Source organism: Taudactylus pleione, unplaced genomic scaffold (assembly GCF_031769625.1).
Source record: "Taudactylus pleione unplaced genomic scaffold, aTauple2 ptg000331l, whole genome shotgun sequence".
Classification (NCBI taxonomy): Eukaryota; Metazoa; Chordata; class Amphibia; order Anura; family Myobatrachidae; genus Taudactylus; species Taudactylus pleione.
The window spans coordinates 5,082,886-5,154,974 of NW_028284732.1; the positions used below are offsets into that span (position 1 = coordinate 5,082,886).

Here is a 72,089-nt window from a genome sequence, read left to right on the forward strand (position 1 = left end):
CTGTCCATTATAGGAGGGCCCAGCCATACCCTACTAGGGCAGAGCTACACTTGATCTTAGCCAAAAGGCTGGGAAGTGAGGGACCTGATGTGTGCGTTGAACCTGAGAGCAGAGTTTAGAATGACACCAAGGCAGCGAACATGGGGACAGTAAATTAATGTCACTTTTGACAATATCACAAAGAGCTGCTTTTATAGTGGTGTTGTAACTCTGGAAGAAGAGTAGATGATGAACTCTGCCTTGGACATAATGGGCTATAAAGAGAGAAAAGAGGTGTAAAGCGAGACAATCAGATAGACAAGAGCCTTACGGGACCCCAACAGGAAGAGGGAGATTATGATGTGCCAGAAGAAGAGACAATAAGTTAGTACCACTGTACATGGCTGTTTATCATTTTACATATGTAGTATGTACGGGAAGAAATGTGTATTGTTCAAGCTTCATGTTTTTAAACTTAAGGGGACTTTTACTATTGGTGGGTCAGTTGGTGTTTTTGCATCTCTGCATATTGCAGTAATACAGAACACAGCTGGTTTCCTATTTATCTATCCAGGGTAAGCGATGGTTTTCTCAGTCTCACCGGCAGCCTGATGCTACCAGTGATGAGTTTCAGCAATATGCATATGTGTACCACAGTATAGTCTTTTAGGCTAAAAATGATGTTAGTTATCGCCGGGAACATTGGTAATTTTCCCAGTCTCCATATACAGCTATGGGGACTGCTTTTTGCGAAAAACAGCAAACAGACCACAGCAGATATCAGGGATGTAGTTAATAAACCTACCATCGGGATGCTGGCTGACGAAATCCCGGCGTCGGAGTTCCGAACCACGGCCAGAAGACGGCGCCGGAATCCCGACATCAGTGGACATGCTGATGCCGGAATCCCGTTGGTAAGTATAGCGGGCCGGGTTAGCTGTTAGCCGTGGGGACAGGGAGGGTTAGGTTTAGGCACCACGGGGGGTTAGAGTTAGGCTGCGGGAGAAGGAAGGTTAGGCACCCCTGGGGTGGGTTAGGGTTAGGCACCACCGTGGGGGGGTGGAGTTAGGTTTAGGCACTAAGGGGGGAGGGTTAGATTTAGGCACTAAGGGGGAGTGTTAAGAGTTATGGTGCGGGGTAGGAAGGGTTAGGATGCAGGAAAGGAGGGTTAAGTGGTGAAGGGGGGAGGGTTAACTCCTGTCTGGATTCTGAGCATCGGGATGCTGATGTCGGTCTTTTGACAGCCAGCATCCTGACTGCCGGTCTCCCATACCCAACCCAGATATCATGTATCCTCTTGTTTAATAGCTCAAATACTAGAAAAGGTAGAAATCCTTCGAACCTGTTACTCACACATGGTGCAGACAACTATTTTGTGGGCTGTACTAATATTCATGAGAATGCAGTCTATCAAATACATTTTTTTTAAATTCAACCTTGGCTGTCGCCACCATTAGATGAACCTAGGTGGTCACCTAGAGCACTGGTGGTTAAGGGGTTTCCTGAACACTGAATGACTGGCATAGGGTGCCAACCATTCAGTGTGCCCACCTTTATATGAGCCTGATAATTTGTAAATGTAAAATTTACCATAATAATAACGTGATCAAAGCATCTCCAGGCAAATTAAAACTGTCTATAAAACAAGCTTTTAAATTAATGTCTTTTTTTTTAAGAAGGAAGAATTGCTATACTCCTACACACCAGAGCACACAACATGCTCTCAGAAACAGCAATACCACGCGTGTGCAGTTCACTAACATAGCCATAGCCTTCATTATCCTACTGTCAGCTCTGCTTACAAACCTGTTACCATGCAACAGAGTGCTGTCTCTTCCACCCCCACTCTCCTATCCCATCCTTCTGCCACAGTCCCTCCACCCACCTCCTATCCAATCCAGCTGTTCTCTGCCCATGTTGCATTGTGGGAGGTGTAGTTTTTTGCTTTAGTCATCCAATTCCTGATACAGAGGCACATACACCACCACCAAACATCATGACATACCAATAACTACACAGATCATCGGCAGCAGCCATTTCACCATCATATTAGCATAGGAAGCCAGATGAGAGTGGATGCACTATGGGTAAATTAACAGAGGCATAAGCGTTGCTGCTGGCAGTTATCTGTGAATCAATTTCCCTCACACTGCAGAATGGGATCAATAAATAAAATTCTATCAGCGTGTTGGGAAACAAATTATACTCTCTTCACACAAACTAATATGATAAGCTTAAAACTGTAGCTTGAATTAAAATACATTATTTATGTGATGTAATCCTTATATATAGGTAATTTTTTATTATCGAAGTCCTTTATGGTGAGTTGTGTCTGTCCATTGAGCACAACTGACAGATGGATCAAGCAATGCAATAGGTGTACCTCTTTTCATAGTACTCAGGTATGCATGTACCTCTTTTCATAGTACTCAGGTATGCATGTACCTCTTTTCATAGTATTCAGGTATGCATGTACCTCTTTTCATAGTACTCAGGTATGCATGTACCTCTTTTCATAGTACTCAGGTATGCATGTACCTCTTTTCATAGTACTCAGGTATGCATGTACCTCTTTTCATAGTATTCAGGTATGCATGTTCCTCTTTTCATAGTACTCAGGTATGCATGTACCTCTTTTCATAGTACTCAGGTATGCATGTACCCAGTGCTCGAAGTGAGCCGGTATACAACGGTATGGTATACCGGCACTTCCAGCACTGACCCGCCCGCCGCCGAGAGGCATATGGCGCCGATGTTGCCTTCTCCATATGCCGGGCACCTGCTGAGTTTGTGTTACCAGCAGGCGCCCGGCGACTCCTTCCCTGCAGCCGGAGGACGGAGCTCACTCCTGAGCTCTGCGTCCCGGCTCCTGCAGTGCGTGTTGGGGAGAGACATCATGACGTCTCTCCCTCTCCCACAGTGCAGAGCGCGGAGCTGACGGGAGAGAACTATGCACTGTGTACTGTGGGAGTCCTCTCCCACAGTGCAGAGCAAGGAGCTGGCGGACGTCGGTAGGCATCGGAGCGGGGCTTCACGTAACTATGTTTTTATGTATGTTTGTCTGTGTGTTTATGTGTAAGGGGGCTCTACTTCAAGGGGAGCTACTACTATGGGCACTACTTCAAGGGGCACTACTGCTACTACTGTGGGCACTACTTCAAGGGGCACTACTACTACTACTATGGGCACTACTTCAAGGGGCACTACTACTATGGGCACTACTGCTACTACTATGGGCATTACTTCTAGGGGCACTACTACTACTATGGGCACTACTTCAAGGGGCACTACTGCTACTACTATGGGCACTACTTCAAGGGGCACTACTACTACTACTATGGACACTACTTCAAGGGGCACTACTGCTACTACTATGGGCACTACTTCAAGGGGCACTACTGCTACTACTATGGGCACTACTTCAAGGGGCACTACTGCTACTGTGGGCGCTCCTACAAGGGGCACTACTACTACTGTGGGCTATACCAGTACTATGGGCACTACTACAAAGGGTCACTACTACAAGGGGCACTAATATGGGCACCATTACTCTGGGCAATACTGCAAGGGGCACTACTACTATATACTGTGGGCACTACTACAAGGGGCACTATTATTGTGGCCAATGTATTGGTGGCACTCTTACTCTTGTGGGCAATGAATAAGGGGCACTACTGCAAGGGGCACTACTACTGTTGGCAATGTATAGTGGGCACTATTACTATTGTGGGCAATGTATAGTGGCACTACTACTGTGGGCATTGTATAGAGAGCACTATTACTGTAGGCATTGTATAGGGGGCACTACTACCAGGGGCACTGCATAGGAGCACTACTACTGTGTACATTGTATAAGGGCACTACTGTGGAGCAATGTATAGGGGTCACTACTATAAGGAGCACTACTACTGCGGGCATTGTATAAAGAGCACTACTACTGTGGGCACTGCATAGGGGGCATTGTATAAGGGCACAACTACTGTGGGCATTGCATAAAGGGCACTACTACTGTAGGCATTGCATAGGGGGCACTACCATTGTGTCACATAATGTGTATAAGGGGTACTAGGGTGTGGTACACTATACTACTGAAAAAGAGCGCGACTTAAGGACACGCACCCTTTTTCGGTGCATGCGCGCCTTCGGTGCGCACATAAGTGCAACCCTAGATTTTTCATAACCCCACTATAAAATACCCACTTCGACCACTACATGTACCTCTTTTCATAGTATTCAGGTATGCATGTACCTCTTTTCATAGTACTCAGGTATGCATGTACCTCTTTTCATAGTATTCAGGTATGCATGTACCTCTTTTCATAGTACTCAGGTATGCATGTACCTCTATTCATAGTATTCAGGAATGCATGTACCTCTTTTCATAGTACTCAGGTATGCTTGCACCTCTTTTCATAGTACTCAGGTATGCATGTACCTCTTTTCATAGTTCTCAGGTATGCATGTACCTCTTTTCATAGTACTCAGGTATGCATGTACCTCTTTTCATAGTATTCAGGTATGCATGTACCTCTTTTCATAGTACTCAGGTATGCATGTACCTCTTTTCATAGTACTCAGGTATGCATGTACCTCTTTTCATAGTACTCAGGTATGCATGTACCTCTTTTCATAGTACTCAGGTATGCATGTACCTCTTTTCATAGTACTCAGGTATGCATGTACCTCTTTTCATAGTACTCAGGTATGCATGTACCTCTTTTCATAGTACTCAGGCATGCATGTACCTCTTTTCATAGTACTCAGGTATGCATGTACCTCTTTTCATAGTACTCAGGCATGCATGTACCTCTTTTCATAGTATTCAGGTATGCATGTACCTCTTTTCATAGTACAGGTATGCATGTTCCTCTTTTCATAGTACTCAGGTATGCATGTACCTCTTTTCATAGTATTCAGGTATGCATGTACCCCTTTTCATAGTACTCAGGTATGCATGTACCTCTTTTCATAGTACTCAGAAAAAAGATATTGGTTCTCACCTAAAATTACAAGTTGTCGCAGGATTTATAGTAGCTCCCATACATCTTCAGATGTTTATACGATTCAGTTCTGGAATTATTTCACTAATTTCCTGTTTCTTGAACCAGTTATAAGAATTAAACATATACATAGTCATCATGTAACATTTATATCTGTAAGGTTCAGACTCTACATGCCTATTGATTAACAGGATTGAGGAAATATATTAATAGGACTATTCTGCATTCAGCCAGGGCTGTAACTAGGAGTGTGCGACATATTGCATCTCACAGGACGAAGTGACTTGGGGACAGCACTGTTGCTGCCCCATGGCCCTTGCTACTGGCTAGAAGGGTGTCTGGAATGGCACCATGCAGCCAGTATCGCTGCTGCAGTGCTACCCGGAGCATCCTTTGTGCCTGAGGAAGCTCTGGGCAGTGCTGCACTTCCTGGTGCCCCATCCCCCTCTGCGTGACATCATGCGCTCGGGGGACAGAGCCGCCACAGGGCGTCCATCACCCTCTTTACAGTGCTGCATTTCGCTCCCCATATGCTGAAAAAAAGCGCAAAAAAACTTAGAAGCCTATTTATCAAGTCAAAAGCCAAGCAAAAACCGCATGGTTTAGGTGTATTTTAGGTGCAATTTATCAAAAGCTTAGCTCAGGAGAGATCAGAGATGAAATGATCAAGTACTGAAATGTTTAGCTTTTCAAAGCTTGTACCAGATAGCTAGCACCAGCAGAAAATGGTATTCGCATTTGTTTCCTTTAGGGAGAGAATCACTGTTATCTTTTTATCTATTATTACTGTGAATAGTAGCGATAACAGATGATAGTTAGCGGCCAGAAATGCAGGTCATAAATAGACCCCTTAACTTCATTTGTTAGTTTCAATAAAAAAACAAAACATAACACAGGAGCCCTGTGGTACTTTTACACTGGAATTTGTGAGGTAAGTCTGAATCCCTAAAATATTACCATTTATATCATACTTGCCTAATCTCCCTGAATTTGGAGGAGTTCACCCAACTCTCGGGAGAGTAGACAACCCACCCAGATTCCTCCCATTTTTCCAGAGAGGAGGGCAGGACTGTGATGACTTGATTCACTGTGATTTACATGACGACGGCTTCTCTTCTGTGGCATAATGGCTACAATGATGCAATCCATGGCAATATGCCCCCACCTCTCACATGGTCCTTTCCCACTTAGATCACTAGAGGTCATCTTAAAAAAAACAAAGTATGATTTATACACCCCCAGCATACTCTGCAGCTCTTTACAATTGAAAATACACACAGTAATAAAATGATACTGGGTATTTACAGACAAAGGGGGCGATTCAATTCAACGCAATGTTGAATAGCCGCGGGAGGGAGCTCCCGAAGCTATTAAATAAACCGCTCTTTGGGCGCGCTAAGGATTTTTTTTCGCACCCCCCTGGGGATGTGAGGAGAATTCCGACCAAAGTGCCGGGCACGCAGCTGTTTCTCTGCTTAGCGCGGCGCTAACAGTCGCGCGCCTGGCACTTTGGTCAGAGAATGCCGGTTAACGCGCCTTAACACCCTTGTTAAGGCGCGATAACCGGCATTCTCCGACCACACAGCACACTGAATTGAATAGCTCTGGGAGCTTGCTCCCAGCACTATTCAATTTGCGTTGCATTGAATCACCCCCAAAGAAAGGTGTAGGAGACACGGCTCACAGGTTTACAATATATAGGAAAACAGGAATTTAATACATGAGGTTAAGTGCCATATATCATGGTTGCCAACTTTTCTATTGCGCTTAAGGGAAATTTCTGAGGGTGACATGAAGAAGGTGGGTTGGGGAGAGTTACAAAGATGCGATTCACCAAATTCCACGCTCCTGGGATCTTCTGACACTAAGCTGGTCACAGGCAGTTGTGATTTCGGTGATGAACAGTGACTTTCTCTGTGCTGATCACTACATGATGTATCAAACGGTGGCAGCTAGGCAGTGCTCGGTGCTGAGAGGCATGTCTGCACTGTACACCTCAGATCTGAGACAACAACCACACAAGTGGGCATACTTGCCCACTCTCACGGATGTTCCAGGGGACTCCCAAATTTGGGGGACAGTCTCCTGGCTCCCAGTAAATTGGGCAACTGTCCTGTAACCCACCCTTGAAGCCAACACTTCTAAGGCGAAGGGGGCATTGCATCTTCACGCTGGAAATTACAGCAAAATATTCACCTGGACCTCCCTCTCCATTGAGCTCTCAGAGAGGAACTTGCCGAAGTCAGCATGTATCTCCCACTGCCCATGCTGGGCTCCCAGTCCTGTCTCGGTTGCTGTCAAAGTGTACTTCTGGGAGAGCTCCCCGAAATGCTCTCCCTGAAATCTCAGGAGAGTAGGCAAGCGAGCCTCGTACTGCATATCGGTCCAGCTAGTGGGAGTATAGGGCCCAGCCACACAATGTTAGCTTGAGGGAAAGAGTGTAGGCGAATAGATATAAGTTTTTAGTGAACTATATCATCTTGTGGATTATACTACTTGGGGGTTTATTCATCATCACTTCATTTATACAAAAGCAGGGGAAAATTATAATTTTCACCTACTTTTGTATAAATGAAGTATTGGGCCATTCATTATAGAGGTAATGCAGTAGATATCACTGATATCTCCTTCTTACCTTTCAGCCCCGATCTGGCCGTTGTCACCATACACTATTATGGGGACCTAAATTCATCAAGCTCTGAAAATAAAGTATTTTCGAAGTTTGGCTGTGGGAACAATCTCCATCTTCAGATGACATTTGCTCCTGCACCCTGCGGGAGTCCTGGGTTGCGAAGAGGGATCCATTAGAATGCCCGGCACCTTATGCCAGACGCTGGAGCTTTGTGCGCCTGCGTGATCCCCAGTTCCCCAGAACGCAAACGCAGTAGCACCTCTTCTAAAGTAACAGTTAAGGCATCTTCGGATCAGCTGTCTCCGCGCCGGAGCAATGTTGAATTGCTCCGGCGCTCGTAGCGAGACAGAATGTTAATTATCGGGGGCCAAAATTAAATGTTAATATCTCTAAATGAATGTTATATATCTGTCTTTTCTCACCCGATAATAACAATACATTAAGACATATTTATTAAACTGATTTTGCAGGAAATACCCATAAAATTTTAATTTTATGGGGATACCCACAAAATGTAACTATCCCCAGGATGCATTACAGGGGTTCTGCAGCTGATTGCAATAGCAGCCCCTATAGGTTTGTGTGGAGGCTATTTTATTGTGCTTGGCCCAGGTAGCTAATGACCGCACATGCGCAGTAGATGGCCGGGGTTCCGCAGCGCAAAGTAAAGTGAGTATCTCAGCAATCACTTTACTTTACACATCACAGTGTAATCACTTTTCACATCCTATTGGAGCCCCTGTTCCTGCATGTGTTACTTAATACTGAACATAATTTATTGCTGCGAACAGCGGTGATAAGAAATTATAATTATCATGTTTAAAACCCAATAATTAATAAATGGACCCCATCGTCTTAGTAATATGACAGTTACAGTAGTGCATACACAAAGCTTAAAAACTATGTTACAGCCCCTCCCTTCCCCCCTTCCAATGATGCAGAGCTTACGATCAAAACATAAACCTGTACATGGATATACCATCTATGCTATATTTGTAAATATATAGAAAATGCCTAAATTCTGCATTTAAAAACCAGTAATACAGGCCGGTATGTTTTGAAATCAGTTTTGTTGTAAAGCTCACTTCAACTTGATAAATCAAAGTTTATAAAATAGTTGAAATGTGTGCAGTTTAACATGTTATGTATCATAACAGCAAGGCAACGTGAGATTTGTAGATGCCAGGCTTCATTACATTAGAAAATGCTACAATTAAGTTGTTGTTGGTGTCTACGCATGGTACTCTATTTCTTAATTTCCGTTATTTAGGAATCTAAATATATATATATATTTTTATATATATATATATAGATATATATATATATATATATACATATATATATATATATGTGCACAGTCAGTTTGGTCACACAGCTATTCATTATTTCAGCCCTGTAACTCATTTTGACAGATGGATCGCTCTTCTTTCTATAATCCTTTCCTCCCTCTGTTTCTCTGTTTTTGTTCAGCTTCAGCAATCATTCTCTCTGTAGGACCCTGCAGGAACCCTTTTCAGGTTGCAGAAGGCAGGAAAAAAGGGAGAGCACAAGAGAGGGGGAGTGATACAGAGAGAGGGGGGTGTCAAAGAGAGAAAGGAGGAAGGAGGATGTTGCCTTTCGTGATGCTAGTTTAGGCCAGGATGCATCAGCTACAGTGACATGGTGGGTGACTGTATTTTTCATATCTCTGCTTCATAGCTGTGCTAGATAATCTCACTGCTCCGTTATACAGAAGAGAGGATGCTTCACTCAGCTTGATGTGACAGACACAAAAAAAGGACGAGGTTGGAGGAGGAGAGAAAAGGACTATGAGATCTGGGTACCCACATCGTACATCCCAAAAATGATGAAAACGGAGGGTAAGACCTCAGGTGGGGGACCCAGGAGTTCTTCTCCACATAGGAATGCATATGAGGTTGGGGTGCAGACACTGCGCACTGGTAAAGATGGGGCAAATGAGATGGAATCTGAGGAAGCTCGTAAATCAAGGTGCAAATATGGTTCCAATGTTCACCGTATTAAAAATATGTTCCTACAGATGGGGACAGGTCCAGCAGGTAGTGATAATGAAACTGGGAAAGCAAAGGAGAAGCCATCTCGGTTGACTTTGCCGCGGGCCGGCAGCCTGAATGAAAATGTCAACCATAGCGCCCTACTGAAGCTAGGAACCAGTGTATCGGAGAGGGTGAGCCGTTTCGATACACCTACAGATAGACAGCCCTCCAAACTGCAGGAGGCACGCCGGGTATTTGAGAAGAATCTCCAAGAAAAGGAGACCACCAACAGGATTTTTTTGCGTAAAGAGAGGGGTGGGTTCCAGGACAGAAAACTAGATGTTGTAGTGAGGTTTGGTGGGAGCACAGAGTCACTTGATAAGCTGGACACAGAGGCCGTCTCACCTACCGTAAGCCAGTTGAGTGCAGTGTTTGAGAATGCAGATCTCCGCAATAACATTCACAAAGTTCCCATTAAAGGTTCAACCAGTCGGCGGACAAGACTTTTTCAACCAGAAGCAGCCAAAGGCACAGAAGAAAAAAAAACATTGGGAAAGGCAGGAGATGTTCCTCAAAGGCCAGCTGTAGTCCAGGAAATTTGTAAAATCAAACCAGTGGAGGTAGAAGAGAGTGGGGAGTCAGAAACCGATGTAATTAAGGAACATGAGGAATCAAAAGATGAGTCTACCGACACTGGAATTGAGAATGGTGGCTCAGAAGCAAAAGGGGTAACAGCGCGAGAAACAGAGTTGGAAGAAGAGGCTGAAGGAGAGGCAGCAGAGGATGACTTCAAGAGGGAAGACTGGTCTGAGGTTGAAGTAATAGAGCTCAGTGCTTACAGTGGACTAGGAGAGGATTCGGGGGGTAGTGGTTTGGATGAAGATGAGGATGGATTTTATGAAGCGGTGACCAGTTGCCAGGAAATTGAGGGTCTGTCAGAAGAAGAGGAGCAGGCTTCAACGCGAAAAATTCGCTTCAGCACGGCCCCCATTAAGGTAAGGCATCTTGGCAGTCAAGCCATGTAATGTCCCATTTCCTACACTGTTGAGTCACTTATCAGCTAGGCAAGTGGCAGAATATGATTCAATCAACCTATAGTCACATTTTCCAATATACCCAAGATTTCTCTTTTTTTATGCAGCCAATACATATGAACATCTCTATATTCTTAATATATAGTCAACCAATGTGACTAAAATAACAATGTATTCCCAACAGTGACAACAGGCCAGAAAATCCCAGAGTCTGCTGCTGTACAGAGTCCAGGAATGGTACAGCAAATGTTAAGGCATGTAGTGTCTCCATGACACCAGGAGGAATATTGCATCTCTCTTTCTTTACATAACACAAACATGCTCCCCGTCAGTGTTGTATTATACCACTGATGCATAATATACAGTCGTAAATGGGTTAAGACCCATAAAGAGTTTATCTGTATGTCTTTCTGTCTATATATCTGTCTGCGTATAAAGACACAGCACAGTTATCTCAACGGGGTTATTTTTTTCTGCTTTGCCACACACTCAGCTGTTTGAATGGAGGAAGTGTGTGTGCGCCTGCATGACACTTCCTGCTGTGGGGACAGTGGCAGGGTGTGCTGGGGGGGAGAGCGTAGTTCCCCCACGTTTCCTGTTATTGGGGTTATTTAGAGATTTAAAGGTTCCTGTACACTGGCCTATCTTCATTGGCACAGCTGTGTGGAGTCCTGCAGTGCTTATTGCACCCTTGTCTCTTGCAGTTTTACTGCCCATATGGCAAACAGAACACTGGGTGTCAGATATCTGGGCTCTTGGGTGCTGCTTATTTAGAGCAGACATAGGCAAACTGTATTTCTCCAGCTGTGATGGAACTACAAGTCCCAGTATGCTTGTGTTTCCATAACAGCTTGGGAGACTCAAGTTGCTTAGTTATAAGTGATCTATAGACTGCACTGGATAATGACATTACCTGTAGGTGAACTGTAAAGTACGGTGTTATTATTGGAATTAAAGTTTTATGTGGTTTTTATAACTATTAGCTGGCATTGTGGTGTTCAGTACAATATAATTTGTGACTGGTATACACTGACAGAGCAGTGTATGTTGAACATGCAAATATGTATGCATTTCAGAGTGGCATATATTAACACAGAGCAGTGGGTGTATATTATGCAAAAAGGTATAAGCTTAGGCAAAAAAATGTGTACTGCAGGCTGCAGAGGTCACCTGACTGACATACACCAATGTGTATTCATAGCAAACGTACTAACTATTTCTAATGTTCACAGACAATCTCAGGTTTATAAAAAAGGAAATGTTTTTTGCTTACAATATTCCTTATTATAATATTGATATATTGCATTGTGCCACTTTTCTTGTGCAGTTTTCTAGTCCTAATGCAGTTTATCATATATTAAAGGAGACCATTAAGATATCTAAATGTATTATGATTATATTCAGTGCCTTTGTAATATATATGTAAGTGGTTGTACCACTTACATATGCAACATGCACATCCCTAATACAATTTTGGCATATGCCTGACTCTTACCACCTTACATTTAAGGGTGCGGAATGGGGGAGGGAAGAACTAAAAGGACCAGCATGACCTTGCATCCAAATACTGTTACAAAAATACATTATATATTACAAAATCTATAAATGAAACCACACGTTATCATTTTAGCTCACGCAGCTAGATCCCACTTGGGATCTAAAGAACACTAACCAATCAGAGTGGCTTTCATGCTCCGAACAAGGCAGTTCTGTATTGGTTAATTAGTGACAGGCCTCTTGGCTTTTCCTGTGCAGTCTATGTGAGCTTTTTCAATACTGAATAAAAACTAGAAGACAGAGGAGCTGGGCCAGCCCCAGGTTTACTAATACCCGGTATGAAAAGCGATATCACATGTAAATTGGGCAGCATGGATGGGGTAATGGTTAACATTACTGCCTCACAGCACTGAGGTCAAGGTTTTGATTCCCACCATGACCCTAACTGTGTGGAGTTTGTATATTCTCCCTGTACTTGCATGAGTTCCTTCCCACAATTCAAAAACATACTGAGGTTAATTGGCTCCCAACAAAAAATTAACCCTAGTAGTGTACTGTACTTGTGTAGGGAATATAGATTGTAAGTTCCATTAGACAAGGACTGATGTGAATGACCAAAATATTCTCTGTAAAGCTCCACGGAATAAATAACTGGTAATAAATAAATAAATAAATAAATAAATAAATAAATAGTATGCTCAGAAGCGTGGAACGTTTTAGGAAGAAGGTTTCTTCCACTTCATGAAAGTGCATCAGGAAGGAGGCATATAGTAACCTGTTCCCTATTTATACATCCCCCTGAGTAGCTCAACGTCTCCCACTTATTTCCAACAATCTTCTCACATGTGAAGCATCTGACTGGGACAATCATTTTGTTTGAGATCAGTGCCTGGAGCACCAACCGTCCCTGCTGCATGCTGCTACCTGGTGCCCACAAGCAACTTAACTATTTGTCACCCCCAGAAGGTCCAGTTCAGTATGGAACTACTGAAAACTGGTGCTAAGAAGTGAGCAATGTTTCTGTGACTGCAGCTATGGCCGGCCGGGAATAGCAGATTGTAGTCACCCGTAAGAGAGTCAGTCAGTGGCAGGGCATGGGAGAGAGCACAGGGCTCAAGGGAATGGTTGTGACCATGGTCGCGGTGAAAGATTACCAGACACTGCCCATCTGGAAATGATGACAGTCTGGACAGATGTCCTCAGTCCTGGATAAGTGGCAGTCATTGGTCCCAGTGGCTGCATTGAGGCCCAGATTTATCAACAAGTAATATTCTTGTCATCATCGCTCATTACTAATCTTAAAGGGTGCTTCAACCAATCAGCTCCTAACTGTCATGTGTTTGATAAATGACAGGAGCTGATTGGATGTAGCACCATTTAAGATTAGTAACGAGTGATAACAAGAATATCACTCATTGATAAAACTGGGCTTGAGCCCTCTATGGGGTGACATCCCCGTGCGACCGCTTCACTTAGACGGCCCTTGAGATGGACCTGCAGAGGAGGACTTCACCATCGGGGTATATTTATCATTGGTGGCAATGGGGCTCTAAGAAGTATCACTCCATATCAGCAAAGATTAGAAATGACTGCCTTAATACTTGTGCATTTTAAATGATGGAGCCTACACTGTCAAAAGCATTACTGTCATCATGGTTATCACTAGGGGTAAGATTTGTAAGCTCTATAGCAGTGTTTCTTAACTCCAGACCTCAGGGATGCCTAACAGTGCATGTTTTACACAACTTTTATATCACTGGCTGACACATTTCTAAAGATTCACAGTCGGGGCTAATTTAAATTGTGACATTGAGGAGATCTGTAAAACATGCACTGTCGGCATCCTTGAGAACTGGAGTCCGGAAACAGTGCTCTGTAATTATTAAAATCAGAAGTTTGCACTTACCCTGCCTGAATAGTGATGGCCATCCCTGTCACTATACTGTCTTTTCACTGTGACAGCATCTTATCAGATAGAAACATAGAATTTGACAGCAGATAAGAACCACTTGGACCATCTAGTCTGCCCTTTTTAATTTATTCTTTTGGCAACTTCAACCCTATTTCCACCTTACGTCTCTCTTAAGGATATTCTTATGCCTATCCCAAGTGTGTTTAAATTGTTCCAATTTAAATTAGCTTCAACCACATCTGATGGGAGGCTATTCCACTTATCCACTACCCTTTCTGTGAAGGAATTTTCAACAAATTTCCTCTGAGCCTACCTCCCTCCAGTTTCACTGCATGTCCTCGTGTTCTTGTACATCTCTTCCTTGGAAGAATCCTTCCCTCCTGTACCTTGTTAAAACCCTTCATGTAGTTGAAAGTTTCTATCATGTACCCCCTTTCCCTTCTCTGTTCCAAACTATACATTTTAAGATCTTTTAGTCTTTCCGGGTAAGTTCTGTGCTGTAGGCCATGCACCATTTTAGTTGCCCTTCTTTGTACCGTCTCTAATGTGTCTATATCTTTCCGGAGATATGGCCTCCAGAACTGAACACATTATTCTAGATGAGGCCGTACCAAGGACCTATACAGTGGCATTATCACTTATTTTTTCCTGCTACTGATTCCTCTCCCTATGCAACCAAGCATCTGACTTGCCTTCCTCAATGCTTTGGTGCATTGCTTGCCTGCCTTCAAGTCATCTGAAATAGCTACTCCTAAATCCCTTTTCTTCTCTGTGTTTTCCAATATAGAGTCCTTGATACTATATTTAGGCTTTAGGTTATTGAGACCCAAGTGCATGATTTAGCATTTTTTTACATTAAACTGTAGTTGCCATGTTCTTGACCATTCCTCTAGTCTACCCAGATCCTCAGTCATTTGTTTTACCCCCTCCTGGTGTGTCTACCCTGTTGCATACTTTTGTGTCATCTGCAAAAAGGCATAGTTTCCCCTCAATACCATTTGCAATATCACCAACATAGTAATTAAAAAGCACTGACCCAATACACTCCATTTACTACAACTCTCTGTTTCCTATCCTGCAACCAAGATCTTATCCATTCAACAGTCAAATAATCCAGTCCCAAGCTTTACAGTTTGTTTATCATTCTGCGATGCGGGACAGTGTCAAAAGCCTTATTAAAGTCTACATCTGCCACCTCCCCTTGATCTAATTACTTTTGTCACCCAGTCAAAAAAGTCAATAAGATTTGTTTGGCATGATCTCCCGTGAGTAAATCCATGCTGTTTGGGAGCCTGTAAATTGTTGGATTTCCACCACTCTTTCTTTTAATAGTGTTTCCATTATTTTTCCCACTACTGATGTAAGGCTTACTGGTCTGTAGTTACTTGCTTCTTCTTTGCTTCCACTTTTGTACAGTGGTATTACATTTGCTCTTTTCCAGTCCTCTGGAATCACTCCTGATACTAGCGACTGGTTGAATAATTCTGTTAATGGTGTTACCAGGACTCTTTTAGAATGTTTGGATGTATGCCATCCGGCCCCATTGACTTATCCACTTTCAGTTTAGAGAGTTCTGTTAGGACCCTCTCCTATGTAAATTAAATTTCATGTACCTAATTTTTATGAATGCCTCTGCAACCTAACTGTGGCCCCTTCCCCTCTTTTTCTGTAGTGAATACTAAACCAAAATAATTATTTAGATGATCTGCTATTTCTTTGTCTCCCTCCCAGATGTGCATGCTATTGCAGCTGCAATTGCGACTTTTTGCGGCGTTGCAGCGGCAATAATTTGCAAAAGCTAGTTTCAGCCCTCCCCTTGTGTGCTAGCATGCGCCGGACCACACAAGCCCTGAGACTACCACTTTCAATGCCCATGGACGATGCAACTCCGCTGATGGTTCTGAACACTCTAACATCTTTGGCACATCACCGTGTGCGCCATCGACACTCGCACCAGTCTATAGCAGGTGCAGTGTCATCTTCTGAAATTCGTCTGAACATGGCCTCTATGGCTGCGGCACTGCATCTGAGAACGGCCCTCATTCAGAGCGTGCGCTCTGCTCAGAGCGTACGGCTCTGAATGAGGGCCAAAGTGTCAAACTTTAAGACAGTTATCTTGTAATTAATTGATCTCCATGCTGTCCGCACAGACTGCAGTGATATACGTGGCGAGGGGATACTGCAATAAAATGATGGTCAAATTATTTTTCTTGCCTTACCAGCAAGAAATATTTTATTGTTTTCCATTTGGAAAGCATATTTGTTACTACATGGGGTTGAATGTGCTGGTGTGCCTTTAAGCTAGACGACCTGTGTACCCAGTCAAAGGCAGATGCGATGGAACAACATATCGTGCGGTCCGTACACACCACACGATCTGGTGAACGACCGCACAATATATCCTCCCTCCGTCGCATCAAAACGTCCCTCCGTCACATCAAAATGCATGGGGTCGTCAGCCAAATCTTCAGATTATGCAGCATGTACAGCAGATCTGAAGATGCAACGTACGACAACGCGGGAGCACGCATAGGGCCTGATTCAGACCTGCTCGCAAGCGCATAGTGCTCGCAAGCGGGTTGATAGCCGGGCACTGCGCGTGCGCGAGCCCCGGAGCGAGGGAATTTCTCGACAGCTCACCCCCCGTTTTGTAGGCGGGTCCGGGGGGTGGCTTGCCAAATGGAGGCGTTCCAGAAGGAACGCCTGCCGATTGGGGGCTGCCCTACTGACATCACGAGTGATGTCAGTAGTGGGCTTCCTGCTCTGTTAGAGCAGGAAGCTTACTGGGGCTTGTGGCAGACGAGACCCTACCACAAGGGTCTTGTCACAAGCCTGATGGTCGCAACCATCACCTGGCCGCTCGCAAAAGCTGTGGGTCACTCACGGCTTAGCGAGCGGCCAGAAGGCCGGACAAAAAAAAAACGCCCTTCAGACCTGCGAGCTGCCTTCAGACTAGCGAGCGGGTCTGAATCAGGGCCATAGTGTGTACACACTGGACAATTTGAACGATTTGTCATTCCGATCCATCGTAAATCAGCAAATCGCTGAAAAAAATCGTCTAGTCTGAACTAGAGATGAGCGGGTTCGGTTTAACTCGGATTTACTCGGTTCTTTAAACCAAAATTATCGCAAGTTTGGATTAGTTCGGATTAATTTTATTGGCTAACCAAAACACGTGAATGCCATTTTTGAGGTCCGAGTAAAACCGAACCCGCTCATCTTTAGTGTGTACCCAATTTAAGTTATTACTTGAGATTAACATATAAAATAAAGAACTTTATAAACATTTCTCATCACATAGGGGTAAGCTAGTATAGTTGACCGGTTCACAGATAAAATTGGCAGTTGATTTTATTAATACATCATTAAAAAATATTAAACAATGGATTGCGGAAGTGGGAGTGCTCACTCAGTATGAGTTTTGTACTTCAGTTTGCAAAGGAATAAATTAAAACGTCTTTTTAATAGTAGTGTTCTATGTCTGAGTTTGCATTAAGCTAAGAGTGTTTATCCTACAGGTTTTTAGCACGTACTCTAATGAAGAATATGACCGGCGTAACGATGATGTGGATCCCATGGCCGCGTCTGCAGAATATGAGCTTGAGAAACGAGTGGAGAGGCTGGACCTCTTCCCTGTGGAGCTAGAAAAAGGTATAGAGCTTACTACATTGTAGAATTACCATACTGTGATAATAATCTTCTGTTGCCTCCTATGTTCTGTATATTAACCTCCTATTTTATTCATACTAACATACCCACTAACCAACAAGGATACACCACCAGAGCTCAACCCATTCAATGTGTTTCCAAACATGTTTTTTCCCTATAATACGGAATTGTCCCTCAATACAATGCTATTTTGCTATTCACTCTATGGGTTACATTTAATGAGCTCTGAAAAGCCCTATCTCCTGTGAAAATATCTGTTTACGTCTGAGATAGGGCTTATTTCTATATGGTAAATGTTACCACCAGTGGTTGCTGTTGCTGAGTATCACTGGCTGTAGCCGTCGCTGTGAGTCTCCTGCAACGCTATTGACTATGTAACAAGGACAGGGATATGTTGTCTGATCAATATCGCCAACATGGTAACAGCATGGGGTGATAAAGGAAAAAAATGGCTTATATTACTAAGCTGTATGCAACTGACAGCAAAGCAGTAAAAGTTATCTTACGTCTGACAGCCATTATCGCCGAGGGGCTGAGCATTGCTAAGCTGCATTGGCAAACTCTTATTGGTTAATTGGCCTAAAAAAGATTTCCTATCGCTCTTTAATAGAAAAACTTTATTTTCAGGAGATTTTAATAAAATACTGTAGTGCTTAGAGATGAGCAAATAAATAATTTTATGTTGATTTTATTTTATTGATATCAATTATGTTTTTGATATAGATATAGCAAATGATCAGACAAGAGGGATACACAATTATAGGTATTTGTAAACAATTTCTATATTCATGCTGTGGTAGAGTGTAACATTCTCCATCCAGGATTTGGCCTTAGTGAGCCCACTGTCTACGGCTAGTCCCCTCTGCCACTTTATCATCTGATGAAAGCAAGAAAACATGGCAGAGGATTCCAGCTATAGAAAAGTGACTCATCAGGGCTAGCTCCACCACAGCTGACAGGAGCTGCATGATAGGGATAAATGATACATATAGTATACAGGATATGAGTTTTATTGCACCAATAGAACTATGGGATATATTTGCATATACAATATGTAAGATATCAAATACATGAAATTGGAGTTGCACTCTTCAAGTAATTCTTGTTAGTTCTTCAGACATCAAAAGTTTTTTTCTCATCCACTGATAAACAGCATTTGTCATGATAATTTACCCACTGGAGGTAGTTGTATTGTTGCGCATGTATGATATAAAGAACAATTCAGTCCCATGTTCATTACCTAATGAACATTTATATAGGTAAACAACACAAAACCAGATGGAGTTGCTTCTCTTATTGGCTAGTAATCTACAAGTGCACATACCATTTGCCTACTTTACCAGATCCAGCAACTTGATGACCAGATTCGCGGTGAATCCCATCATACCATCATAGCCCCCCCCCCCCCACGATGCTCAGTGACACAATCGCAGCATTCAGCAGTGGTTGGACAGGGCCGTAAGGATGCGATAGCTTCTACTACTCACATCTCCCATTTGGATTGTTGAGAGTGTTGTCCAGACTCCATACAGGCTGCAATTTTCATTAGCAATTAGGGAAATTTTAGGCATTAACTGGACAAAAAACAGCAGTGTGTACAGGGCCAAAAAGATTGGCAGTATGTATCAGATGTCGTTCAGGTAGAGAAATATGGGAGAGTACTACATAAAAGTCTGCTCTTTTCCATGGTCATAATGAAGACAACCATGCACAGAATTACCATATTGTGGGGCCTATTCATCATAACTAAAAAAAATTGATGGAGGTAATTAGATTAAAAGCTGTCATTATTGCGATGACAGCTTTTCAGAAAATAGATACTTTTCCCTATATACTCTACGTTACCGCAGCTGTAGTCAGTGCTGCACATGCGCCGTTACGTTCACAAAAAGCGGTGTATACGCAGCACTGACTACAGCTGCGGTAATTCTGTGTCTTCCCTTCATTCCCTGGTGGCTCTTGTAAGTGCAGTTAATGAAGAAGCACTTACAAGTATCACCGGGGAACAGAGGAGAGACGCTACCAGGCAGCAGCAGCAGCATTGTGGAGGGGAGAACACACAGCACAGCCAGAGAGAAGGTGGGAACCGAGGAGGACCTGCCCAGCTGACAGCAGGTAAGTGATACTTGCTATACGCCACCTTAGAGTGGTGTATAGTAACACCATCAAATTCCGAAAATACATCATTTTCGGAATTTGATGAATAGCCTAATTTCTACATCCCCATACTAATGTACTAATGTATCGGGAATGTGGAAATTAATGCAGGCAGACTTAACCAGGAGATATCAGTGATATATCCTGTTTTAAGTGTGTTAATGAATACTAAAATAACGGTAATTATGTATGTGTCTGATGAAAAGGGGTGGAAATTAAAAAATTGGTGTTTAATTAGGTGCTAAAGATGGTGGTATTATTATATATACTCAAGCTGGATGCTGCAATCTGCATGACAGCCACTTATCAGAGATGGTTCTTCACAGAAACAATCATTTATGTACATGATTCCAGGGGTGCCACAATGTTTTTAGGTTGGGGGGCCAAGATATAATTTCATTTTAGCGCCCCTAAATTGCTGAATGTCGTCCCCTCAGATGCAGCTGGAGTAACATGCCACGCCACCTACCTGATGACAGAGCTTAGTAAGCCTAACGGGTCTTTGCTTTTGCTGATTTGGCCTCTGCATGCGGACATCACTGCTCTCTCCCTGTCTCCTTACTCATACACACAACACTGACATAGAGCTACCGTGCAGCATCAGGAACACATGCAGCCAATAGTGTGTCCCTGTACAGACAATTTATCCAACCAGCACAGGGAGAGGAGGAGGACGGTGACCTGCTTGCTGCTGGGAGTTGTAATTTGATGCTTATCGCTAAGGTGCACTGAGCCTTACTCTAGGACTACAGAGACCATCAGGATGATAAACAAGAATATCAAATGCTGCAAATTTTGCTCCATCTGGCCGCCCTATGTACAGACATGAACACGCACATATAGGGGCCTATTCATCAACCGATAAATGGCCCGCTAACCATGCGGAATCTCTAGTTTGCGCATTTTTAAGTTACTGGGCCGATAGGACCCCCCCTGGTATTCAAACTGAGTTTTTGGAGCTTCCGGAGTTTGCTGTCAGATGGTGCTTGTTCTCGGATCCCCGCTTCGGGGAGTTCCGGGGATGCGAAGAGGGATCCCTCCGCCACCTCCTCACTCCATCCTAGCGGCTTTGCACATATGTGACCCGAGGTCACGTATGCGTTGCTCGGACGACAGGTAGCAGGATAACTGGTGTTCGGAGCAGTCTTCCCCGCACTGGAGCAATGATGAATTGCACCGGTGTCAGGCTTCACCCGCTGCGAGCTGGATGCTAAAGTATTCCTCGTAGGGAGTTCAAACTTCATCATCGGAGGCCATACGGCCTTCGATGATAAATATGCCCCATAGTGACTACAACATCAGACTTCAGCCAAATACAGACATAGGGACTCCCAATCCAGCAATTCATGCAACAAGTATTAATGCATTAAGTTTAGGTGCAGTACACAATAATTCCATGTGTGGCATGTATGAATGCCACACATGGGAATTATTATCAGAAAGCACTACACACACTAACCTGCCCCCTCCTCCCCAAGTCATTCTCCCCCCCCCCCCCCCCCCCATTCCAGAGCCTATGCAAGATCCCAAATAAGATCTCTGGAGCAAAGTCATTTGAATTTTCATATTAGTTCCTCTATTGTACTACGTATGTCCCATCCTATGATCGGTCCAAACCAAGCCCAGGCCTGCCTAACCATTCTCACATTGGTATGATGCGGTGCTTTTTTCAAAGCTAAGCTATTAGGACTACTGGAAATACGTTAGCACTTTCCAAGTGAAGTAAAATAATAATAATATTTACAAATGCTAAATATTTCCCAAGGTTTGTACTCTTACTAGTTAGTTAATTGCAACAAATTATTTGTATTAATTCTTACAGACAAGAAGCGTTGACCATGATTCAGAGGTGGATGTAATGCCGATGTCGGGCGCAAGCAGCTGATTTTTTTCTGTCTGTGCATGCGTCCGAGTCGCACTGCGTAGGAGTCCAAATGTTTGTCACCAAGGGACGCAGAGTGAATTTGGAGGCACAGAGGTGGGATTTCAGTGGGAGTTCCTCGGTGGTAACAGGGTGGTGGTTAGCCAGACGCAACCTTTTCCACAGTTGCGCTGATGTTGGCGGCCATACATAAAGTTGCACTGTGGAAAAAGATGCAGTTGCGGCTGCATTAGTGTCCACCTCTGAATCAGGCCCTTTGTGCATAAAGGCACACAGCCTAGCCTAACATATATTCATTTCTGTAGCGTTCCTAAATATTACATTAATAATATTTACAATATAGGCCAGACTGTAGTAGCTTTTTTATGAGTAAATCATTTTATTTTAGTCGCCATGCTTCTTCCGGTATTAACCACTTAGACTACAACATATTGAGATACATTTATGTAAAATGTACTACAGGTAGCAGTAGAAAAGCTTGTATTACCTACAGCAACCAATCAGATGTTTGCTTTATTTTACTAAATCAGGCTAGGAAGATGACAGCTAGAATCAGATTGGTTACTCTGGGCATTGCCTCATTTTCAAGTTAGTTACCTGTAGAAGAGGTTAATAATTGTCCCCAAAAGTTTTGAAAGAAGGAGCTTCCCAGTAATAATATAGAAATAGGAAGCCAAAATCGCTAATCATACTGACCCGGAAAGTCTGGGAGACTCCTAAATTTCTGGAACAGTGGCCCTGATTCAGAGCCGGACGCTCTTTCAGAGTGCTCGCTCTGAATCAGGGCGTTTTCTTTTTGGAGCCGGCCTCCTGGCTGCTCGCTAAGCTGTGGGTGACCACCCACAGCTTTTGCGAGCGGCCAGGTGATGGTCGTGGTGGTTGCTACCATCGGGCTTGCGATGAGACCCTTGTGGTACTGTCTCGTTCCCCCAGTGAGCTTCCTGGCCAGCCATCGACCCGCTTGCGAGCGCATAGTGCTTGCGAGTGGGTCTGAATCAGGCCCAGTACACCCTCCTTCTTCCATGGTGAATTGTCATCATGGCCACTTGGATCAACCTTCTGTCAGGTCATATTTCACAATGGGGCACATGGGACTACAGCCCCAGGCCTCGACATAACTATAGGCCCATCACCTTGACAGCGTGATGACTACCAGCCGTCCACGGTCGGCCATAAATTATAAGTATTAAAATTGTCTCTGAGCGCTAACAATCGGGACGCATGCACTCTGTGACTCAGATGCATGCACAGACATATAAACAATGGCTAACTTTGTGCGGCATCAACACTGCATGTGACTCAGAATCAGGCCCTTGTGAAGTACTTTGCACGCACAGCAGTTAACATTGTTACTAACAACAGCCCCCTCATCTTTTGCTACAATAAAAAAGGTGTAACAGATGCAGAAGCTAGTCTAAATTTAGTCTAAATTAACTCTAGAGCAGAACAAATTGCTGACGAGTTGTGCAAGCAGCCATTTGTGCTCTAAACCAATATTTATGTCAATGAGCCCAATCGGTGCCTTGTGCTTCAGTGATATCACTGTCCATGAGCGAACTAACCGGCTGTATTCTCATTGAGGACCAAGGCTTGCACATTCCGGCACAGGCTTATACACAAAGGGAACCAGCATTTGTATAATATTGCTTCTGCGTATCGGTAAAAAGATGAGGTTGCGGCTGCATTAGCGTACACCTCTGATTCAGGCGAGAGACCTCAAAATTGTTCAACCCCAGGGGTATCTCACACTAATATCATTAATTGTAATTATGAGGAGTAATAAGGGTCCTTTGCAGTGATGGAATAAGCTGATTTGAGGCTCAGTAGAGTATACATTTTCGGCCTGAATTGTACTCAATGCCAATATTTATGGAGTTGAGTTATTATACGTAAATTGCATACCGTGCACACAGTAAGGTACATTACTGATGTCAATTATAGTGAGGATTTATTTGCAGTGATTGACAGTCCAGGTGCTTTTGGAGGAGGTAAAGAGGAAGTGGCGGCAGAAACGCAGGTGTGACGGTGTCAGGCACGTGTTGCAGGCTTCGTCTGCGATCCCATACGCAGTAAACATGGCTCCAGCGTCTCAGTACACTCACCCAATTTCCGCGACCATAGAGTTACTCAAACTGGTTTTCGAAGAATCTGAGAACGATGCTGCATCTTTATACGCAGCTGCTTGGATCTGCTAAGCTGCCTGTAGGGATCTCAGTACATCTACCGGCGTCTGTGACATTTACATATTTTCGCACAGTAGCTGTGTAGAAATTCACAGCTATGGTGGCATAAGGGTACATCTCTGGGTCAGACCCTATATACATTACACATATAGTGGAGAGTGCATGGCCTGCTGCACACTCATCTTTCTTGCTCCTGGATCATATATGCATCCCCCTCCCCTACTATACCCTTGTAACATTGTAACATATGCCCACCTGCCACTTTCCCCTGGTCACAAATACCCCCCCACCACTTATCACATCAACTCTTTAACCTATTGTCACAAACCACATGAGGTGTGGGGCACATGTGACAAGTGCAGAATCATAGAGGTGTATATGTGACTAAGGGGTCTATTTACTAAGCAGTGTTAGGAGAAAGAGAGTGAAAAGTGTCTCCTAATACTGCTTAGTAAATAGACCCCAGAGAGACAAAAGGCATATGTGACTCCACTTGTCACGCTCCCCCACCATTATTGTTTTGCCACAGGATCCTACAGTTAAACAGAGATTTAAAAAACAGGGAAGGACATGTTAGAGAAAGGCTCAGAGAAACAGGGGACATGTCCTCAAGGTGGTTTGAACAAAAGCCGTGGGTCCCTACTGCCCTGGGCTTATGGGCGCTTGCCCCAGCCTGGCCCATTATTATCCAAAGTTAGACCTATGCAAAATGACTATTACTGCAATATATTTCTGACCAGTCATAGAAAAATTCAGCAGGTTTAAAATGAGAATTAAATCCATTCATGCCTCTCCTACATGCAATATTTATCTTATAGTTATTTAATTGTTTTTGTTCTACATTCAAGTAACTTTAATGTATTGGTTTGTGTACACTTTCCTGCAACATTTATAAACATGTGTTTTATTTTTCTGCCTTCCTGATACTTTTCTTCACAATACTGTACCTCTTTTGTCTAGGCAGAGGTGTTTATTTTTCATGCCCTTGAACACAAACCAGCCAAGTTAGCTCTGCTTTGGATACTATTACACAAACAGAGACATTTTGTGTATAGTCAAGGAGAACAAATACAATCAACTGAGCCTAGATGACATGAAGGCTTTAGTGAAAATAAAAATTTCAAGGCTGGGATGTACTAAAGCTGAAAATGCGATAAAAGTCCAGAAACGGGGGTTTTACCGCATTTTACATATGTACTAAGCACCGTAATGTACATCATCCCGGTAGATAACGCCACCTTCGGTAGGTAACGCCACCATCTAGGGGAAACTTAATATTTGCGGTTAACCCCCCGAACAGGTGTTTTCAGTGATATAGCCGCAAATATACAATGGCCAGGAGCCTCCCGAAAATCGTGTGTTGCTCCTGGCCCCTAGGAAGAGTGGGCAAGTCTTCCAGCCGGCGCCACTCGCCCACACTCCCCTGCCCCCACCGCCAGCGTCCGCTCCAACCTTTCATAAGTGGCCAGTCCGGGGGAAGTTGATGCCGCGATTTGCGCTGAATTTCAACATTGTGGCCCCGCCCCCAGCTACACAATACTGGTAATGTCGGCATTGTGTAGCGGGGGCGGGGCCACCATTGCGTTGTCACGCCCCCTCCCTGTGCCGAGCTGGCTGCCTCCTCCAGGTAGAGGCAGCCAGATTGTTGGCAAGCCTTCCCCAAGGTCATGGTTTACAAACATTGCTGCATCCGCGATCATTACACTCAAATCAGTAGCGGGGCGGCAGCAACCAAAGGTTAGGTGGCGTTGTAGGGAGTATGTGATAGTTTAAGTAAGGGAAAGGAGAAGCACCTGAGGGAAGAGGGCCCTGCTCGTGAGAGCTTACACTCTAAAGATAAAACACTGTCAACTACACTGGTGGATAATATCTCAGTTAAAGATATTTCACAGGAATAGTTTATTATCTATAAGAAAATGATAAAGAATATGGTTGGCTGATGTGCTGATACAACTCACAGGCATGAGTGAGAAGTGTATATGGGGGAAGTGTGAAATGGGCTGTGAACATCTCTCCTTGTGATAGGCAAACTGTCAAAAGACTCCCAAGTGTCTCAGAATTTTAATTAAAAGTAAAAAAAAATTGCATAATGATCTACAACAACTCCCAAAACTTGAAATGGAGAAAAAGGAATAAGACCAACTTAAAATACTTTTTTTCTTTAGTTATATACATACGAGCATATATACATATGTGTACCGAGCAAAACAAAGTTGCTCAGAGACAAGCAGAGGATTTTCACAAATACTAGTAACTTGTACTTGTCACGATCCATAGTTCTAAAAACACTTTCTTACCTCTGCGGTGTTTGTACCGGCTAGCACTGAGGTCTGCTCACGCTGTGACCTCAAATCACTCCCGGATGAGGCAGAGATCTGCCCGCATCCAGCTGGCTATAAGGCCTGTCCACACTGTTCCTGCTCTGTGTCTGGACATGGAAGTGGCTCGCCGCAGCGCTCTGCTCTCAGTATGTTTGGCGTCAGGGCCGGCGCTAGGCCTTGACTGCGCCCAGCGCCGTCCTATGTTGCCGCCCCTTCCCTCCTCCACTCCCTCCCCGTGAGCTTACATATTCTCAATAGCGCCAGGAGGGAGGGTGTTTCTTGCGCCCGCCGAATACAGTGGCGCTCCAAGCGACGGCCCGGCTTGCCCGTGCCTAGAGCCGCTCCTGTTTGGTGTGCAGCCTGAGTGCTAGCATGCTGAGAAAAGTTCCCTCCAAAACCTCAGTATGGGCGCAGCCATGTTAGACTCAGTCACCTGACTCTCCTCCACCACTCAGAGCACTGCTCCCATCCAATCACTGAGCGCTTAGCCCTATAAGTTCAACTTCCTGGCTGGCCCAAATTACCAGTCCAATGTCGCTTCTGCTGAAGTTACAGGTCTGTACTGAGGGCCTGATTCAGAGCCGGACGCTCTGACCAGAGCGCTCGCTCTGAATCAGGGCCCTCCTCCCTCAACTTGGAGCGGCCTCATGGACGCTCGCATAGCTGTGGGTTACCACCCTAAGCTATAGTGAGCGTCCATGATGATGGTCGCGATGGTCAAGTCCATCGCGACCATCGGGCTTGCGACGAGACCCTGCGGTAGGGTCTCGGTGACCGCAAGCCCTGGAGTGATTTTGGTGCTATCAGAGCCAAAATCACTCCCACTGACATCACTACTGATGTCAGTGGGGCCGGACTCAGATGGTAGGCGTTCCCATGGGAACGCCTCCGTCTGGCAGCCACGACCCCGGCACGCCCACCAAAGGGGGCGTGCTGTCAGTCACCATCGACAGCACGCCCCCTTTGGTGCGAGACCCATAACGACGGCTTGGCCGTCGTTATTCGGGTCTCGCGCATGCGCACGACGGAGCTCCCTCCGTCGTGCGCATGCGCAATTCGGCACCATCGACCCGCTTGCTAGCGTCCTGTGCTCGCAAGCGGGTCTGAATGACCCCCTGAGCTCCCAGGTACTCTGTATCTGAATGGCCCCAGTCCGTCCAAATTCATTTCCAGTCTGGTGTATGCAAGTCTCCATCTACATCATCGGTTCCAGTCCGACATGGCTAGCAACTGCTAACTTATCATCGGTACTCATCCAGTCCACTACCAGTTGTTCCACTGCCTCCTCTCAGCTCATGAGAAAGAGCTGGATAAAGCCTTCCAGCTTCATTCATGCCTCACCAGTTCCTGCTTCAGCCTTACATGCCTGCCCTAGCCAACCCCAATCCCCAGGCGTCACAGTACTCTTTTCATATATATCTGGTCATATTACTCTGGTCAGAGTCGGATTAAGGCCACATGGTACTGGGGCAGTGCTGGATTTCCCACTAAGAACACGAGGCAGTCACGTTGCATCAGAACTTTCCAGTGTCCCAATAGACCACCGCTATTTGTATACAGTACAAAGACTACATCTGCATGTGCAGTCAAGGAACCTGGAAGATTTGGTTATATCAGTGAGAGCCACGGGAGTATCGCATGTGCAATCAGGAAGCCTGGAAGAGGAGTTCTTAGCACACAATAGAAGCTTACGAGTCTCACCAGAAGCCCACCATGGATGGTGGAGGAGTGGGCGCCCAATAATATTGTTCATATGGGAGTCCTGACCCCTAAATCCCCCCCTGGTCTGGGCCTGAAAATCAGTGACCTATTGTGAAAAGCAGAGGAGCCAGTACTGAGTGGGTGTGGCCAGTGCTCTGTGGGTGTAGCCAATGCTGTGTGGGTGTGGCTAGTGTTGTGTAGATGTGGCCAATTCCATGTAGGACTTGTTCATCCCCTACACCAAGGGTAAGCAAATTGTGGCACTACAGCTGGTGCGGAAATATACATCCTAGCATGCCCAGCCACAGTTTTGCTATTAAGGAATGCTAAACCTGTGGTAAGGGAATGGGCAAGAAGTCTCATATAATTTCCCGATGCCAGCAGCCCGAAGGGAGAAGATCCCGACAGGGCAGGTAAGTACCCTATCCCTACCCCTCTCCCCCCCTAACCCTCCCTTAATGGTGACTAACCCTAACCTTGCCCGGGGGGGTGCCTAACTCTAACCCCCCCTAACTGCACCCTAAACCTAACCCTCCCAGGGGGGTGCCTAACCCTAACCTTGCCCGATAGGGGTGCCTAAACCTAAGCTTCCCCCCAAAACCTAACCCTAACCCCGTTACACTCCCTAATTCTAACTCTCCCCCCCCGCTAAGGCTAAGACTTACCTCGTTTGGGCTTGCGCCCTTCGGCTTTCTGGCATCGGGATTAAGATCGGTATTTCGACGCCTATCTTAAGTCCCTTGTCGGGTTTCGGATGTCGGTATTGAGACCTTAACTACATCCTATGGTAAAATGTGCTGGAATGTGCAGTTTCACAGCAGCTGGAGTGCCACCGGTTGCCTAACCCTGCCCTACACTATCAGCCCCAATGTCTCCCTAAAAACATACAATTGTAATATTTTGTGATGAAAACAGAAATACAATTGTAATGATTTATGGCCAATTGTGTTGCCAGCTGGTCATCACTATGTTGTCTTGATGGGCCTATTTTTATGTGGAAGCCTGAGGCTGTAATCCCATCAACCCCATTGTTAATCTGGCTCTAAATCCGGTGATTTTTGATGATGCTCCAGATCACATCATATTAATCCTACACACTCAATAGTAATACTGTATAGTAGAAATACTACTGGAGTACAGAGCTGCTACAGGTGAATGGTATGATGGACATACATAAAATATAATTTTTGAATCATAGAAATTACAGATGAACAGCTCATATTTTTTAGACACATTTTGTCCACCTTGTTCATACACAGGTGTACACACAAATGCATGGCCTTGTGCTATATCTATTGTCCACTAGAAGGTGCATGATTATTGCTACTCATGATTTCGGGGCAATCCTCCCAGGATCTCAAGAGAGTAGATAACACTCCCGGATCCTGACCAAGATGACGCATTATGCCATTAAGGGTGGGTCGTAATGACATTGTTATCGGCACGACCCCCCTGCCTGCCCCCCTGTACCTCGCTACCTATCTCGACAATGTTACCAGCATCATATTATATTTCCTCCCTACCATCCATACCTATATAAAATTTATATAATCCTTTATTTATATAGCACCATCATATATTATGCTGTGGTGTACAGAGATGAAGTAATTATTGGCATCAGTCTCTGGCTCACTGGAGCACCCAGAGGCAGCAATATATTTTGGTTTAGTCATCCTTTAAAGGACAATTCTACTTAAAACTTAACCAATAGTTCTAGATAGAGTTCAATAATAAAAAAAAATACAAATGAATGCTTAATTACTATACATGTAACACGTGTGCAGCACAGTTGGTGTGGTGGTTAGCATTACTACCTCACATACCTGAGGTCATGAGTTAATTTCCTAACCAAGGTATTAAATGTGTGGAGTTTGTATGTTTTCCTGATGTTTGCATGGGTTTCCTCCCACACTCCAAATAGTAATGATGTGAATAACTTAAATATTCTGTATAAAGCACTGCAGAATGTGTGCACTAGATAACTAACTGTTAATAAATAATTAGTTTTAGAAGTAGATCATATTTTAATGTTAAAGCCTACGGCTGGGTAAACACTTGATGACCGATTGGTCAGCAGACCGATCCGCCGTAAAAGCAGCCGATTGGTAAGATATACACACTTACCAGTCGGCTGATCGATGTGTCTGGGCTGGCATTTAAATCTGCCCGCCCACTTGAGATGTCAGTGTCAGCGGGGCGCTCGTACACACAGCCAGAGGCATCGGCTGTGCTGCAGGGCTGACCTGATATGCCTGTGAACAAAGTCGTTCAGACATATTGGGTGTACACACCCACCAATGCACTCGCGCTATATCACTTGCCGATAGAGCGAGCAGACTATCGCCAAGTGTGTACCCAGCATAACACAAATAAGACAGTGACAGGCATAGACAGTAAACTACTTTTGTGAAGGGGATCTGGGTCCTTTTTATGTATTGATCCCCCACACATTTTTTGATGTGGGTTTTGCCAGCTCATAAGCGTATTAAAATTTCTCCCCTTCAATATTATTTACTTACAATAAATGCAAAACACTACTGATCAAAATTAATGTCACCCAAACAGTGTTTACTGTAATATATAATTTATAGTTAAATCCCCTCTTTGCCTTGCCCTGATACTGGGTCTGGATATGCCAATCTTGCATTATTAATTCCACAATATCATGTTCCCCTTGTAGACTCTGAGGGTCTTGGAATCAGCATAATTGGAATGGGAGCTGGAGCTGATATGGGTCTGGAGAAACTTGGAATATTTGTCAAAACTGTGACAGAAGGTGGAGCTGCCCATCGAGACGGAAGGTAATAATGTGTACTGTATATCTGCTACTGCTATATAACTCCTACTTCACATTTCATTTTATTTCCTGTGTTGCCTCATAACTATATTTAATATAATCTATCCCTCGTACATGTCTACATCCTACGGCTCATCAAAGTGTAAATTTTTTTTTAATCAACCAAGCAGTTATTTTAAGTATAAACTTTTATAACTAGTGTGGCTCACATAGAGTTTGATGTTAAGTCTGGTTTTTTTTGAGTAAAATATAAATTCCCATACTGTGTATGTACGCCATAGAAACGCGTCTGTATGCACACCTTAAAATTTGAGCACACCTTACAATAAGCTTGGAGGTGGAATGGGGTGGGAAGAGGCAGGCAAACAAAGGCAGAGTACACTAAGGGCTTGTCCAATTAATTGTGCTGAAGAAGACCTAGATGCAAACATATACATGCGCTAGGGGGCAAGTGCTGGAGGGCTAGTGCAATGATGATGATGACGACCTCTGGCACTAGCTAGCTAGCCGCTTCTGACTGGCTGATTGCAGATTGTCCCCTCAAGCTGATGGTACATAATGTGTTGCTAGTCTATTAGAAACATAGATTTGACAGCACATAAGAACCACTTGGCCCATCTAGTCTGCACCTTTTCATTTATCATTTTGGCAACTTCAACCCTATTTGCTCCTTATGTCTCTCTTAAGGATATTCTTATGTCTATCCCAAGCATGTTTAAATTGTTCAACCATCTTAGCTTCAGCCACATCTGATGGGAGGCTATTCCACTTATCCACTACCCTTTCTGTGAAGGAATTTTTCCTCAAATTTCCTCTGAGCCTACTACCTTCCAGTTTCAGCGCATGTCCTCATGTTCTTGTACATCTCTTCCTTTGAAGAATGCTTCCCTCCTGTACCTTGTTAAAACCCTTCATGTATTTGAAAATGTCTATCATGTCCCCCCTTTCCCTTCTCTGTTCCAAACTATACATATTAAGATCTTTTAGTCTTTCTGGGTAAGTTCTGTGCTGTAGGCCATGCACCATTTTAATTGCCGTTCTTTGTACTCTCTCTAATGTGTCTATATTCTTCTGGAGATATGGCCTCCAGAACTGAACATAGTATTCTAGATGAGGCGTTACCAAGGACCTATATAGTGGCATTATCACTTATTTTTTCCTGCTACTGATTCCTCTCCCTATGCAACCAAGCATCTGACTTGCCTTCCTCAATGCTTTGGTGCATTGCTTGCCTGCCTTCAAGTCATCTAAAATACTGACTCCTAAATCCCTTTCCTCCTCTGTGTTTTCCATTATAGTGTCCTTGATACTATATTTAGCCTTTAGGTTATTGAGACCCAAGTGCATGATTTAGCATTTTTTTACATTAAACTGTAGTTGCCATGTTCTTGACCATTCCTCTAGTCTACCCAGATCCTCAGTCATTTGTTTTACCCCTCCTGGTATGTCTACCCTGTTGCATACTTTTGTGTCATCTGCAAAAAGATATACTTTCCCTTGCAATATCACCAACATAGATATTAAAAAGCACTGTCCCAAGCATAGGCGTAACTAGAGGTCTGGTAATGGGTGGTCCCAGTTTTAGCACCATGTCAGATATTGGAAAAAAAACACCAGTGGCGTCGATCGCCATGGTGTCACCCGGTGTAGGGAGGCATGTTGTGCGTGTGGAATAGCCAAAAAGAGGTGTGGCCTCGTGAACAGGGGGCGTGGTCACTTGAGAAGGGGAAATGGCATCACAGCCCGAACCCCAGTGGTCTGGTGTGTGGAAAAAGTAACGGTGAGCACTGTGCAGTGCCGGCTCCCTCATACTGTCAGGAGCCAAGTGCTGCATTTAATGCTACAGTGCAGCATGGTGCTCTTGTCATCTTGGTGTCACCCCTAGGTGGGTTTTTGGGACTCCAGCCAGTTTGAAAGTCTTTTTTTACCTATATGGTTGTTTCTCTGCAACGGGGAACTTTTGAGGAATTTGAGCTTCACTGGGCAGCGTCTTCAGCCAGTGTTCACTATTCATGTAGGAGATAACATGGGATCCTGTAAATTGTTGGATTTGAGATATTCCACCACTCTTTCTTTTAATAGTGTTTCCATTATTTTTCCCACTACTGATGTAAGGTAATTCATTTATCTTAATTAATAATATTTCCTTTTGAACTGTAGCAGGAAAGAACATCCATGTTCCATTCTTAAATCTGAAAACAATGGATGTTTGCATTTCATTAAATTGTATTTATTTTGTGAAGCAAGTAAAATTAATACTAAACTTTCTCTCCCCACTTTGAATAGAAAATGTAAGTAATATTCCATGTCCTGCTAGTATTAGAGATGTTGACTGTTCTCTTACAGACAAGAAACAGTACAAAATCTCCATAACAATATTAAATGTCCATCATTTAAGAATCATGACCAACTGTGCAGTAAAATGCATTATCAAATTAGCTAATCAGTTAAAAACAGCGTTATGGTCCCATATCTGTATGTTTGCTAGTTGAAGCTTGTAATGGCAATTCCTCTGTTAAACTCCACACTGAGGGCCTTATTCAGCAAGGATCGCAACTGTGATTACCCACGCAATCGGCCGATTGTTGCATTCTGCGCATGCATTGCGTGCACGAACTGGCCATTGTGATCGGACCTGCAATCGCAGTGACTATGCAGACCCATCACAGAGTGATTGACAGGAAGTGTTGTTTGTGGGTGGGGGGGGCGGCGAAACGCAGGCATGCCAGTGCTTTCGAATGCCGTTGCATGGGCGTGCTTAAATTATCCACTGCGATGCCTTACGCAGCCTGAGCACTCAACGTGCGAAAGTTTAGTAATTTCTGAGTAAAGTCAGAGCTTGTGCAAGTGTGCGTGAGGCTGTGATGGTACTCAGTGTTACAGATGGTTTCACAGTCTTGCTAAGGATTACGGTTGTGTGTAAGGTAAAGTTGTGCTGCGGCAGCATAGTGATCGCAATGAATTAGCATACTATCGCAGTGAGTGCGTGCGTAATAGCTATTGCAATTGCATTTGCTATCTGTAAATACTCAGGCCCTGAGACATTTACAAGTCAATCTCATACCAGGAAGTGTATCCAAGTCTTGATTTCGATTCTGTGCCTTTTGTGAATGTGCCAACGCTTCCACTTCCAAAGCGTTTCATTCAACTCTGACTTCATCAGGAGACTCTGATACTAGAATTGCTTTGAAATTCTTTAATCAGCATAAATCACTGGCAGAACTTTTAAGTGACATCTACTGTCCTTATATACAGAATACCAAAATTAGGAAACTGTCTAAGGCTTGCAAATTGCTTTTGCCAAATCGTGTATGTTATTGGTATTGTTCTTGGCTGTAGATATAATTAATAGAATCATGGCAACAATATTTGAATTTCACTCTGTTTGCTATTATATAAATATTGATGGGATTACATGTAAAGGATGACAAGTGCACTATTTCAGTTACCACTACAAGCAGAAGGAAGAATGAAAACTAGGTTTTCAGAAGTATCCTCTGTCACATGCATCTTGTACTCTGTTAAAAAAAGAAAAACAATTACAGCTCATTTTATTGAGCCAATATGATAATCAGTTAATGTAAATGTAGCACAGCTGGACATAAGTGTAGAAATCCAGCTGAAGTGTTAGAATGTCAGGATACAGTAACTTTTCAAATTGGCCAATTTTGAAGACATGTGGCTATTCATCACTGGGGAATCGGTATGTAATGTCGGCAGTTGGGATGCTACCTCTCAAAATACCGTTAGCGACAAGTATACTTACCCTCCCCCTAAGCCTCCCTTGTTGTAGCTTAACTCTAACCTTCCGCATTAGTGCCTAAACCTAACCCTCCCCCCTTAGTGCCAAAACATAACCCCCCCAGTAGAGCATAACCCTAACTCCCCCCCCCCCAAAACTGAACGCTAATCCCGCTATGCTACCTAAACCTAACACTCCCACCTGCGGCTAACAGCTAAGAGGCCCCCGGCTTACCTCATTCGGGCTGGCATCTTGTCTGTATTCTGGCGTTGGGATTAAGATAGACATAGGTATTTCGACGCCTATCTTAAGTCTCGTGTCGGGCTTCCACCGTCGGGATTCATACTGGTGGCATGCCCTCCGCCGGGCTGGTAACTGCATCCCGTCACGGAGGCCTGTTATAAGAAAAACTCACAGGCCAATAGCGATTACATTCTTAATGTACTGTATTTATCACATTCATTTTTATTAAATTATTATTGGACATCACAATCATTTTTGGGCCACATGTGCTGTGATATTGTGCTACTGTCCCGATATCAGCTGCAAAATTGCAGTGTAGCCAGTATTACTAATGCTTCAGACAACAGTGTTAACACTCTAATAATAATAATAATAATAATAAGAAGAAGAAGAAGAAGAAGAAGAAGAAGAAGAAGAAGAAGAAGAAGAAGAATTGTAATAATAATCATTCTAGTAATGAGAATTTTAGGGCTCCAGTCTCTTTCATTCTTTGGGTTAAACAGTGTTTTAGTTGAACGGATGTTATTTATTTTTAATAGGTAAATTTGTATGTATGTTTAATATCAATACAATTACTTATTTACTATTTGCGTTAGTGCAAAATTGGCACACTGTGTGCCTTGTGACCCTTTGTCTTTGGAAAGGCACATTTGGAAGAGGGGAGAGGGTTACAATGCAAGTGTAGTATTGAAAAGCAATCCAAAAGCAGGTCATGTATGCCCAGTTGAGAAGCTACTTATTTTGAGTTGCATGGATCTTAAAAAATATGACAATTTGTTTTAGAGTTGATGGTGATGACGGCCACATCTTTATGCCAGACGTACCAGATTTAGGTGTTCATGCAATTTAAGACAGATGTGGAAATACAAGTTAGTAGGCACATCTTTTCTCTTACAGAAATGGCCAGTTTTTACTCTGAATGGGGCCCTAGATTGTGTAGCCCAAGATAACATCTCTTTATAACTCTCACTATATTGACGTATTATTATAACTCTCTCCTTACAGTTCTCATTTTGATCCATACCATTTGCTCTTCATTATTTTTTCCACATAGCACCTATAACTGATCTACAGAGCTTGTCTGTACTTTCCAAACTGCACCTGAAAATGTTACAGTAGTCACCAATGGGTGGACTACTTTGCTGGCCAAAGCTTACAACAAACCTCTAATTCATATACATTTTTAAACAGGATCCAGGTGAATGATCTTCTGGTAGAAGTCGATGGGACAAGTTTGGTTGGGGTCACGCAATCCTTTGCAGCTTCTGTTTTGAGGAATACCAAGGGCCGTGTGAGGTGAGACATACTTATATTCAAGGTGTAAACTATGACTAAAAAACAGTCCTGCTGTACAGAACACTCCGGCCAACAATTGTTTACATTTCCTAATCTACAAGAAAAATTGTTCAACTTAATGATATTACAGGAGTCGCCATAATTCACTGGTTGGCTAATGATTGTGACTGTTTATTGGTTACAAAACTTAAAAAAAAAAAGTTTAGAGCCCAGACACTTTCAGGCAAATAGGCCCTACGAAAGGTGTCCTATTGACCAATCAGGCATAGAGTAGCCAGAGGTTTTCACCAAAGTAATATATTATGATCTACTATCTTTTCTCTCCAACCATTATAAAAATGTTGTTATCAACAGACTGTATTTTAAAAACCAAGACAGTTGCAAAAAATATTGTTGATATACTGTCATACTTTAGTTGCCGATATTTGTGACCTGGAGATCCTGTAGGGGACAAGTGCAGGGGGTGTGGCAGTGTGACTGATGTCACCAGGGCCCCATCCCTAAATGTGCAATGCAGTGAATTTGATGTTGAATATGCTGTGTATAATGTTGCTGTTCAGTTCCTGTTGTGAAGTGCTAGACAATCATACAGTGTAGATACTTATGTGATGAGGTTCAACTTTGGCAGGTTCCTTATTGGCCGGGAAAAACCTGGGGAACAGAGTGAGGTGGCTCAGCTGATCCAACAGACATTGGAGCAGGAAAGGTGGCAGAGGGAGAGCATGGAACAGCGCTATAACCAGTGTAATGAGGATGATGAGGAGGTGATTGGTACTTTTATATTATATTTACGAGTGTGTGTCTCTCTCTCTCGCTCTATATACATATATATATATATATATATACACACACACACACACAGGAGTGTCCTCATACACTAATGCTGTTGTCATGGCAAGCAGCCCCTCTCAGTGCGCCAGATCCCGTGTGACTGAGTCTGAATCTGTATACAAAGTGTTACGATGCAGCGGCCATAGCTCTTTTTCACACCATGTCCATATACAGACTTAGTAGCACACAGATATACAAGTTTTACATATCAAATTAATCAGTGCAGTCTCATGGTGCAGCTTTCTCGCAACAGGTGAAAAAGACACTTGTTGCAAGCAGAGCAGCACAGGACCAGGTGGCTCCCTCTCACCAGGCGTCAAGAGGACACATCTGTGTATATATATATATAATATATATATATATATATATATATATATATATATACACACACTGGTAGATGTATAGGAGAGCACTCACCAGACTTCTTAGGTCGTATCCAAAACTATTAAGATTTTTATCAATACCATATATATAGTCGACGTTTTGGCTTCAACCAAGCTTTTGTCAAGACTAACAGAACAAACCACCAACCATAGCAACATTGATGAGAGAGACAGACATTAACAATGCAAAATTATGCTAAATGAACATTGCAGATTTGTTGCTATTGAAACTCATTTATGTTTTGGGTGTTCAGACAGGGGAGTATGCCACAGATGAAGAGGATGAGGAGATGAGTCCCATGTTCCCAGGTGGTGAATTGGCTATCGAAGTCTTTGAACTACCTGAAGGAGAAGACTCTTTGTCCCCTGTAGAGATGGACCCTGAGAAACTGGTGCACAAATTTAAAGAGGTGATAAAATAAGAATTGATTACGCTAAGGTGTATATCACCTGAAGAAGTAGCTTTTGCCCCACTACATATACATAGGAACTTATACATAAGAACCTGTGTTTTCTCATGCAGCTGCAGATAAAGCATGCTGTGACAGAAGCAGAGATCCAGCAACTAAAGAGGAAGGTGAGACAGAAGCGTCGCCAAATCAGCCAAAACTACACTGATTCTGGCATGAAACCTCACCAAATTGTCATTTCACATCCATTAATTGTTCTCTATAATAGTCCACTGAGATTCAGCTAACTATCATGTGACGTTTGCTTTTACTCAGTTAGTTTACGTAAAGATCCTGTATAGAAGTTTTTGTTGCTATTATCCGCCATCTATCCACATTGTTCATATGCCATTAGCGTATTTACTAATCTGGCTGTGCAATCTTCCCAACTAGGCAAATAATCCCTGCAGTTTATAATCCAATCAGAAAGCGCTTATAGCGTAGGCTCATAAATACAACGCACTATTCTATATAACAAAAATACAACTAAATTTAATTAAATCAATTTTTTATTTACTTGTTTAAAAATAAACCTTTTTCTAATTTTTTTCTTTTTTTTTTTTAGATCTAAGGGACCTATACATCAAATAAACCATACAATAAAGATCTTGTATTGCCACTACTCGTGGCAATAGAAAATCTATTTTCTATCTTCTATCTTGCCACAAAAAAAGAACAAAAAGTCTTAGCTGAGAAAATTGAGCGATGCTCACTTCACCAGTGTTACTATGTCAGCAGTCTGTGTCCCCTATATGCAGTTTACTGGAAGCCCCAATGTGTGCTTCTAGGTGCGGATTCGATTAAAAATTAAAAATAGATTAAAAGAAAAGCAAAGTAAATAGTAAAAAATAGGAATCAAAAATATCATGTATTTTCCAAAAAGGAAAAAAGCTTTATTTTACTTACAAAGCATGTTTTCCTTTTATGCTCCTGACATGGCTATAGTGATCAGAGGACAGCAGTGATACTTGTACCACAGCTGTCCTTCCTAAATAGGCAATAGCTAGGTTCCTTATGCAAATTATTGTGGAGCTATTGCTGGATATGGCTACTGCAGGCGATACTTGGTGAAAGCCATGGCCAGAGGTGGCTGAAGAAAATTAGCAAAAAGTCCTAAATCCAGCAAGACAATGGTAAAAAACAAAAAGTCTGAACAATAACTATTTTTGTTTGGTGCATTAATGATTTATTTCACTCTATAAAGCTGGCTACACGCTATACGATGCATCGTGCGACATATCGTTCTGACGCGGATCGGAAAGCTGTATCGTACATATCATATAGTGTGTACGCCCCAATCCGCCGTATATTGCATTATCCTATCTACTGTCCTGCATGGCAAATGGGAAGATGCAATGAACGACGCGGTGTAGTTACATGCAGCATGTAATGATACATCAAACCATCGTGCAGTGTGTATGACGCACGCAATGTATCATTATATCGGCCGCCACATCGCTGGGTCACATCCTCGTATGCTGTGTACCCAGTTTTAGGGGTCTATTTACTAAGCTGTGTTAGGAGATAAAGTGAACGGTGATAAGGTACCAGCCAATCAGCTCCTAACTGCGATGTCACAGTGTTTGAAAAATGGCAGTTAGGAGCTGATTGGCTGGTACCTTATCGTCATTCACTTTATCTCTTAACACAGCTTACTAAATAGACCCCTAAGTCTCCACTACAAGTGCTTCTTTCCAACATTTCAAACTATGGCCCTGATTCAGAGCCGGACGCTCTGACAGAGCGCTCGCTCTGAATCAGAGCCGTCCCTCTGAATTTTAGAGCGGCCTCCTGGTCGCTCGCATAGCTGTGGGTGACCACCCACAGCTATAGCGAGCGGCCAAAAAGATGGACGCGATGGTCAAGACCATCGTGACCATCGGGCTTGCGACGAGACCCTTGTGGTAGGGTCTCGTCTGCCGCAAGCCCTGGAGTGCTTTTGGCTCTACCAGTGGGGCCGGCCCCAGACAGTAGGCATTCCCATGGGAACGCCTCCGTCTGGCCAGCCACGCTCCCGGCACACGTGCCGGGGGCGTGCTGTCACTCACCATCGACAGCACGCCCCCTTTGTAGCGAGACCCATAGCGACGGCTTGCCCGTTGCTATCCGGATCTCGCGCATGCACACAACGGAGCCGGGTCCGTCGTGTGCATGCGCACTGGCCCAACATCGACCCGCTTACAAGCGCTCAGCGCTCGCGAGCGGGTCTGAATCAGGCCCTATGGTCCCTTATTTTTTAAATCCTCTTATTTATTTATTTTTTTGATTCTGTCTTCTTAAACTCCATTTCTACTATTGATATAGCAAATGTTTCTATCCTATTTAACTGCAACAGATGCATGTGCCGCAAAGTACCGCCATATGTATGGAAGAGGGGCATGGTCATACTAGAAAGGAGTGGCTACCACACATTCAGAGCCTGTCACATCCTCCTAAAGGCATGTCCACCGCTTCGGGAGTACTGTGCCACCCCAAGTCCCCTTGCATTAAAACACCCTCACAAAGCTACACCAGCAGAAGCTGGTAAATGTGCTGCATTGAGGGACATCTTACAGTGGGACATATCTGTTAACAGTCACTGAATTGGGACCAGCAAAAATGGAAGCACAACTCAAGACAGTTGTGTGGTATGAACATTTACCTCTTCCCTCCTCAAAGCTGTGAATGTCCAGCTGTACAAGCCCTGCTCTGATTTGGTATATCATATCATCTGAAAGTAGAACTCCAAAGTCCAGTTCCTCTATTGTTGTCGCCATCACCATTCTTTCTACAATATTGCTCTTGCATTACACTCCCTTGTTAAGGATAGGGGCGCCCATTCAAAGTTGTACGTAATTGCCTGAGCGGCTCCTTGCTGTACCTACCTACTCACACCATAGTCACACAGTACAGTAGTCAGGGTGAAGAGTGGAAATCTCAGCCCAGCTCAACCAACAAATACTCTCTGAAACATTCTTTGGCAAAAGCAAGACTTTCTATATTGTGGACCTAGACGAGAGTTATATACTCTCTTCATCCTGCCAGTGCATGCTGCTGCAGTACTTGTAGTTCTGTAATAGCTGGAATGCTAATAAGCCTGCTCTAAAAGGAAAGCTTTGACTTAATTTTATTTGGTGGCTACATCTAGGTTTGCAAATTCTTTTATCTGGTTTTACATTTGTTAAAATCCATTTGCTTCCTTATCTCTTCAGTTGGCTGGGCTGGAGCAAGAGCGTTCTCGCTGGCGGGTGGAAAAGGTCCAGCTGCAGCAAAGTGTTCAGGAGAACAGGGATCGTGTAGAGAAATTGCAGGGGTACTGGATGGAAGCTCAGAGTCTGTGCCAGGCAGTGGATGAGCATCTAAAAGAGACTCAAGCCCAACACCAGGGACTGGAACGCAAGTACAGTAAGGCCAAGAGGCTCATCAAAGAGTACCAGCAAAAGTAAGCAACGCTCTCTTACTGGCAGTATCTGTTTTACATCATCCATGACACACATTTGGCTAGTTTCTTCCTTATCTGTAGCTCATCTTTACACTTCTACTATACTCCTTTATTTTATCTGCTTAACAGCTTATAGGTCCAACTCTTTCACATATATCTTTTTGTCTTTTCACTTTTATTTCATTATGAAAAACCAACCACATTTACTAGCATGGCCGATAATGATCCATTTGGGCATTGGGGTTGTTTTGTGGCAGACTCATGAAAGAAATAAGATAGGGCAGAGGGAGGTTGTTCCATCTCAGGTAAGTCAGAGGTGCACGCAGAGGCAATGTCGCACGCAGTTGGCCAATGTGTTAAGTCTACGTATGCATCTGAGTCACACCGTGCATGCTTCGTGCATGCTTCCCAATTTTGTTCACATAAAGTTGCAGAATAAATTTAGAAGCACGGTAGCAGAAATGTAAGGGGCGTTCCAGGGGGCTGACTGGGAGGTAACGGGGGGTGGCTCAGATGCACAGAGATGTTGCATCGGAATTGGTATGATTTACTGGCGGGCAGGATGTCGACGGTCAGAAGACCTACAGCGGCATCCCGATGGTGAACATCCTGAGAGGAGCCGGTAAGTAGCCTAACCCTCCCCCTCTGCCCCCTAACTCTACCCCAGTGGTACCTAACCCTAATCTCCCCTCAGTGGTGCCTAAACCTAAACCCCCCCTCCCGCACCCTAAACATAACCCTCACCAGGCGATGCCTGACCCTAACCTCCCCCTGGTGGTGCCTAACCCTAGCCCTCCCTGGTCGGTGCCTAACCCTAACACCCCATCCGCGGCCTATCCCTAACCCGCATACTTCAGGATGATCCCTTCGGGGTGTCGGTATTCTGACAGGCGTTGGTATCCTGACATCCGGCTTCTTGCCTGGATCCAGTTGCATATTATGGGAATGTCACATTGCTGAAAGTGACTACGTATAGAGGCGCACAGCCTCACACATAATATGCCATAGCCAGATGGAGAAATTGCAAGCGCCATATGACTGGTGTTTCAATGATGTGACTGATGGTGCATCTAAAGTTGCACCAGAGGGAAATGCCGCATCTTAAGACGCTGCAAGAGGGCGTCTCAGTCCTTGCCCATTCGGACACATGGATGTACACAAGGGAAGGGCTTTGTAGTGGCCTTAACATAAAGACACAGACGTGACTGCTGCAAATGCTGTGGTCTCGTCAGCGTCCACCTCTGAATCAACCCCATAATGTCCTGGCCCCGTGCAGTTAAGCAGCTGCCAGAATACAGGGATTACATAGTGAAACTTGTGGCCTGTTTCCTTCTAGGGAGCTGGACTTCATGAAGAAAGAAGAGATGCAGAAGCAGACGCAGGAAGAGGTGGAGACTGCGCATTCTGCAGAGATCTTGAGACTACAGGAAAAGGTTCCCCTGTCTTTGGATTAAACAGTTATCTAACCATGGCTTACCCTATCAGTTCATTAGCAACTATCCACCGGTTCCTTGTGAATAAATAGGCTGCATTAATCTATGGTCTGCCAATTGGCTATAAACAATTCCAGTATTTTAAAGTGTTTGTTTTATTATACATTGCTTTATCTTTATCCTTCCTTCTTTTGAAAGATATCATAAAAGAGCAGAAATAATTGTTTATTACCATAACCTGGAATAAGGTACCGTAGGAAGCTGCCCTCTGCATACAGTGGTATGAAATGCCTAGAGAACGGCAGAGCAGTGTCACCTGCCAGGGAAACAAACATGAACTACACTGCTCGTATAAAGACAAAGCAAAAAGGCACAGATGGGAACTACAAGCAAAAACTATTTATTTAGTATAGTTATTTATGGTCGATAAAGTAGAAGCCAATAGGTGTAAGCTATCTAGAGGTGGTCAACCCCTTTACTAGAATGAGAACCGTAACTAGACTTTTTGGTGCCCTGTGCCAGAAAGAGCATTGGCGCCCCCCTCATTTTTCAAAGGGGCATAATGCACCCAAAAAAGGGCCATGACTTCATGGGGAAGGGCCAGGGAAGAGATAGGGGAGGCCAGGAGATGCAGGGGATGAAATAAGAGGAAGCTACAAGTAAGAATGATAATAATCAGAAATTAGACAGGCCCAAACAGCGAGCCCTGACCTGTGGTGCCCTTTGCCATGGCACCGGCCGCACTTTCCCTAGCTACGACCCTGACTAGAATAATCTCCTGTAAAATACATTGGCCACAATCATGCTCTCTGTTAGAATTGAGTAATGTGACCCTTACAGTACCTCTTCCAAAGTAGGATCACAGGATTCTAGAATTTGTCATCCCCATCACTCAGCTTATCATTCCCTGTGACTTGGTGTCAGCATCAGACATCCTTAATGCTTTATCTAATCATCTGCTCTTTCCCAATCACAGGTGTCCGAATTAGAGAAGAAGCTTCTTACTCTCCAGTGTCCCACCCCTCCTTAGGTCGGATGTTACGAATATTGGAGAATGTTGGGCTGGTAGTTGACGCTGCTTGCCCACTTCTGCAGGATCTCTGCCCCAGTGATAGAACTGCCCTTTCCCATAGCTCATCTACTACCCGACTATTACACTGGAGGAGTGGATTACTATTCACTGGAATCCTGACAGTTGATTGTGGTTCTCTATTGACATCTAACTGGACAACGATGGGAAACCAGCTGGCTGTGTTGTGTGTAGCTTCATGGCCTATGTCTTCTTTTGGACTATGTATTTGTGTGGAAGTCAGGCCCTTGCTCCATTGCAGACTTTGGAATGTGCCACATAACAGAGTATTTTACTCAGTGACCCTACCGACTGTAATTTATGAGGATATTGCAATGACTGGGGTACTTTGGCTGCCCAATGGCCTAAACAGGGACTGTGGCCTATGCTCCTGGATTTTGCGTATCTCTGTGCTGTGTTTGTGCTGGTGGTCTCTGTCTATTACCTGCCCTTGGCACCTCAAGGAAAGTATGTACCATTGAACATTCCCCTGCCTCAAGCTTCTCTCTACAGTATGTGACTCCCTGACCTCTCTACTAATGTATGACCAGTTCAAGTGTGTGTGTTAATGTGTACCTGTTGCCTACTCACAGTGGAAGAAAGCCAATGTTCAGCCTATCAATTCATTAGTCACATCACTGAGGCATTAGGCACTTTGCAAGTAGACAACAGGTACATTTGTAAGAACATATAGAAAATGTGCAAGAGACATATGTGGGTTATTTGGACACTCGAGTGCATGGGCTAATGGTTAGTTTTGTGTTTAATTAGCATGTGTGTACAAGTTTAGGTAATTGTCCCTGTATGTATGTATGTATGTATGTATCTATGTATGAATGATTGGTTATCTATGTTTTGCTGTAATGTACATTCCTAAAATATATGTGCATATATGGGATTACAGTATGTGCCCTTCATTTAAAATTATTAATATTAATTTTAAATGATTTTAGAAGTTGGCTTGGAGGACTATGTATAGTAACTTTTATAAAGCAGTACCATATTATGCAGCAATTTACAGAAAATATTTTATACATACATCTCAGGCTATGCCCCACTGGAGTTACCTATAGCAACCAATCAGCTCCTATCTATTATTTTATAGACTGTACTTGATAAATGTTACTTCAAAGCTGATTGGTTGCTATAGGCAACTTTTCCACTGGTTCACTTCTCAACACTTTTCACTGCTTGATAAATAGACCCCTATGATTGCTACACACGCTATAGGACCCATTTTTGTCATAAGCTTACCAGTATGTTTTAGGGGTATGGTAGGAAACCCCGTAAAACTTCGGTACAGTACATAAAAGTGTGAACTACAGGCTGAGTATGTTTACACAAGTCATGGAACTTTGAGGTGACGTCAAATATCCACAATTATTCTATAGTTTACTTTGTACATATGTATTTACAATTTTATAATTATTTAATTTATCTACAAATCAAAAACAGTCACACACATGTAGACATATTATTATTATCCTTTTTAAAATTATTTATTTATATAATGCTTTTCTCCCAATAGGACTCAAAGTAATTTATGTTATTTCAAAGAGGGAGGCATCCATCTTGGGTGTGTTTAGTTGCTGCTCTCTGTTATCAGTCCCTGCCCCATTGGAAATTACATTCTACATTTTCTGACACACATACATATATTAAGGTCCATTTTTCTCAGGAGCAAATAAAGTTAACAGAATATTTTCTTATTATAAGAATAAACCCATGCAAACATGGAGAGAACATACAAACTCCACATAAATGAGGCCCTGATTGGAACCAGACCCATGACCCCAGTGCTGTGAGGCAGCCATGTTAACCACATCATATATACAGTATATGGAATATTGGAACACTTGTCAGAACATGCCAGTTTTACAGCTATTATTCATGGAAACAGCAATGAAAGTAACTATTGACAGGTATTATATAATATCATATACACATATATTTAAATGTACATGTATGGTTATTTTGAAGGCATTTTATAGCCAAGTTGTCTGCATGACAGGATTGTGAATTACACATAACTGTAACAAGGGGAGATGTATCAACTCTTTGAGAGAAATGAAGTGGACAATTTGCCCATTGCAACTAATCAGCCGGGTACACACTAGGCGATTTGCCGGATCGGACGACATATCGGCCACTGTGTACCGGCTATGTCGCCGACTATGTGCGCTCAGGCGATATCGTCAGCGGGGGCCATGCTGCATTCGGCCGGGTACTGTGGTTGGTGAGATCATGCTGGGTACACATAGTTTAGTGTGTACTCAGCATAACTGTCTTTTTTTTCTAGCAAAGCATGTAAAATGACACTTAGCAGCTGATTGGTTAGTATGGGCAACTTCTCCAATTTATCTCTCTCCAAGATTTGATACATCTCCCCCACAAAGTGTGTGTGTGTGTGCATGCGTGCGTGCGTGCGTGTGTGTGTGTTCTATAAATCTACAAAATACAGGCACATATGTGTACACTTTTCACATCCCAGCTGTATATAAGCTTTGTATTACTGTGAATCAATCTCTGCCAGGTAGAAACTACAAACATCTGCATCTTTAACAGTACATGCGATAAGGTGCAGAACTAATGATGATGCCGCTGGCTCTGGCAAGCAAGCTGCCGGCAGCCATGTTTATGACTGGCAATCCCTTCTTGTTATAGTTAAAGAGTGACAGAATGGACAGAAGAGGCTTCCGAGGTCGGACTACACTAGAAATGTGGTATATGTCATACAAATTCTGGCACTATGGGATTACTTCTATATTTTGAATGAGGGAGGTAAATGGGAGGAGAGGGATTGCCACTAGGGGGTGTGAATGGATAATAGAAGGAGGTTGAGTGATACTGTGCCAAATTAGTATCTGTCTATTTATTGGTCTGTTACTGAAAACAAAGAAAGGATGTAAATATGACATACAGTAACGTGAATCCATTGTGGGTAGAAGGAATTTAAAGCATTTTGTGGATTATGGATCAAGGAGAAAAAGAGAACTTTGGCATTAAACAGACTCCAATCATTCTGATTTTTGTCACTTTCGATCAATCTCGTTCTATGATAAAAGATAGTATTAAAAAAACTTACATTTAACAAAAAGGACATTAAAAGAAAATGTTACTGAGCAATCAATCTCTCAAGTTAGTTTTGATGTATTTAAAAAGTGTTCCTGTGTAAGTGCATCAGTATATCTTAGCAAGAAACCAGAGTGGGCTGCTAGACCAAAGGTTTCACACAACAACAACATGACAGAAGAGTCGCAACCTCATATAGAGGCCTGTGAGTCCAGACTATTTTTACATGAGAAATGCACACATTCTATAGGGTAAATGTAATTGCTAGCGAGTTGCAGGCTGTAGCAAGATTTTGGCGATTAGGAACAATTTTTTAAAAGGCAAAACCAGTAGTTTAAATCTAGGTTCTTTATACTGTATCTAGCCTCCATATGTTCTTTAAATCTATGTTCTTTATACTGTATCTAGCCTCCATATGTTCTTTAAATCTATGTTCTTTATACTGTATCTAGCCTCCATATGCTATTTAAATCTAGTCTCTTTATACTGTATCTAGCCTCCATATGTTCTTTAAATCTAGGTTCTTTATACTGTATCTAGCCTCCATATGTTCTTTAAATCTAGTCTCTTTATACTGTATCTAGCCTCCATATGCTATTTAAATCTAGTCTCTTTATACTGTATCTAGCCTCCATATGTTCTTTAAATCTAGGTTCTTTATACTGTATCTAGCCTCCATATGTTCTTTAAATCTAGTCTCTTTATACTGTATCTAGCCTCCATGTGCTTTTTAAATCTAGTCTCTTTATACTGTAGCTAGCCTCCATATGCTCTTTAAATCTAGTCTCTTTATACTGTATCTAGCCTCCATATGCTCTTTAAATCTAGTCTCTTTATACTGTATCTAGCCTCCATATGTTCTTTAAATCTAGGTTCTTTATACTGTATCTAGCCTCCATATGTTCTTTAAATCTAGTCTCTTTATAGTGTATCTAGCCTCCATATGCTCTTTAAATCTAGTCTCTTTATACTGTATCTAGCCTCCAAATTCTCTTTAAATCTAGTCTCTTTATACTGTATCTAGCCTCCAAATTCTCTTTAAATCTAGTCTCTTTATACTGTATCTAGCCTCCAAATTCTCTTTTAATCTAGTCTCTTTATACTGTATCTAGCCTCCATATTCTCTTTAAATCTAGTCTCTTTATACTGTAACTAGCCTCCAAATTCTCTTTAAATCTAATCTCTTTATACTGTATCTAGCCTCCATATTCTCTTTAAATCTAGCCTCTTTATATCTAGCCTCTTTAAATCTATCGACAAAATCGCTGAAATCTTGCGGCGGTCTGCTACTCTCAGGCTCTTCCACTTACCCCTGTGACGGTATTGGAGTTAGATCAGAAGCATGCTGCATGCCAGCATTTATTACTCTGCAGCATTCATCTGAAGCAATCCCAAAGGTGCCCACACACACAGCAACTGTTTCTCATTAAGCAATCATATTTGATGTGATCTGAGGAAAATTTCTGTGTATGGCACACAAGTACTTAATTAAAATATCTTATTTGAAAAGATTATTCCGAAATCTGATTGTGAAGTTTACCATTTGTGTTTGCCCAGTACTTGAAAACAGCTGTATTGCTATGTGTATGGGCAGATTGAACAATTAAAAGTTAAATTATTGCTTTTCTGAGCATGTTCACTATATCAATTTTAGCAAATTTAGATTGGTGTGTGTGTTTGTGTGTGCGCGTGTGTACAAATTGTTCAACAAGTAGATCATTTGTATAAACAGCTAAAAAAATTAAGGATATTGTTGTGCGTGTCCACCCTAATTCAGCCTTGCAGGTGTACAGTACAAATCTGGTTTCAGATGTCTGAACTAAGAGCTGTAGCTCAGACACATCAAATGATATAGGGAACCAAGGGCAGTTATTCCAGCCCTGGACATTTAGGTATCTGGAGGGATGCCATTAGGATTGGATAAATGTTTAGATCTTTAATGTGCTCTCGTTATTCCAGAGCAAACCTCTCATTTGGCACTGGAAATTTTAGACACTGGAAGTTTATTTTTATATAATACATAATTCTAAGTAGCCATGATGATTTAAAAAAATGAGTATCAATAGTATTCTATGAGTGATTTTGCTGCATTTGTTATGCAAGATAATGGATGTGCTAACTATAATAGACTGAACACTTTTCAAGTAACAGGGCTGTTTAATTTCATGAAGACCAACAAACGATCGAGACCAACAAAAGTTGCCAGCTATCATTCCTCTCTATGGATTGATAGGTTACACTATGGATGGGGAACAACCATTTTCTTAAATGTACTAATTGGACATTTGGGTCCATCAAGGAAGCAGTACCACATTAATGGAACCCAGTGAGAAGAGGCTGTAAAGGAAATTCTACCCCAGACACTATGTTTCCCTTCTAAAGTCAGATACTTGTCCAAGATGATCTCCTAAAGGGCCCCATACATCTGCCGGCCGATTCACCGGTACCTCCAGTTGGAAATGCCAACCGGCAGCCATCGATGGTTGCCAATTCATCAGGGAATCGTGGAAATTTTACTTGTTTAAAAAACATGATCTGGGGTTACAGGAATTGTGGCAATCTGTCGCTAGTGGGGTCTTTAGTGAAATTAAAGAATAGTATAAGAAAATATTTTTAAAATAATAATAACAATAATTTTAACCTAATCACTGCAATTTTGGAAGCATTTATCAATTAATAACAATTTCAAATGTAATAATTCAGGGGCCTATTCATCATCGGGGGCCGTATGTCCCCTGATGATTAAATATTCATCTCGCTGCGAGGGATACTTAAGTATCCAACTCGCAGTGGGGGATACTTTACACCGGAGCAATTCATTAAGCAATTCAACAAGCAGCTGTCCCCACGGTTAGTAGTGCAGCTACAGAAGTAGCTATGTTACTTACCTTTCCCTGAAGTTATATATGCGTAAAGCCGCCGGGGAGGTAGTGAGGAGGCAGCGGTGGGACTTTCGCATCCCCAGAACTCCTTTCCATAGGAAGGAGCGGGGATCCGAAAACAAGCGCCATCTGAGGATGGCGCTTGTACTCACAAGCAAACTCTGAAAACTGAAAGTTCTCGGAGTTTGCAGAATATCTGGTAGTCCTATTCGGACCCCTGATGATGAATGGCCTGGTAACCTAAATATGCGTTTTTGCATGGTTACCGGGTCATTTATCATTTGATGAATATACCCCTCAGTCAAAACAACCTGATCCTTACAAAGCTTGTACCTCAAGACCTAACTTTAGTTCGAGTGCTAATTCAAGCCTAAGAGCCTGATTTAGAGAGGCACGCCATCCGCATGTAATGCCGATTTTTACATAGCTAAACAATTATTTGCAATCTGCGCATGCGCTAAAAAATTCTGAAAACCAATACAGTGCAGATGTTACACAGAGTGTATGCACATAGGGGCTGCTGCAATCAATTCAGACAGTATCAGAAAGGTAGTGGAAAAGCGATGGGCGGTGAATGGGAGGTGCCTAGTAGTACAAGTAAAGATGGTCCGTTCAGTGGACGTGTTATAGGAGTGTTGCGGCCATGTCAATGTAAACGGCTACATTCACAGACACACAGCCGCAGGCATAGGCGGCTGTGGTCAGACGGAGATGCTGCATCTGACATAGGGCTGGTGCAATTTTCAATGGTGTGACAGATGCTGGCGTCTAAGGATGCAGCAATCGGTATTACAGCAGGCACAGGCGTTAAAACTGTCTTTATTAGTCCTTGCATATACAGCTGCATGAATGTACACAAAGGAAGGAGTTTGAGGTGTATTGCATAAACTCGCAGACAGGCGACCACTAATAGACGCTGCTACGTTTGTTTTGCGTGCTACTCAGAATCCAGTCAGCCAGGACCCCTTTACTGAAACGCAACAGTGCACCAACCTGAAAGCTCTATTGGAAAATTTTAAAAGGTTTGTTCTTGAGAAAATCTTATTTTTGGATAGAGCTGTAAATTACCCCTTTTGCTTCACAAATCAGTATGGGCCCATTATGTTTTGAAGCCCTTTATCCAGTTTTTGTCTGGGACACAGTTACAGATTTTATTTATTATTTTAAGTTACAGTTTTTTATGTAGCGCACACATATTCCGCAGGGCTACAGATAATATTTCAGTCATTCACTTCAGTCCCTTCCCCAGTGTATCTTACAATCAATGGACTTCATTCAGAACCGCTCGCTGCTGGCAGGCGCTCACTCTGAATGTGGGCTGTTTTTTTCTTTTTCCTCCGGCTGCTCGCAAAGCTATGGGAGACCACCCAAAGGTTGTGCGAGTGTCCAGGAAACCGGCACGATAACCGCGACCATCGGGCTTGTGACAAGACCCTGGGGTAGAGTCTAGCTGCCGCAAGTCCGAGTGGACTTCCTGCTCTAATAGAGCAGGAAGTCCACTACTGACATCACTAGTGATGTCAGTAACACCTCCCAACAAATGCCAGGCGTTCCTAAGGGAACGCCTGCGCTTGTCCGGCCACCCCACCCCCACCCGCCCGCACAACGGGGTGAGCTGTCAATCAACATCGACAGCCGCCTCGTCTTGTTGCGAGCCCCGTATTGACTGAACTTCAGTCGCTCAACGGGGCTCTCGCATGCGCACACCGGACGCGACGCATGCGCAGGGCATTAACATCGAGCCGCTTGCTAGCGCACAGCGCTTGCGAGCGGCTCTGAATCGGGCCCCATATTCCCTACACATACACACTAGGGTTAATTTATTTGTCAGAATCCAATTAACCTACCAGTATGTTTTTGGATTGTGGGAGGAAATCGCAGTACCTGGATATTACCCATGCACACGGAAGAACATGTAAACCACACAGTTAGGGCCCTGGTTTGACAAAGTACTTTCGCTCATCAAGTGGAAAATAAAAATTAGCATTTGGTGGAAGCTGCTGCCAAGGATACAGGTGGTTATAAACAAGTCAGCTTACCTGCTAGATGTATCAGTGATTACATTACCGTGTACAGAGCGCTGTATACTGTACCGCCTGAAAGAACAGAAACATGAATAATATATGGTTAACATGTATATTTTATGCCTCAGCCAGTGTTGTGGGGCCCAGGGATAAGGAAGTTACAGGTCTTCGCTTCTTAGTACCACAAACTATCAAAGTCGTCACTGAGAAACACAGGATCTGGTGACCATTCTTGGGAGGATATAAGGTATGTGTATTTTGTCTCTGCATCTGCCCGTATATATGAGTGCAGCCATGCAGACAGACAGTGGTGGATTTCTGTCAGTCTGAATAATGTCCGTAGGATCAGAGGGGAGTGCTCATAAACTGTATTGGAAGACACATGAATATAGTTCACTCTGATTGAGGCAAAATCGTTAACACAGATAGAAGTGTACAGCTAGTTCATTAGGAGTCTCAATAGAACCAACTATTGCACTAATTATCAGTATCACAAATTGTAGGCGCTGCATTCTGTTTCTGTGACATAAAGCACAGATGTTACAGAAGAAAGGTCAGTGTGTAGCTTGTTGGGTGAGTGGTGCTGTGCCTAGATATGAGGCTGAAGGGATGTAATGGGTATAATCCACGCTTATAATCCTGCAGAGGGATTTGATTTCTATGCAGAGTTTATGTTTCAAGGCACATATCTGACCCACATCTACAAGCTAAAGGCATTGGAGAGTGGACTGGGAGCATTCGGCACTGGTATGTGATACAGCTAAACAGACATTACAGGGAGAGGAAGGAAGGACACATGTTCATGACAGCAAGATACAAGAGAGAGGATGAAGAGATAGAGAAAGACAGGAGTAGGGAGAGAGGAAGAGAGATAATAATACTAGGAAAAGAGAAAGGAATAGATACAGAAATGGAGAGAGTGAGTAAGTAAGTGAGTGAGATAGAGAGGAAGGGAGAACTAGAGAAGAGATAGAGAGGAAGGGAGAACTAGAGGGGAGATAAAGAGGAAGGGAGAAATGGAGGGGAGATAGAGAGGAAGGGAGAAACGGAGGGGAGATAGAGAGGAAGGGAGAACTAGAGGGGAGATAGAGAGAAAGGGAGAACTAGAGGGGAGATAGACAGGAAGGGAGAACTAGAGGGGAGATAGAGAGGAAGGGAAAAATGGAGGGGAGATAGGGAGGAAGGAAGAATTAGAGCGGGGATAGAGAGGAAGGGAGAAATGGAGGGGAGTTAGGGAGGAAGGGAGAACTAGAGGGGGGATAGAGAGGAAGGGAGAAATGGAGGGGAGATACCAGAGGGGAAATAGAGAAGAAGGGAGAACTATAGGGGGGATAGAGAGGAAGGGAGAAATGAAGGGGAGATACTAGAGGGGAAATAGAGAAGAAGGGAGAACTATAGGGGGGATAGAGAGGAAGGGAGAAATGAAGGGGAGATACTAGAGGGGAAATAGAGAAGAAGGGAGAACTAGAGGGGAGATAGAGAGGAAGGGAGAAATGGAGGGGAGATAGAGAGGAAGGGAGAACTAGAGGGGAGATGGGGAGAAATGGAGGGGAGATAGAGAGGAAGGGAGAAATGGAGGGGAGATAGGGAGGAAGGGAAAACTAGAGGGGAGACAGGGAGGAAGGGAGAACTAGAGGAGAGATAGAGAGGAAGGGAGAACTAGAGGGGAGATAGGGAGGAAGGGAGAACTAGAGGGGAGATAGAGAGGAAGGGAGAAATGGAGGGGAGGTAGGGAGGAAGGAAGAACTAGTGGGGGGATAGAGAGGAAGGGAGAAATGGAGGGGAGATAGGGAGGAAGGGAGAACTAGTGGGAAGATAGAGAGGAAGGGAGAACTACAGGGGAGATAGAGAGGAAGGGAGAACTAGAGGGGAGATGGGGAGAAATGGAGGGGAGATAGAGAGGAAGGGAGAAATGGAGGGGAGATAGGGAGGAAGGGAGAACTGGAGGGGAGATAGAGATGAAGGGAGAACTAGAGGAGAGATAGAGAGGAAGGGGGAACTAGAGGGGAGATAGAGAGGAAGGGAGAAATGGAGGGGAGATAGGCAGGAAGGGAGAACTAGAGGGGAGATAGAAAGGAAGGGAGAAATGGAGGGGAGATAGAGAGGAAGGGAGAACTAGAGGGGAGATGGGGAGAAATGGAGGGGAGATAGAGAGGAAGGGAGAAATGGAGGGGAGATAGGGAGGAAGGGAAAACTAGAGGGGAGACAGGGAGGAAGGGAGAACTAGAGGAGAGATAGAGAGGAAGGGAGAACTAGAGGGGAGATAGGGAGGAAGGGAGAACTAGAGGGGAGATAGAGAGGAAGGGAGAAATGGAGGGGAGGTAGGGAGGAAGGAAGAACTAGAGGGGGGATTGAGAGGAAGGGAGAAATGGAGGGGAGATAGGGAGGAAGGGAGAACTAGAGGGAAGATAGAGAGGAAGGGAGAACTACAGGGGAGATAGAGAGGAAGGGAGAACTAGAGGGGAGATGGGGAGAAATGGAGGGGAGATAGAGAGGAAGGGAGAAATGGAGGGGAGATAGGGAGGAAGGGAGAACTGGAGGGGAGATAGAGATGAAGGGAGAACTAGAGGAGAGATAGAGAGGAAGGGGGAACTAGAGGGGAGATAGAGAGGAAGGGAGAAATGGAGGGGAGATAGGGAGGAAGGGAGAACTAGAGGGGAGATAGAGAGGAAGGGAGAAATGGAGGGGAGATAGGGAGGAAGGAAGAACTAGAGGGGGGATAGAGAGGAAGGGAGAAATGGAGGGAAGATAGGGAGGAAGGGAGAACTAGAGGGGGGATAGAGAGGAAGGGAGAAATGGAGGGGAGATACTAGAGGGGAAATAGAGAAGAAGGGAGAACTATAGGGGAGATAGAGAGGAAGGGAGAACTAGAGGGGAGATAGAGAGGAAGGGAGAACTAGAGGGGAGATAGAGAGGAAGGGAGAACTAGAGGGGAGAGAGAGGAAGGGAGAACTAGAGGGGAGATAGAGAGGAAGGGAGAACTAGAGGAGAGATAGAGAGGAAGGGAGAACTAGAGGGGAGCTAGAGAGGAAGGGAGAACTAGAGGGGAGATAGAGAGGAAGGGAGAACTGGAGGGGAGATGGGGAGGAAGGGAGAACTGGAGAGGAGATAGGGAGGAAGAAAGAACTAGAGGGGTCATAGAGAGGAAGGGAGAACTAGAGGGGAGATAGAGAGGAGAGGAAGGGAGAACTAGAGGGAAGATAGAGAAGAAGGGAGAACTACAGGGGAGATAGAGAGAAAGGGAGAACTAGAGGGGAGATAGGAAGGGAGAACTAGAGGGGAGATAGAGAGGAAGGGAGAACTAGAGGAGAGATAGGAAGGGAGAACTAGAGGGGAGGTAGAGAGGAAGGGAGAACTAGAGGGGAGATAGAGAGGAAGGGAGAACTAGAGGGGAGATAGAGAGGAAGGGAGAACTAGAGGAGAGATAGAGAGGAAGGGAGAACTAGAGGGGATATAGAGAGGAAGGGAGAACTGGAGGGGAGATAGGGAGGAAGAAAGAACTAGAGGGGGGATAGAGAGGAAGGGATAAATGGAGGGGAGATAGAGAGGGAGAACTATAGGGGAGATAGATAGGAAGGGAGAAATGGAGGGGAGATAGAGAGGAAGGGAGAACTAGAGGGGAGATAGAGAGGAAGGGAGAACTACAGGAGAGATAGAGAGGAAGGGAGAACTAGAGGGGAGATAGAGAGGAAGGGAGAACTAGAGGGGAGATAGGGAGGAAGGGAGAACTAGAGAGAAGATAGAAAAGAAGAGAGAACTAGAGGGGAGATAGGAAGGGAGAACTAGAGGGGAGATAGAGAGGAAGAGAGAACTAGAGGGAAGATAGAGAGGAATGAACTAGAGGGGAGATAGAGAGGAAGGGAGAACTGGAGGGGAGATAGAGAGGAAGGGAGAACTGGAGGGGAGATAGGGAGGAAGAAAGAACTAGAGGGGGGATAGAGAGGAAGGGAGAAATTGAGGAGAGATAGGGAGGAAGGGAGAACTAGAGGGGGATAGAGAAGAAGGGAGAAATAGAGGGGAGATACTACATGGGAAATAGAGAAGAAGGGAGAACTATAGGGGAGATAGATAGGAAGGGAGAAATGGAGGGGAGATAGAGAGGAAGGGAGAACTAGAGGGGAGATAGAGAGGAAGGGAGAACTAGAGGGGAGATAGGGAGGAAGAGAGAACTAGAGGGAAGATAGAGAAGAAGGGAGAACTACAGGGGAGATAAAGAGGAAGGGAGAACTAGAGGGGAGATAGGAAGGGAGAACTAGAGGGGAGATAGAGAGGAAGGGAGAAATGGAGGGAGATAGGGAGGAAGGGAGAACTAGTGGGGAGATAGAGAGGAAGGGAGAACTAGAGGGGAGATAGGGAGGAAGGGAGAACTAGAGGGGAGATGTGGAGAAATGGAGGGGAGAGAGAGGAAGGGAGAAATGGAGGGGAGATAGGGAGGAAGGGAGAACTTGAGGGGATATAGGGAGGAAGGGAGAACTAGAGGGGAGATAGAGAGGAAGGGAGAACTAGGGAGATAGGGAGGAAGGGAGAACTAGAGGAGAGATAGGGAGAAATGGAGGGGAGATAGAGAGAAAGGACGAAATGGAGGGGAGATAGGGAGGAAGGCAGAACAAGAGGGGAGATAGTGAGGAAGTGAGAAATAGGAGATAGGGAGGAAGGGAGAACTAGGGGGAGATAGAGAGGAAGGGAGAACTAGAGGGAAGATAGAGAAGAAGGGAGAACTAGAGGGGAGATAGGAAGGGAGAACTAGATGGGAGATAGAGAGGAAGGGAGAATTAGAGGGGAGATAGAGAGGAAGGGAGAACTAGAGGGGAGATAGAGAGGAAGGGAGAACTGGAGGGGAGATAGGGAGGAAGGGAGAACTAGAGGGTTGATGGGGAGAAATGGAGGGGAGAGAGAGGAAGGGAGAAATGGAGAGGAGATAGGGAGGAAGGGAGAACTAGAGGGGAGATAGAGAGGAAGGGAAAAATGGAGGGGAGATAGGGAGGAAGGAAGAATTAGAGCGGGGATAGAGAGGAAGGGAGAAATGGAGGGGAGTTAGGGAGGAAGGGAGAACTAGAGGGGGGATAGAGAGGAAGGGAGAAATGGAGGGGAGATACCAGAGGGGAAATAGAGAAGAAGGGAGAACTATAGGGGGGATAGAGAGGAAGGGAGAAATGAAGGGGAGATACTAGAGGGGAAATAGAGAAGAAGGGAGAACTATAGGGGGGATAGAGAGGAAGGGAGAAATGAAGGGGAGATACTAGAGGGGAAATAGAGAAGAAGGGAGAACTAGAGGGGAGATAGAGAGGAAGGGAGAAATGGAGGGGAGATAGAGAGGAAGGGAGAACTAGAGGGGAGATGGGGAGAAATGGAGGGGAGATAGAGAGGAAGGGAGAAATGGAGGGGAGATAGGGAGGAAGGGAAAACTAGAGGGGAGACAGGGAGGAAGGGAGAACTAGAGGAGAGATAGAGAGGAAGGGAGAACTAGAGGGGAGATAGGGAGGAAGGGAGAACTAGAGGGGAGATAGAGAGGAAGGGAGAAATGGAGGGGAGGTAGGGAGGAAGGAAGAACTAGTGGGGGGATAGAGAGGAAGGGAGAAATGGAGGGGAGATAGGGAGGAAGGGAGAACTAGTGGGAAGATAGAGAGGAAGGGAGAACTACAGGGGAGATAGAGAGGAAGGGAGAACTAGAGGGGAGATGGGGAGAAATGGAGGGGAGATAGAGAGGAAGGGAGAAATGGAGGGGAGATAGGGAGGAAGGGAGAACTGGAGGGGAGATAGAGATGAAGGGAGAACTAGAGGAGAGATAGAGAGGAAGGGGGAACTAGAGGGGAGATAGAGAGGAAGGGAGAAATGGAGGGGAGATAGGGAGGAAGGGAGAACTAGAGGGGAGATAGAGAGGAAGGGAGAACTAGAGGGGAGATAGGAAGGGAGAACTAGAGGGGAGATAGAGAGGAAGGGAGAAATGGAGGGAGATAGGGAGGAAGGGAGAACTAGTGGGGAGATAGAGAGGAAGGGAGAACTAGAGGGGAGATAGGGAGGAAGGGAGAACTAGAGGGGAGATGTGGTGAAATGGAGGGGAGAGAGAGGAAGGGAGAAATGGAGGGGAGATAGGGAGGAAGGGAGAACTTGAGGGGATATAGGGAGGAAGGGAGAACTAGAGGGGAGATAGAGAGGAAGGGAGAACTAGAGGGGAGATAGAGAGGAAGGGAGAACTAGAGGGGAGATAGAGAGGAAGGGAGAACTAGAGGGGAGATAGAGAGGAAGGGAGAACTAGAGGGGAGATAGAGAGGAAGGGAGAACTAGAGGGGAGATAGGGAGGAAGGGAGAACTAGAGGGGAGATAGAGAGGAAGGAAGAACTAGAGAGGAGATAGAGAGGAAGGGAGAACTGGAGGGGTGATAGGGAGGAAGAAAGAACTAGAGGGGGGATAGAGAGGAAGGGAGAAATGGAGGGGAGATAGGGATGAAGGGAGAACTAGAGGGGAGATAGAGAGGAAGGGAGAAATGGAGTTGGAGATAGGGAGAACTAGAGGGGAGATAGAGAGGAAGGGAGAACGAGAGGGGAGATAGGGACGAAGGGAGAATAGAGGGGAGATGGGGAGAAATGGAGGGGAGATAGAGAGGAAGGGAGAAATGGAGGGGAGATAGGGAGGAAGGGAGAAATGGAGGGGAGATAGGGAGGAAGGGAGAAATGGAGAGGAGATAGGGAGGAAGGGAGAACTAGAGGGGAGATAGAGAGGAAGAGAGAACTAGGGAGATAGGGAGGAAGGGAGAACTAGAGGGGAGATAGAGAGGAAGGGAGAACTAGAGGGGAGATAGAGAGGAAGGGGGAACTAGAGGGGAGATAGAGAGGAAGGGAGAAATGGAGGGGAGATAGGGAGGAAGGGAGAACTAGAGGGGAGATAGAGAGGAAGGGAGAAATGGAGGGGAGATAGGGAGGAAGGAAGAACTAGAGGGGGGATAGAGAGGAAGGGAGAAATGGAGGGAAGATAGGGAGGAAGGGAGAACTAGAGGGGGGATAGAGAGGAAGGGAGAACTAGAGGAGAGATAGGGAGGAAGGGAGAACTAGAGGGGGATAGAGAAGAAGGGAGAAATAGAGGGGAGATACTACATGGGAAATAGAGAAGAAGGGAGAACTATAGGGGAGATAGATAGGAAGGGAGAAATGGAGGGGAGATAGAGAGGAAGGGAGAACTAGAGGGGAGATAGAGAGGAAGGGAGAACTAGAGGGGAGATAGGGAGGAAGAGAGAACTAGAGGGAAGATAGAGAAGAAGGGAGAACTACAGGGGAGATAAAGAGGAAGGGAGAACTAGAGGGGAGATAGGAAGGGAGAACTAGAGGGGAGATAGAGAGGAAGGGAGAAATGGAGGGAGATAGGGAGGAAGGGAGAACTAGTGGGGAGATAGAGAGGAAGGGAGAACTAGAGGGGAGATAGGGAGGAAGGGAGAACTAGAGGGGAGATGTGGAGAAATGGAGGGGAGAGAGAGGAAGGGAGAAATGGAGGGGAGATAGGGAGGAAGGGAGAACTTGAGGGGATATAGGGAGGAAGGGAGAACTAGAGGGGAGATAGAGAGGAAGGGAGAACTAGGGAGATAGGGAGGAAGGGAGAACTAGAGGAGAGATAGGGAGAAATGGAGGGGAGATAGAGAGAAAGGACGAAATGGAGGGGAGATAGGGAGGAAGGCAGAACAAGAGGGGAGATAGTGAGGAAGTGAGAAATAGGAGATAGGGAGGAAGGGAGAACTAGGGGGAGATAGAGAGGAAGGGAGAACTAGAGGGAAGATAGAGAAGAAGGGAGAACTAGAGGGGAGATAGGAAGGGAGAACTAGATGGGAGATAGAGAGGAAGGGAGAATTAGAGGGGAGATAGAGAGGAAGGGAGAACTAGAGGGGAGATAGAGAGGAAGGGAGAACTGGAGGGGAGATAGGGAGGAAGGGAGAACTAGAGGGTTGATGGGGAGAAATGGAGGGGAGAGAGAGGAAGGGAGAAATGGAGAGGAGATAGGGAGGAAGGGAGAACTAGAGGGGAGATAGAGAGGAAGGGAAAAATGGAGGGGAGATAGGGAGGAAGGAAGAATTAGAGCGGGGATAGAGAGGAAGGGAGAAACGGAGGGGAGTTAGGGAGGAAGGGAGAACTAGAGGGGGGATAGAGAGGAAGGGAGAAATGGAGGGGAGATACCAGAGGGGAAATAGAGAAGAAGGGAGAACTATAGGGGGGATAGAGAGGAAGGGAGAAATGAAGGGGAGATACTAGAGGGGAAATAGAGAAGAAGGGAGAACTATAGGGGGGATAGAGAGGAAGGGAGAAATGAAGGGGAGATACTAGAGGGGAAATAGAGAAGAAGGGAGAACTAGAGGGGAGATAGAGAGGAAGGGAGAAATGGAGGGGAGATAGAGAGGAAGGGAGAACTAGAGGGGAGATGGGGAGAAATGGAGGGGAGATAGAGAGGAAGGGAGAAATGGAGGGGAGATAGGGAGGAAGGGAAAACTAGAGGGGAGACAGGGAGGAAGGGAGAACTAGAGGAGAGATAGAGAGGAAGGGAGAACTAGAGGGGAGATAGGGAGGAAGGGAGAACTAGAGGGGAGATAGAGAGGAAGGGAGAAATGGAGGGGAGGTAGGGAGGAAGGAAGAACTAGTGGGGGGATAGAGAGGAAGGGAGAAATGGAGGGGAGATAGGGAGGAAGGGAGAACTAGTGGGAAGATAGAGAGGAAGGGAGAACTACAGGGGAGATAGAGAGGAAGGGAGAACTAGAGGGGAGATGGGGAGAAATGGAGGGGAGATAGAGAGGAAGGGAGAAATGGAGGGGAGATAGGGAGGAAGGGAGAACTGGAGGGGAGATAGAGATGAAGGGAGAACTAGAGGAGAGATAGAGAGGAAGGGGGAACTAGAGGGGAGATAGAGAGGAAGGGAGAAATGGAGGGTGAGATAGGGAGGAAGGGAGAACTAGAGGGGAGATAGAGAGGAAGGGAGAAATGGAGGGGAGATAGAGAGGAAGGGAGAACTAGAGGGGAGATGGGGAGAAATGGAGGGGAGATAGAGAGGAAGGGAGAAATGGAGGGGAGATAGGGAGGAAGGGAAAACTAGAGGGGAGACAGGGAGGAAGGGAGAACTAGAGGAGAGATAGAGAGGAAGGGAGAACTAGAGGGGAGATAGGGAGGAAGGGAGAACTAGAGGGGAGATAGAGAGGAAGGGAGAAATGGAGGGGAGGTAGGGAGGAAGGAAGAACTAGAGGGGGGATTGAGAGGAAGGGAGAAATGGAGGGGAGATAGGGAGGAAGGGAGAACTAGAGGGAAGATAGAGAGGAAGGGAGAACTACAGGGGAGATAGAGAGGAAGGGAGAACTAGAGGGGAGATGGGGAGAAATGGAGGGGAGATAGAGAGGAAGGGAGAAATGGAGGGGAGATATGGAGGAAGGGAGAACTGGAGGGGAGATAGAGATGAAGGGAGAACTAGAGGAGAGATAGAGAGGAAGGGGGAACTAGAGGGGAGATAGAGAGGAAAGGAGAAATGGAGGGGAGATAGGGAGGAAGGGAGAACTAGAGGGGAGATAGAGAGGAAGGGAGAAATGGAGGGGAGATAGGGAGGAAGGAAGAACTAGAGGGGGGATAGAGAGGAAGGGAGAAATGGAGGGAAGATAGGGAGGAAGGGAGAACTAGAGGGGGGATAGAGAGGAAGGGAGAAATGGAGGGGAGATACTAGAGGGGAAATAGAGAAGAAGGGAGAACTATAGGGGAGATAGAGAGGAAGGGAGAACTAGAGGGGAGATAGAGAGGAAGGGAGAACTAGAGGGGAGATAGAGAGGAAGGGAGAACTAGAGGGGAGAGAGAGGAAGGGAGAACTAGAGGGGAGATAGAGAGGAAGGGAGAACTAGAGGAGAGATAGAGAGGAAGGGAGAACTAGAGGGGAGCTAGAGAGGAAGGGAGAACTAGAGGGGAGATAGAGAGGAAGGGAGAACTGGAGGGGAGATGGGGAGGAAGGGAGAACTGGAGGGGAGATAGGGAGGAAGAAAGAACTAGAGGGGTCATAGAGAGGAAGGGAGAACTAGAGGGGAGATAGAGAGGAGAGGAAGGGAGAACTAGAGGGAAGATAGAGAAGAAGGGAGAACTACAGGGGAGATAGAGAGAAAGGGAGAACTAGAGGGGAGATAGGAAGGGAGAACTAGAGGGGAGATAGAGAGGAAGGGAGAACTAGAGGAGAGATAGGAAGGGAGAACTAGAGGGGAGGTAGAGAGGAAGGGAGAACTAGAGGGGAGATAGAGAGGAAGGGAGAACTAGAGGGGAGATAGAGAGGAAGGGAGAACTAGAGGAGAGATAGAGAGGAAGGGAGAACTAGAGGGGATATAGAGAGGAAGGGAGAACTGGAGGGGAGATAGGGAGGAAGAAAGAACTACAGGGGGGATAGAGAGGAAGGGATAAATGGAGGGGAGATAGAGAGGGAGAACTATAGGGGAGATAGATAGGAAGGGAGAAATGGAGGGGAGATAGAGAGGAAGGGAGAACTAGAGGGGAGATAGAGAGGAAGGGAGAACTACAGGAGAGATAGAGAGGAAGGGAGAACTAGAGGGGAGATAGAGAGGAAGGGAGAACTAGAGGGGAGATAGGGAGGAAGGGAGAACTAGAGAGAAGATAGAAAAGAAGAGAGAACTAGAGGGGAGATAGGAAGGGAGAACTAGAGGGGAGATAGAGAGGAAGAGAGAACTAGAGGGAAGATAGAGAGGAATGAACTAGAGGGGAGATAGAGAGGAAGGGAGAACTGGAGGGGAGATAGAGAGGAAGGGAGAACTGGAGGGGAGATAGGGAGGAAGAAAGAACTAGAGGGGGGATAGAGAGGAAGGGAGAAATTGAGGAGAGATAGGGAGGAAGGGAGAACTAGAGGGGGATAGAGAAGAAGGGAGAAATAGAGGGGAGATACTACAGGGGAAATAGAGAAGAAGGGAGAACTATAGGGGAGATAGATAGGAAGGGAGAAATGGAGGGGAGATAGAGAGGAAGGGAGAACTAGAGGGGAGATAGAGAGGAAGGGAGAACTAGAGGGGAGATAGGGAGGAAGAGAGAACTAGAGGGAAGATAGAGAAGAAGGGAGAACTACAGGGGAGATAAAGAGGAAGGGAGAACTAGAGGGGAGATAGGAAGGGAGAACTAGAGGGGAGATAGAGAGGAAGGGAGAAATGGAGGGAGATAGGGAGGAAGGGAGAACTAGTGGGGAGATAGAGAGGAAGGGAGAACTAGAGGGGAGATAGGGAGGAAGGGAGAACTAGAGGGGAGATGTGGAGAAATGGAGGGGAGAGAGAGGAAGGGAGAAATGGAGGGGAGATAGGGAGGAAGGGAGAACTTGAGGGGATATAGGGAGGAAGGGAGAACTAGAGGGGAGATAGAGAGGAAGGGAGAACTAGGGAGATAGGGAGGAAGGGAGAACTAGAGGAGAGATAGGGAGAAATGGAGGGGAGATAGAGAGAAAGGACGAAATGGAGGGGAGATAGGGAGGAAGGCAGAACAAGAGGGGAGATAGCGAGGAAGTGAGAAATAGGAGATAGGGAGGAAGGGAGAACTAGGGGGAGATAGAGAGGAAGGGAGAACTAGAGGGAAGATAGAGAAGAAGGGAGAACTAGAGGGGAGATAGGAAGGGAGAACTAGATGGGAGATAGAGAGGAAGGGAGAATTAGAGGGGAGATAGAGAGGAAGGGAGAACTAGAGGGGAGATAGGGAGGAAGGGAGAACTAGAGGGTTGATGGGGAGAAATGGAGGGGAGAGAGAGGAAGGGAGAAATGGAGAGGAGATAGGGAGGAAGGGAGAAATGGAGGGGAGATAGGGAGGAAGGGATAACTTGAGGGGATATAGGAAGGAAGGGAGAACTAGAGGGGAGATAGAGAGGAAGGGAGAAATAGAGGGGAGATAGGGAGGAAGGGAGAACTAGAGGAGAGATAGGGAGAAATGGAGGGGAGATAGAGAGAAAGGACGAAATGGAGGGGAGATAGGGAGGAAGGCAGAACAAGAGGGGAGATAGCGAGGAAGTGAGAAATAGGAGATAGGGAGGAAGGGAGAACTAGGGGGAGATAGAGAGGAAGGGAGAACTAGAGGGATGATAGATAAGAAGGGAGAACTAGAGGGGAGATAGGAAGGGAGAACTAGATGGGAGATAGAGAGGAAGGGAGAACTAGCGGGGAGATAGAGAGGAAGGGAGAACTAGAGGGGAGATAGAGAGGAAGGGAGAACTGGAGGGGAGATAGGGAGGAAGAAAGAACTAGAGGGGGGATAGAGAGGAAGGGAGAAATGGAGGGGAGATAGGGATGAAGGGAGAACTAGGGGGGGGTAGAGAGGAAGGGAGAAATGGAGGAGATACTAGAGGGGAAATAGAGAAGAAGGGAGAACTAGAGGGGAGATAGATAGGAAGGGGGAAATGGAGGGGAGATAGAGAGGAAGGGAGAACTAGAGGGGAGATAGAGAGGAAGGGAGAACTAGAGGGGAGATAGAGAGGAAGGGAGAACTAGAGGGGAGATAGAGAGGAAGGGAGAACTAGAGGGGAGATAGGGAGGAAGGGAGAACTAGAGGGGAGATAGAGAGGAAGGAAGAACTAGAGGGGAGATAGAGAGGAAGGGAGAACTGGAGGGGTGATAGGGAGGAAGAAAGAACTAGAGGGGGGATAGAGAGGAAGGGAGAAATGGAGGGGAGATAGGGATGAAGGGAGAACTAGAGGGGAGATAGAGAGGAAGGGAGAAATGGAGTTGGAGATAGGGAGAACTAGAGGGGAGATAGAGAGGAAGGGAGAACGAGAGGGGAGATAGGGACGAAGGGAGAATAGAGGGGAGATGGGGAGAAATGGAGGGGAGATAGAGAGGAAGGGAGAAATGGAGGGGAGATAGGGAGGAAGGGAGAAATGGAGGGGAGATAGGGAGGAAGGGAGAAATGGAGAGGAGATAGGGAGGAAGGGAGAACTAGAGGGGAGATAGAGAGGAAGAGAGAACTAGGGAGATAGGGAGGAAGGGAGAACTAGAGGGGAGATAGAGAGGAAGGGAGAACTAGAGGGGAGATAGAGAGGAAGGGGGAACTAGAGGGGAGATAGAGAGGAAGGGAGAAATGGAGGGGAGATAGGGAGGAAGGGAGAACTAGAGGGGAGATAGAGAGGAAGGGAGAAATGGAGGGGAGATAGGGAGGAAGGAAGAACTAGAGGGGGGATAGAGAGGAAGGGAGAAATGGAGGGAAGATAGGGAGGAAGGGAGAACTAGAGGGGGGATAGAGAGGAAGGGAGAACTAGAGGAGAGATAGAGAGGAAGGGGGAACTAGAGGGGAGATAGAGAGGAAGGGAGAAATGGAGGGGAGATAGGGAGGAAGGGAGAACTAGAGGGGAGATAGAGAGGAAGGGAGAAATGGAGGGGAGATAGGGAGGAAGGAAGAACTAGAGGGGGGATAGAGAGGAAGGGAGAAATGGAGGGAAGATAGGGAGGAAGGGAGAACTAGAGGGGGGATAGAGAGGAAGGGAGAAATGGAGGGGATATACTAGAGGGGAAATAGAGAAGAAGGGAGAACTATAGGGGAGATAGAGAGGAAGGGAGAACTAGAGGGGAGATAGAGAGGAAGGGAGAACTAGAGGGGAGATAGAGAGGAAGGGAGAACTAGAGGGGAGAGAGAGGAAGGGAGAACTAGAGGGGAGATAGAGAGGAAGGGAGAACTAGAGGAGAGATAGAGAGGAAGGGAGAACTAGAGGGGAGATAGAGAGGAAGGGAGAACTAGAGGGGAGATAGAGAGGAAGGGAGAACTGGAGGGGAGATGGGGAGGAAGGGAGAACTGGAGGGGAGATAGGGAGGAAGAAAGAACTAGAGGGGTCATAGAGAGGAAGGGAGAACTAGAGGGCAGATAGAGAGGAGAGGAAGGGAGAACTAGAGGGAAGATAGAGAAGAAGGGAGAACTAGAGGGAAGATAGAGAAGAAGGGAGAACTACAGGGGAGATAGAGAGGAAGGGAGAACTAGAGGGGAGATAGGAAGGGAGAACTAGAGGGGAGATAGAGAGGAAGGGAGAACTAGAGGAGAGATAGGAAGGGAGAACTAGAGGGGAGGTAGAGAGGAAGGGAGAACTAGAGGGGAGATAGAGAGGAAGGGAGAACTAGAGGGGAGATAGAGAGGATGGGAGAACTAGAGGAGAGATAGAGAGGAAGGGAGAACTAGAGGGGATATAGAGAGGAAGGGAGAACTGGAGGGGAGATAGGGAGGAAGAAAGAACTAGAGGGGGGATAGAGAGGAAGGGATAAATGGAGGGGAGATAGAGAGGGAGAACTATAGGGGAGATAGATAGGAAGGGAGAAATGGAGGGGAGATAGAGAGGAAGGGAGAACTAGTGGGGAGATAGAGAGGAAGGGAGAACTACAGGAGAGATAGAGAGGAAGGGAGAACTAGAGGGGAGATAGAGAGGAAGGGAGAACTAGAGGGGAGATAGGGAGGAAGGGAGAACTAGAGAGAAGATAGAAAAGAAGGGAGAACTAGAGGGGAGATAGAGAGGAAGGGAAAAATGGAGGGGAGATAGAGAGGGAGAACTATAGGGGAGATAGATAGGAAGGGAGAAATGGAGGGGAGATAGAGAGGAAGGGAGAACTAGAGGGGAGATAGAGAGGAAGGGACAACTAGAGGGGAGATAGAGAGGAAGGGAGAACTAGAGGGGAGAGAGAGGAAGGGAGAACTAGAGGGGAGATAGAGAGGAAGGGAGAACTAGAGGAGAGATAGAGAGGAAGGGAGAACTAGAGGGGAGATAGAGAGGAAGGGAGAACTAGAGGGGAGATAGAGAGGAAGGGAGAACTGGAGGGGAGATGGGGAGGAAGGGAGAACTGGAGGGGAGATAGGGAGGAAGAAAGAACTAGAGGGGTCATAGAGAGGAAGGGAGAACTAGAGGGGAGATAGAGAGGAAGAGAGAACTAGGGAGATAGGGAGGAAGGGAGAACTAGAGGGGAGATAGAGAGGAAGGGAGAACTAGAGGGGAGATAGAGAGGAAGGGGGAACTAGAGGGGAGATAGAGAGGAAGGGAGAAATGGAGGGGAGATAGGGAGGAAGGGAGAACTAGAGGGGAGATAGAGAGGAAGGGAGAAATGGAGGGGAGATAGGGAGGAAGGAAGAACTAGAGGGGGGATAGAGAGGAAGGGAGAAATGGAGGGAAGATAGGGAGGAAGGGAGAACTAGAGGGGGGATAGAGAGGAAGGGAGAACTAGAGGAGAGATAGAGAGGAAGGGGGAACTAGAGGGGAGATAGAGAGGAAGGGAGAAATGGAGGGGAGATAGGGAGGAAGGGAGAACTAGAGGGGAGATAGAGAGGAAGGGAGAAATGGAGGGGAGATAGGGAGGAAGGAAGAACTAGAGGGGGGATAGAGAGGAAGGGAGAAATGGAGGGAAGATAGGGAGGAAGGGAGAACTAGAGGGGGGATAGAGAGGAAGGGAGAAATGGAGGGGATATACTAGAGGGGAAATAGAGAAGAAGGGAGAACTATAGGGGAGATAGAGAGGAAGGGAGAACTAGAGGGGAGAGAGAGGAAGGGAGAACTAGAGGGGAGATAGAGAGGAAGGGAGAACTAGAGGAGAGATAGAGAGGAAGGGAGAACTAGAGGGGAGATAGAGAGGAAGGGAGAACTAGAGGGGAGATAGAGAGGAAGGGAGAACTGGAGGGGAGATGGGGAGGAAGGGAGAACTGGAGGGGAGATAGGGAGGAAGAAAGAACTAGAGGGGTCATAGAGAGGAAGGGAGAACTAGAGGGGAGATAGAGAGGAGAGGAAGGGAGAACTAGAGGGAAGATAGAGAAGAAGGGAGAACTAGAGGGAAGATAGAGAAGAAGGGAGAACTACAGGGGAGATAGAGAGGAAGGGAGAACTAGAGGGGAGATAGGAAGGGAGAACTAGAGGGGAGATAGAGAGGAAGGGAGAACTAGAGGAGAGATAGGAAGGGAGAACTAGAGGGGAGGTAGAGAGGAAGGGAGAACTAGAGGGGAGATAGAGAGGAAGGGAGAACTAGAGGGGAGATAGAGAGGATGGGAGAACTAGAGGAGAGATAGAGAGGAAGGGAGAACTAGAGGGGATATAGAGAGGAAGGGAGAACTGGAGGGGAGATAGGGAGGAAGAAAGAACTAGAGGGGGGATAGAGAGGAAGGGATAAATGGAGGGGAGATAGAGAGGGAGAACTATAGGGGAGATAGATAGGAAGGGAGAAATGGAGGGGAGATAGAGAGGAAGGGAGAACTAGAGGGGAGATAGAGAGGAAGGGAGAACTACAGGAGAGATAGAGAGGAAGGGAGAACTAGAGGGGAGATAGAGAGGAAGGGAGAACTAGAGGGGAGATAGGGAGGAAGGGAGAACTAGAGAGAAGATAGAAAAGAAGGGAGAACTAGAGGGGAGATAGAGAGGAAGGGAAAAATGGAGGGGAGATAGAGAGGGAGAACTATAGGGGAGATAGATAGGAAGGGAGAAATGGAGGGGAGATAGAGAGGAAGGGAGAACTAGAGGGGAGATAGAGAGGAAGGGACAACTAGAGGGGAGATAGAGAGGAAGGGAGAACTAGAGGGGAGAGAGAGGAAGGGAGAACTAGAGGGGAGATAGAGAGGAAGGGAGAACTAGAGGAGAGATAGAGAGGAAGGGAGAACTAGAGGGGAGATAGAGAGGAAGGGAGAACTAGAGGGGAGATAGAGAGGAAGGGAGAACTGGAGGGGAGATGGGGAGGAAGGGAGAACTGGAGGGGAGATAGGGAGGAAGAAAGAACTAGAGGGGTCATAGAGAGGAAGGGAGAACTAGAGGGGAGATAGAGAGGAGAGGAAGGGAGAACTAGAGGGAAGATAGAGAAGAAGGGAGAACTAGAGGGCAGATAGAGAAGAAGGGAGATCTACAGGGGAGATAGAGAGGAAGGGAGAACTAGAGGGGAGATAGGAAGGGAGAACTAGAGGGGAGATAGAGAGGAAGGGAGAACTAGAGGAGAGATAGGAAGGGAGAACTAGAGGGGAGGTAGAGAGGAAGGGAGAACTAGAGGGGAGATAGCGAGGAAGGGAGAACTAGAGGGGAGATAGAGAGGAAGGGAGAACTAGAGGGGAGATAGAGAGGAAGGGGGAACTAGAGGGGAGATAGAGAGGAAGGGAGAACTAGAGGGGAGATAGAGAGGAAGGGAGAACTAGAGGGGAGAGAGAGGAAGGGAGAACTAGAGGGGAGATAGAGAGGAAGGGAGAACTAGAGGAGAGATAGAGAGGAAGGGAGAACTAGAGGGGAGCTAGAGAGGAAGGGAGAACTAGAGGGGAGATAGAGAGGAAGGGAGAACTGGAGGGGAGATGGGGAGGAAGGGAGAACTGGAGGGGAGATAGGGAGGAAGAAAGAACTAGAGGGGTCATAGAGAGGAAGGGAGAACTAGAGGGGAGATAGAGAGGAGAGGAAGGGAGAACTAGAGGGAAGATAGAGAAGAAGGGAGAACTACAGGGGAGATAGAGAGAAAGGGAGAACTAGAGGGGAGATAGGAAGGGAGAACTAGAGGGGAGATAGAGAGGAAGGGAGAACTAGAGGAGAGATAGGAAGGGAGAACTAGAGGGGAGGTAGAGAGGAAGGGAGAACTAGAGGGGAGATAGAGAGGAAGGGAGAACTAGAGGGGAGATAGAGAGGAAGGGAGAACTAGAGGAGAGATAGAGAGGAAGGGAGAACTAGAGGGGATATAGAGAGGAAGGGAGAACTGGAGGGGAGATAGGGAGGAAGAAAGAACTAGAGGGGGGATAGAGAGGAAGGGATAAATGGAGGGGAGATAGAGAGGGAGAACTATAGGGGAGATAGATAGGAAGGGAGAAATGGAGGGGAGATAGAGAGGAAGGGAGAACTAGAGGGGAGATAGAGAGGAAGGGAGAACTACAGGAGAGATAGAGAGGAAGGGAGAACTAGAGGGGAGATAGAGAGGAAGGGAGAACTAGAGGGGAGATAGGGAGGAAGGGAGAACTAGAGAGAAGATAGAAAAGAAGAGAGAACTAGAGGGGAGATAGGAAGGGAGAACTAGAGGGGAGATAGAGAGGAAGAGAGAACTAGAGGGAAGATAGAGAGGAATGAACTAGAGGGGAGATAGAGAGGAAGGGAGAACTGGAGGGGAGATAGAGAGGAAGGGAGAACTGGAGGGGAGATAGGGAGGAAGAAAGAACTAGAGGGGGGATAGAGAGGAAGGGAGAAATTGAGGAGAGATAGGGAGGAAGGGAGAACTAGAGGGGGATAGAGAAGAAGGGAGAAATAGAGGGGAGATACTACAGGGGAAATAGAGAAGAAGGGAGAACTATAGGGGAGATAGATAGGAAGGGAGAAATGGAGGGGAGATAGAGAGGAAGGGAGAACTAGAGGGGAGATAGAGAGGAAGGGAGAACTAGAGGGGAGATAGGGAGGAAGAGAGAACTAGAGGGAAGATAGAGAAGAAGGGAGAACTACAGGGGAGATAAAGAGGAAGGGAGAACTAGAGGGGAGATAGGAAGGGAGAACTAGAGGGGAGATAGAGAGGAAGGGAGAAATGGAGGGAGATAGGGAGGAAGGGAGAACTAGTGGGGAGATAGAGAGGAAGGGAGAACTAGAGGGGAGATAGGGAGGAAGGGAGAACTAGAGGGGAGATGTGGAGAAATGGAGGGGAGAGAGAGGAAGGGAGAAATGGAGGGGAGATAGGGAGGAAGGGAGAACTTGAGGGGATATAGGGAGGAAGGGAGAACTAGAGGGGAGATAGAGAGGAAGGGAGAACTAGGGAGATAGGGAGGAAGGGAGAACTAGAGGAGAGATAGGGAGAAATGGAGGGGAGATAGAGAGAAAGGACGAAATGGAGGGGAGATAGGGAGGAAGGCAGAACAAGAGGGGAGATAGCGAGGAAGTGAGAAATAGGAGATAGGGAGGAAGGGAGAACTAGGGGGAGATAGAGAGGAAGGGAGAACTAGAGGGAAGATAGAGAAGAAGGGAGAACTAGAGGGGAGATAGGAAGGGAGAACTAGATGGGAGATAGAGAGGAAGGGAGAACTAGAGGGGGGATAGAGAGGAAGGGAGAAATGGAGGGGAGATAGGGATGAAGGGAGAACTAGAGGGGAGATAGAGAGGAAGGGAGAAATGGAGTTGGAGATAGGGAGAACTAGAGGGGAGATAGAGAGGAAGGGAGAACGAGAGGGGAGATAGGGACGAAGGGAGAATAGAGGGGAGATGGGGAGAAATGGAGGGGAGATAGAGAGGAAGGGAGAACTAGAGGAGAGATAGGGAGAAATGGAGGGGAGATAGAGAGAAAGGACGAAATGGAGGGGAGATAGGGAGGAAGGCAGAACAAGAGGGGAGATAGCGAGGAAGTGAGAAATAGGAGATAAGGAGGAAGGGAGAACTAGGGGGAGATAGAGAGGAAGGGAGAACTAGAGGGATGATAGATAAGAAGGGAGAACTAGAGGGGAGATAGGAAGGGAGAACTAGATGGGAGATAGAGAGGAAGGGAGAACTAGCGGGGAGATAGAGAGGAAGGGAGAACTAGAGGGGAGATAGAGAGGAAGGGAGAACTGGAGGGGAGATAGGGAGGAAGAAAGAACTAGAGGGGGGATAGAGAGGAAGGGAGAAATGGAGGGGAGATAGGGATGAAGGGAGAACTAGGGGGGGGTAGAGAGGAAGGGAGAAATGGAGGAGATACTAGAGGGGAAATAGAGAAGAAGGGAGAACTAGAGGGGAGATAGATAGGAAGGGGGAAATGGAGGGGAGATAGAGAGGAAGGGAGAACTAGAGGGGAGATAGAGAGGAAGGGAGAACTAGAGGGGAGATAGAGAGGAAGGGAGAACTAGAGGGGAGATAGAGAGGAAGGGAGAACTAGAGGGGAGATAGGGAGGAAGGGAGAACTAGAGGGGAGATAGAGAGGAAGGAAGAACTAGAGGGGAGATAGAGAGGAAGGGAGAACTGGAGGGGTGATAGGGAGGAAGAAAGAACTAGAGGGGGGATAGAGAGGAAGGGAGAAATGGAGGGGAGATAGGGATGAAGGGAGAACTAGAGGGGAGATAGAGAGGAAGGGAGAAATGGAGTTGGAGATAGGGAGAACTAGAGGGGAGATAGAGAGGAAGGGAGAACGAGAGGGGAGATAGGGACGAAGGGAGAATAGAGGGGAGATGGGGAGAAATGGAGGGGAGATAGAGAGGAAGGGAGAAATGGAGGGGAGATAGGGAGGAAGGGAGAAATGGAGGGGAGATAGGGAGGAAGGGAGAAATGGAGAGGAGATAGGGAGGAAGGGAGAACTAGAGGGGAGATAGAGAGGAAGAGAGAACTAGGGAGATAGGGAGGAAGGGAGAACTAGAGGGGAGATAGAGAGGAAGGGAGAACTAGAGGGGAGATAGAGAGGAAGGGGGAACTAGAGGGGAGATAGAGAGGAAGGGAGAAATGGAGGGGAGATAGGGAGGAAGGGAGAACTAGAGGGGAGATAGAGAGGAAGGGAGAAATGGAGGGGAGATAGGGAGGAAGGAAGAACTAGAGGGGGGATAGAGAGGAAGGGAGAAATGGAGGGAAGATAGGGAGGAAGGGGGAGGGAGACT

At 45.5% G+C, this 72,089-nt stretch overlaps 1 protein-coding gene across 1 annotated transcript; it reads left to right on the forward strand.

Moving 5' to 3' along the window:
- Positions 1-9,202: 9,202 nt before the first annotated feature.
- Positions 9,203-48,322, forward strand: PPP1R9B (protein phosphatase 1 regulatory subunit 9B). The gene is made up of 10 exons (XM_088443602.1): positions 9,203-10,600; positions 17,567-17,699; positions 30,642-30,762; positions 35,935-36,039; positions 36,668-36,803; positions 37,508-37,663; positions 37,777-37,830; positions 40,894-41,123; positions 42,460-42,556; positions 43,533-48,322. The coding sequence occupies exons 1-10, from the start codon at positions 9,455-9,457 to the stop codon at positions 43,584-43,586; spliced, it is 2,232 nt and encodes a 743-aa protein (XP_088299728.1). The 5' UTR covers positions 9,203-9,454; the 3' UTR covers positions 43,587-48,322.
- The last annotated feature ends 23,767 nt before the right edge of the window (positions 48,323-72,089 follow it).

What these genes read in the sequence shown, in the direction of transcription:
- PPP1R9B (XM_088443602.1), top strand. Translation starts at nt 9,455, where the DNA reads ATGATGAAAACGGAGGGTAAGACCTCAGGTGGGGGACCCAGGAGTTCT. An exon ending in TCAGCACGGCCCCCATTAAG is followed by an intron (nt 10,601 to 17,566) that starts GTAAGGCATCTT and finishes TTTATCCTACAG; the next exon opens with GTTTTTAGCACGTACTCTAA. An exon ending in TCCAGCAACTAAAGAGGAAG is followed by an intron (nt 37,831 to 40,893) that starts GTGAGACAGAAG and finishes TTATCTCTTCAG; the next exon opens with TTGGCTGGGCTGGAGCAAGA.